General features: G+C 42.2%; 2 protein-coding genes across 3 annotated transcripts in view; both read left to right on the top strand.

Annotated features, from left to right (window-relative positions):
• The first annotated feature begins 2391 nt into the window (after positions 1-2391).
• On the top strand, positions 2392-44739 carry LOC121523431 (ATPase family AAA domain-containing protein 2-like). Its single transcript, XM_041808334.1, has 27 exons — positions 2392-2848; positions 11586-11680; positions 13310-13338; positions 15778-15871; positions 24399-24471; positions 27082-27160; positions 27245-27370; positions 28459-28525; positions 29888-29895; positions 30600-30813; positions 31085-31259; positions 31515-31603; positions 31681-31840; positions 31911-32001; positions 33315-33629; positions 33706-33817; positions 34038-34224; positions 34604-34789; positions 35435-35570; positions 35647-35843; positions 40747-40906; positions 40986-41108; positions 41194-41244; positions 41482-41826; positions 43975-44093; positions 44174-44302; positions 44385-44739. The coding sequence occupies exons 1-27, from the start codon at positions 2666-2668 to the stop codon at positions 44418-44420; spliced, it is 3579 nt and encodes a 1192-aa protein (XP_041664268.1). The 5' UTR covers positions 2392-2665; the 3' UTR covers positions 44421-44739.
• A 6104-nt stretch (positions 44740-50843) lies between these two features.
• Positions 50844-62107, top strand: part of dnai2b (dynein, axonemal, intermediate chain 2b) — a 15809-nt gene continuing 4545 nt past the window's right edge. Inside the window, exons 1-6 of one of the 2 annotated variants that reach the window (XM_041808114.1) lie at positions 50844-50965; positions 55758-55941; positions 60892-61053; positions 61131-61252; positions 61643-61785; positions 61865-61978. In XM_041808114.1, coding sequence (XP_041664048.1) covers positions 55759-55941; positions 60892-61053; positions 61131-61252; positions 61643-61785; positions 61865-61978 — 724 coding nt within the window. In that variant the 5' untranslated portion in view covers positions 50844-50965; position 55758. Of the gene's footprint in view, positions 50966-55754; positions 55942-60891; positions 61054-61130; positions 61253-61642; positions 61786-61864; positions 61979-62107 lie in introns of both variants that reach the window. The other variant, XM_041808113.1, reaches the window with a different exon arrangement.

Below are 62107 nucleotides of genomic sequence, written 5' to 3'. Positions count from 1 at the left end.
GGTTAGACCCAAATCCAGTATCTGTGACTGGGTCTGACACCCTGCTTCGACGTGTGTATTATGCACCTTTTTATATAAATCCTCGCTGAAGCCGTAGAAAACTTTTATTCCAAATGTCAGAGGAGTTAATGAAATCCAGACCATCATGAAAAATATTGTTTTATGGATTTATTGTCAGAAAATGAAGGTGGATTAAGGATTTGATATTTTTTTAACTTTGAAAGTCTTTAAAAATCTGAGGTTTTAGTTGGAACTGATTATTAAAATAACATTAAAGATTGGTATCTGCTGATGAAATGCTCTGTACTCCCACCATGATGAGCGTTTCCTCTTGGACACTCCAGTCCAAACATGTGACTGTGATCATTTCCTGTTCGCTGTTTGTTACAATGAGACGACTTTTCTCTCCCTGATCCGTCCTGACCTGATGATGAATGTTACTATGATTGTCTGACTTACATTTTTACTACAACGTAGGAAATGCTGAACCTGTTACACCTCAGAAACAACCAGGACTCCTCACTCATCACCACTGGAAACCACCAGAAGGGATTAACAGTGTTTTAGTTCTTCATCTCTGTGCAGAAGTGTTTCTGCAGTGTTTTAGTTCTTCATCTCTGTGCAGAAGTGTTTCTGCAGTGTTTTTGTTCTCTCATCTCTGTGCAGAAGTGTTTCTGCAGTGTTTTAGTCCTTCATCTCTGTGCAGAAGTGTTTCTGCAGTGTTTTAGTTCTTCATCTCTGTGCAGAAGTGTTTCTGCAGTGTTTTTGTTCTCTCATCTCTGTGCAGAAGTGTGTCTGCAGTGTTTTAGTCCTTCATCTCTGTGCAGAAGTGTGTCTGCAGTGTTTTAGTTCTTCATCTCTGTGCAGAAGTGTTTCTGCAGTGTTTTAGTTCTTCATCTCTGTGCAGAAGTGTTTCTGCAGTGTTTTAGTTCTTCATCTCTGTGCAGAAGTGTTTCTGCAGTGTTTTTGTTCTCTCATCTCTGTGCAGAAGTGTTTCTGCAGTGTTTTAGTTCTCTCATCTCTGTGCAGAAGTGTGTCTGCAGTGTTTTTGTTCTCTCATCTCTGTGCAGAAGTGTTTCTGCAGTGTTTTAGTTCTTCATCTCTGTGCAGAAGTGTGTCTGCAGTGTTTTTGTTCTCTCATCTCTGTGCAGAAGTGTTTCTGCAGTGTTTTAGTTCTTCATCTCTGTGCAGAAGTGTTTCTGCAGTGTTTTTGTTCTCTCATCTCTGTGCAGAAGTGTTTCTGCAGTGTTTTAGTTCTTCATCTCTGTGCAGAAGTGTGTCTGCAGTGTTTTAGTTCTTCATCTCTGTGCAGAAGTGTTTCTGCAGTGTTTTTGTTCTCTCATCTCTGTGCAGAAGTGTTTCTGCAGTGTTTTAGTTCTTCATCTCTGTGCAGAAGTGTTTCTGCAGTGTTTTAGTTCTTCATCTCTGTGCAGAAGTGTTTCTGCAGTGTTTTTGTTCTCTCATCTCTGTGCAGAAGTGTTTCTGCAGTGTTTTAGTTCTTCATCTCTGTGCAGAAGTGTTTCTGCAGTGTTTTAGTTCTTCATCTCTGTGCAGAAGTGTTTCTGCAGTGTTTTTGTTCTCTCATCTCTGTGCAGAAGTGTGTCTGCAGTGTTTTAGTTCTTCATCTCTGTGCAGAAGTGTGTCTGCAGTGTCCCACTAAACATAAAGTAGTCCCAAACACGTCTATAAGAGGTCATCTCTATGCATCCAGAAGATGTGTTCAGGGGAGCCAGAATGACAGTTTTCATACGTCTTTCCTGGACGTCATGAAGATGGAAATGAAAATATTTGTGCAATTTTGGACATTTAGAGGATGCGGTGCATGAGGCAAATATGGGCCACAACTTTTCTGGACATTAAAACTGGAAACTTCAGTTGGAACATTCTGATTGGTGGGAACAGCCTCACTGACATGCTGACATGCATTTTAACTGACTGTCATCTGAATGGGCACGGATATGCTAGAGGAGCTCCATGATTTCACTGAGGGAAGCAATAAAAACCTTTTAAGTGGAAATATGGTCTGGCTTGTGACAGCTTAAAGTTAAATTCACACATTTTCTGGTATATGAAATGAAAACAATTATACTGTAATGGTCCAAATGTTTTAAAACTTTAATTTTTAAAGAACAAAAAGAAACCATACAACAATATAACTCTTATACTGGGTCAAGAAGGTACAAAATTCACATTATACTTTCCACTGTCTGTGTCACAGTCTAGACCACCATCAGCATCCAGCAGCACTGGCTGCTACAGTCAGGTCTCTCATTAAATGTGTCATTGTGTGTCAGCAGATTGGAGGAGAGGTTTTTTCACATTTAAACTAAATGACTGAGCATCATTAGAAAATAGTTTTATCCTGTATATCCACGCTCCTTGCGTCCTGACGTCACTGGGCGGCGGTAGAAGTCGATGTTTTTGAATGTGGTGGATGGTCTGCAGCAGAGCTGTGTATCTGCTCGTCCGTGTCTGGGTGTGTTTTTAGGGTCAGCTGGCTCAGATACTCGGAGCAGTGGGCTGATAATCTCAGAAAACATCCGGCAGACACGCTGAGAGCCCTCAGCCCCGTAAGCGGTCAGCTTTGTCGGTGTTTTTCACCGACTTGGGCCGTTAGACCGCCGGTAAGGCTAGCAGCTAGCGCCGAGCAGCGAGCGGCGTCTCCATGGTGACCCTCCGCGGCAGGGGCAGAGGGGACGCCGATGTCAGCGGCGGAGCCCCGGGGAGGAAGCAGCAGAGGCCGGGGGGCAGCTCCACGACACCGCCGAAGAGCCCAGCGGAGTCCCGGAGGAGGAGCACCGTCACCCGGCAGGAGGAACCCGGGCTGTCCGATGTGAGTCCGGTCAGGGTTTGTACTTCGGAACCGAAACTACATTTTTAAGGTATTAACGTTTGAATGATTATTAAAGGAAATACAGTTATTAACGTTTAACTGATTATTAAAGGAAATACAGTTATTAACGTTTAACTGGTTATTAAAGGAAATACAGTTATTAACGTTTAACTGATTATTAAAGGAAATACAGTTATTAACGTTTAACTGATTATTAAAGGAAATACAGTTATTAACGTTTGAATGATTATTAAAGGAAATACAGTTATTAACGTTTAACTGGTTATTAAAGGAAATACAGTTATTAACGTTTGAATGATTATTAAAGGAAATACAGTTATTAACGTTTAACTGATTATTAAAGGAAATACAGTTATTAACGTTTAACTGATTATTAAAGGAAATACAGTTATTAACGTTTGAATGATTATTAAAGGAAATACAGTTATTAACGTTTAACTGGTTATTAAAGGAAATACAGTTATTAACGTTTGAATGATTATTAAAGGAAATACAGTTATTAACGTTTAACTGGTTATTAAAGGAAATACAGTTATTAACGTTTGAATGATTATTAAAGGAAATACAGTTATTAACGTTTAACTGATTATTAAAGGAAATACAGTTATTAACGTTTAACTGATTATTAAAGGAAATACAGTTATTAACGTTTGAATGATTATTAAAGGAAATACAGTTATTAACGTTTAACTGATTATTAAAGGAAATACAGTTATTAACGTTTAACTGGTTATTAAAGGAAATACAGTTATTAACATTTGAATGATTATTAAAGGAAATACAGTTATTAACGTTTGAATGATTATTAAAGGAAATACAGTTATTAACATTTGAATGATTATTAAAGGAAATACAGTTATTAACGTTTAACTGATTATTAAAGGAAATACAGTTATTAACGTTTAACTGGTTATTAAAGGAAATACAGTTATTAACATTTGAATGATTATTAAAGGAAATACAGTTATTAACGTTTAACTGATTATTAAAGGAAATACAGTTATTAACGTTTGAATGATTATTAAAGGAAATACAGTTATTAACGTTTGAATGATTATTAAAGGAAATACAGTTATTAACGTTTGAATGATTATTAAAGGAAATACAGTTATTAACGTTTAACTGATTATTAAAGGAAATACAGTTATTAACGTTTGAATGATTATTAAAGGAAATACAGTTATTAACGTTTAACTGATTATTAAAGGAAATACAGTTATTAACGTTTAACTGATTATTAAAGGAAATACAGTTATTAACGTTTAACTGATTATTAAAGGAAATACAGTTATTAACGTTTAACTGGTTATTAAAGGAAATACAGTTATTAACGTTTGAATGATTATTAAAGGAAATACAGTTATTAACGTTTAACTGATTATTAAAGGAAATACAGTTATTAACGTTTAACTGGTTATTAAAGGAAATACAGTTATTAACGTTTGAATGATTATTAAAGGAAATACAGTTATTAACATTTGAATGATTATTAAAGGAAATACAGTTATTAACGTTTAACTGATTATTAAAGGAAATACAGTTATTAACGTTTGAATGATTATTAAAGGAAATACAGTTATTAACGTTTAACTGATTATTAAAGGAAATACAGTTATTAACGTTTAACTGGTTATTAAAGGAAATACAGTTATTAACGTTTGAATGATTATTGAAGGAAATACAGTTATTAACGTTTAACTGGTTATTGGAGGAAATACAGTTATTAACGTTTAACTGGTTATTAAAGGAAATACAGTTATTAACGTTTAACTGGTTATTAAAGGAAATACAGTTATTAACGTTTGAATGATTATTGAAGGAAATACAGTTATTAACGTTTAACTGGTTATTGGAGGAAATACAGTTATTAACGTTTAACTGGTTATTAAAGGAAATACAGTTATTAACGTTTAACTGGTTATTAAAGGAAATACAGTTATTAACGTTTAACTGATTATTAAAGGAAATACAGTTATTAACGTTTAACTGATTATTAAAGGAAATACAGTTATTAACGTTTAACTGATTATTAAAGGAAATACAGTTATTAACGTTTAACTGGTTATTAAAGGAAATACAGTTATTAACGTTTGAATGATTATTAAAGGAAATACAGTTATTAACGTTTAACTGATTATTAAAGGAAATACAGTTATTAACGTTTAACTGATTATTAAAGGAAATACAGTTATTAACGTTTAACTGATTATTAAAGGAAATACAGTTATTAACGTTTAACTGGTTATTAAAGGAAATACAGTTATTAACGTTTAACTGATTATTAAAGGAAATACAGTTATTAACGTTTAACTGATTATTAAAGGAAATACAGTTATTAACGTTTAACTGATTATTAAAGGAAATACAGTTATTAACGTTTAACTGATTATTAAAGGAAATACAGTTATTAACGTTTAACTGATTATTAAAGGAAATACAGTTATTAACGTTTAACTGATTATTAAAGGAAATACAGTTATTAACGTTTAACTGATTATTAAAGGAAATACAGTTATTAACGTTTAACTGGTTATTAAAGGAAATACAGTTATTAACGTTTGAATGATTATTAAAGGAAATACAGTTATTAACGTTTAACTGGTTATTAAAGGAAATACAGTTATTAACGTTTAACTGGTTATTAAAGGAAATACAGTTATTAACGTTTAACTGGTTATTAAAGGAAATACAGTTATTAACGTTTGAATGATTATTAAAGGAAATACAGTTATTAACGTTTAACTGGTTATTAAAGGAAATACAGTTATTAACGTTTAACTGGTTATTAAAGGAAATACAGTTATTAACGTTTAACTGGTTATTAAAGGAAATACAGTTATTAACGTTTAACTGATTATTAAAGGAAATACAGTTATTAACGTTTCAATGATTATTAAAGGAAATACAGTTATTAACGTTAGACTGATTATTAAAGGAAATACAGTTATTAACGTTTAACTGATTATTAAAGGAAATACAGTTATTAACGTTTGAATGATTATTAAAGGAAATACAGTTATTAACGTTTAACTGATTATTAAAGGAAATACAGTTATTAACGTTTAACTGGTTATTAAAGGAAATACAGTTATTAACGTTTGAATGATTATTGAAGGAAATACAGTTATTAACGTTTAACTGATTATTAAAGGAAATACAGTTATTAACGTTTAACTGGTTATTAAAGGAAATACAGTTATTAACGTTTAACTGGTTATTAAAGGAAATACAGTTATTAACGTTTAACTGATTATTAAAGGAAATACAGTTATTAACGTTTCAATGATTATTAAAGGAAATACAGTTATTAACGTTAGACTGATTATTAAAGGAAATACAGTTATTAACGTTTAACTGGTTATTAAAGGAAATACAGTTATTAACGTTTAACTGATTATTGAAGGAAATACAGTTATTAACGTTTAACTGATTATTAAAGGAAATACAGTTATTAACGTTTAACTGATTATTGAAGGAAATACAGTTATTAACGTTTAACTGGTTATTAAAGGAAATACAGTTATTAACGTTTAACTGGTTATTAAAGGAAATACAGTTATTAACGTTTGAATGATTATTAAAGGAAATACAGTTATTAACGTTTAACTGATTATTAAAGGAAATACAGTTATTAACGTTTAACTGGTTATTAAAGGAAATACAGTTATTAACGTTTGAATGATTATTAAAGGAAATACAGTTATTAACGTTTAACTGGTTATTAAAGGAAATACAGTTATTAACGTTTAACTGGTTATTAAAGGAAATACAGTTATTAACGTTTAACTGGTTATTAAAGGAAATACAGTTATTAACGTTTAACTGGTTATTAAAGGAAATACAGTTATTAACGTTTGAATGATTATTAAAGGAAATACAGTTATTAACGTTTAACTGGTTATTAAAGGAAATACAGTTATTAACGTTTAACTGGTTATTAAAGGAAATACAGTTATTAACGTTTAACTGGTTATTAAAGGAAATACAGTTATTAACGTTTGAATGGTTATTAAAGGAAATACAGTTATTAACGTTTAACTGGTTATTAAAGGAAATACAGTTATTAACGTTTAACTGGTTATTAAAGGAAATACAGTTATTAACGTTTGAATGATTATTAAAGGAAATACAGTTATTAACGTTTAACTGATTATTAAAGGAAATACAGTTATTAACGTTTGAATGATTATTAAAGGAAATACAGTTATTAACGTTTGAATGATTATTGAAGGTAATACAGTTATTAACGTTTGAATGATTATTAAAGGAAATACAGTTATTAACGTTTGAATGATTATTAAAGGTAATACAGTTATTAACGTTTAACTGATTATTAAAGGAAATACAGTTATTAACGTTTAACTGGTTATTAAAGGAAATACAGTTATTAACGTTTGAATGATTATTAAAGGTAATACAGTTATTAACGTTTAACTGATTATTAAAGGAAATACAGTTATTAACGTTTAACTGGTTATTAAAGGAAATACAGTTATTAACGTTTAACTGATTATTGAAGGAAATACAGTTATTAACGTTTAACTGGTTATTGGAGGAAATACAGTTATTAACGTTTAACTGGTTATTAAAGGAAATACAGTTATTAACGTTTAACTGGTTATTGGAGGAAATACAGTTATTAACGTTTAACTGATTATTGAAGGAAATACAGTTATTAACGTTTAACTGATTATTAAAGGAAATACAGTTTTTAACGTTTAACTGGTTATTAAAGGAAATACAGTTTTTAACGTTTGAATGATTATTAAAGGAAATACAGTTATTAACGTTTAACTGATTATTAAAGGAAATACAGTTATTAACGTTTGAATGATTATTAAAGGTAATACAGTTATTAACGTTTGAATGATTATTAAAGGAAATACAGTTATTAACGTTTGAATGATTATTAAAGGTAATACAGTTATTAACGTTTAACTGATTATTAAAGGAAATACAGTTATTAACGTTTAACTGATTATTGAAGGAAATACAGTTATTAACGTTTAACTGGTTATTAAACGAAATACAGTTATTAATGTTTAACTGGTTATTAAAGGAAATACAGTTATTAACGTTTATCTGGTTATCGGAGGAAATACAGTTATTAACGTTTAACTGGTTATTAAAGGAAATACAGTTATTAACGTTTAACTGGTTATTAAAGGAAATACAGTTATTAACGTTTAACTGGTTATTAAAGGAAATACATTTATTAACGTTTAACTGGTTATTAAAGGAAATACAGTTATTAACGTTTAACTGGTTATTACAGGAAATACAGTTATTAAAGTTTAACTGATTATTGAAGGAAATACAGTTATTAACGTTTAACTGGTTATTAAAGGAAATACAGTTATTAACGTTTAACTGGTTATTATAGGAAATACAGTTATTAACGTTTAACTGATTATTGAAGGAAATACAGTTATTAACGTTTAACTGGTTATTAAAGGAAATACAGTTATTAACGTTTAACTGATTATTGAAGGAAATACAGTTATTAACGTTTAACTGGTTATTATAGGAAATACAGTTATTAACGTTTAACTGGTTATTATAGGAAATACAGTTATTAACGTTTAACTGGTTATTAAAGGAAATACAGTTATTAACGTTTAACTGGTTATTATAGGAAATACAGTTATTAACGTTTAACTGGTTATTAAAGGAAATACAGTTATTAACGTTTAACTGATTATTGAAGGAAATACAGTTATTAACGTTTAACTGGTTATTAAAGGAAATACAGTTATTAACGTTTAACTGGTTATTATAGGAAATACAGTTATTAACGTTTAACTGGTTATTAAAGGAAATACAGTTATTAACGTTTAACTGGTTATTATAGGAAATACAGTTATTAACGTTTAACTGGTTATTAAAGGAAATACAGTTATTAACGTTTAACTGGTTATTAAAGGAAATACAGTTATTAACGTTTAACTGGTTATTGGAGGAAATACAGTTATTAACGTTTAACTGGTTATTATAGGAAATACATTTATTAACGTTTAACTGGTTATTAAAGGAAATACAGTTATTAACGTTTAACTGGTTATTAAAGGAAATACAGTTATTAACGTTTAACTGGTTATTGGAGGAAATACAGTTATTAACGTGAGAGTTAAAAGCTTTTATTTCTACTTTACAAACGGGACAATATGTGTAAATGACCATGTAAATATGGGGGCTTATGTCCATCCCCGGTACCATCAGCAGGTCAATCAAACAAACATTTTTTATAGAGTTGGAAAAACATACTTAGCTATAAGATTTAGTGTTAATTTTTAAATCCAACTTTTCACACCAAACAGAGGAGTTTTCGTTAACGTTTATAAAAATATTACGATGAATATTTCATAAAAATTTTAATTTCAGTGAAACTTTTATAAACTAATATCAGAATCAGCTTTTTTGGCCGTATAAGTGTTAACAAACATTGATGCGACTCTGGTTAGCTTTGCTCTCTGTGAAAGAATAAAAACATTAAATATTAAACTGAAAACGTCTGTAGATTAAGAATTAAATATGTCCAAGCTCTTGTTAGGTGTTTTTACTGATGCAGTGCTGTGACAAAGTGTTTCCTCTTTCCTGATTTCTGTTTTTTGCACATTTGTCTCATAAATATTTCAGGTCATTAAACTGATTTTAATATTAGATAACCTGAGTAAATAGAAAATGCCGTTTTTACAGGTTATTTTATTTATTAAGGGAATAAAGGACATCCAGACCTACCTGGCCCTGTGTGAAAAAGTCATCACCACCATTAGAAATCATGAACTAACTGGGTTAATCACTTTTTTTGGAAACCTGAGTTTAGTTCCACTATCCACACCCAGACCTGATCCCTGCCAGACCTGCTGGATCCAGAATCCTTAACTAGAACCAGTCTGACAGTGAAGTGGTCTAAAAGATCTCCAACACATCATGGAACCATCTAGAGAACAGAAGAGGAACAAAGTCTCTGACATCTATCAGTCTGAAAAGGTCACAGAGACATTTCTAAGGCTTTGGGACTCTGAGAGCCATTACCCACAACAGGGGAAAACTGTGAACAGTAGTGAACCTTCCCAGGAGAAGCTGGCCTACCAACATGACTCCAAGAGAACATGGACGACTCATCCAGGAGGTCCCTGAAGAACCCAGAACCACATCTGAAGACCTGCAGGCCTCACTGACTCAGTTAAGGTGACTGTTGATTAGGGACGCATGACATTATCAGTCTGGTATCAGCAGATATTAGCTGAAAGAGGCAAATATCGGTATCAGCAGATATTTACAGCCCATATTTTGCCTGTGTCTTTCAGCATACATCGACTGTAAATCTGTCTGTACTAATAAATTAATGTAGTTTTAGTCTGAACCAACAGACCTAATGTATGTCAGGTGAAGTCTTTTTCCTAATTTATCCTCATTCTTTAAACTTTAATGTGTTTTTAGGACTGAAGTTTGTTTCCTTAGTCATCCTCAAACCTTAACGTGTCCAAAAGGACTGACATTTGTTGTTCAGAAACATATTTAAATATCAGATATCAGCAAAAATCCAACATGGTGCGTCCCTACTGTTGATGGTTTTAATCAGGAGAACATCAGACCTACAGTGTGATGTCTGGACCAGGACCTGGACCACTAGAACCATGAATTCTGCTCTCTAGCAGAAAATCCTGAAGGACCATCAGTTCATGACTAAGATCAAGACCACTTGGGTTCTGGAGCAGGACCATGATCCTAAACACACCAACAAGTCCACCTCTGAATGGACTAAAGACTACATGAAGGTCCTGGAGCAGTCTAGTCAGGGTCTGGACTTAGATCTGACTGAGGTGTTCTGACCTAAAACGAGCCGTTCATGCTGGAAAACCCTCCACTGTGAACTATTCTGCAGAGAAGAATGGGACAACATTCCTCCACAGTGATGTAAAGACTCACTGACAGTTATCAGAGGTGTTTGAACTAGGGGTGCACCGATCGATCGGCCAAAATTGGTATCAGCGCCGATTTCCTTAATTTTAAGAGATCAGCGATCGGCCGATCCTTATAAATCAGATCGGTTTCATCTACCTACTAAAATATGAAAAATGAAGGACTAAAGGAACTGATATAATTTAGTAGTTTGGACAGCAGTGCTCTAAACTTTTCATTTATATTTGAGAGAAATACCTCGTGTGCAGTTGAAACAAGTTTGTATTGTTTCATGGGTATTGTTCAATGTTTTTCAATAAAATAAGACTGAAACATTGAAGGTGTATGCTGTCAGTTATAAAAAAAATCAGTATTGGCCAAAATCAGAATCGGCAGGTCAGGCTTTTTAAAGATCGGTGATCGGCCAGAAAATTGCAATCGGTGCACCCCTAGTTTGAACCAGCAGTTATCAGGGTTAGGATGAACGAGTTCTCCATGGACCAGGCAGGTTTGGATGGATTTTATTCCCTTAATGAATGAAATCATGAATAAAAGAGCATTTTCTATTTTCTCAGGTTATCTCTGTCTGTGATAAGAGAATCAGTTTGATGATGTGAAACATTTAAATAAGGAGGGGGTGAATACTTTCTCACACGTTCATGTTCAGAGACGGCATGGAGGAGGGGGCCGTGGAGAGGTCAGACCCAGGTGTAGGTGGTATGGAGGAGGGGGCCGTGGAGAGGTTGACTCATTGGCGCTAGTATTAAGAGCATGCAGTGTTCCTGCTGGGTAACAAGCTAACTCTGACCTTTTGGTGTATTTTCAGGGATTTACCACCGAGGACGACGAAGACAACCATGTTTCAGATTCACAGGAGGAGGAAGAGGAGGAGAGACTAAAACCAGAGAGACGAGTCAGCAGGTCAGTGATTGTAAACGTGTGGCTCTTTTGTGTCTGAATTTCAAACATTTTTCCCATCTTTGACACTTCTTTAAGACATTTTTATCCTGCTTTTTGCCATTTGTGGTGAATGTGCAGGTCACAACTTGTCAACGAGAGTGTTTTGGAGTTGTTGCATTTGATGAGTTTGATGAGGGAAAGCATAAATTCCGTCTGCTAACATAGTGTCAGCTGTGCAGCTGGTTTAACGGTCCCCCCGATCTAATAACAGCTTTAGATTGTGGCTCTTAGATTGTGGCTCTAAGATTGGGGTTCTTAGAATGTGGCTCTTAGATTGGGGTTCTTAGATCGGGGCTCTTAGATTGGGGTTCTTAGATTGTGGCTCTTAGATTGGGGTTCTTAGATCGGGGCTCTTAGATTGGAGTTCTTAGATCGGGGCTCTTAGATTGGGGTTCTTAGATTGTGGCTCTTAGATTGGGGTTCTTAGATTGTGGCTCTTAGATTGGGGTTCTTAGATTGGGGCTCTTAGATTGGGGTTCTTAGATTGTGGCTCTTAGATTGGGGTTCTTAGATTGGGGCTCTTAGATTGGGGTTCTTAGATTGTGGCTCTTAGATCGGGGCTCTTAGATTGGGGTTCTTAGATCGGGGCTCTTAGATTGTGGCTCTTAGATTGTGGCTCTGAGATTGGGGTTCTTAGATCGGGGCTCTTAGATTTGGGTTCTTAGATCGGGGTTCTTAGATTGGGGCTCTTAGATTGGGGCTCTTAGATTGTGGCTCTTAGATTGTGGCTCTTAGATTGTGGCTCTTAGATCGGGGTTCTTAGATTGTGGCTCTTAGATTGTGGCTCTTAGATTGTGGCTCTTAGATTGGGGCTCTTAGATTGTGGCTCTTAGATTGTGGCTCTTAGATTGGGGTTCTTAGATTGTGGCTCTTAGATTGTGGCTCTTAGATTGGGGTTCTTAGATCGGGGCTCTTAGATTGTGGCTCTTAGATTGTGGCTCTTAGATTGTGGCTCTAAGATTGTGGCTCTTAGATTGTGGCTCTTAGATTGGGGCTCTTAGATTGGGGTTCTAAGATTGGGGCTCTTAGATCGGGGCTCTTAGATCGGGGTTCTTAGATCGTGGCTCTTAGATTGTGGCTCTTAGATCGGGGCTCTTAGATTGTGGCTCTTAGATTGTGGCTCTTAGATTGTGGCTCTTAGATCGGGGCTCTTAGATCGGGGCTCTTAGATTGTGGCTCTTAGATCGGGGCTCTTAGATCGGGGCTCTTAGATTGGGGCTCTTAGATCGGGGCTCTTAGATCGGGGCTCTTAGATTGGGGCTCTTAGATCGGGTTCTTAGATTGGGGCTCTTAGATCGGGGCTCTTAGATCGGGCTCTTAGATAGGGGCTCTTAGATCGGGGCTCTTAGATCGGGGCTCTTAGATTGTGGCTCTGGCTAATGTGTTTGCTATTCGGCTCTTTCACTGAGTGGGGTTGAGTAACTCTCTTAGATTAATTCATTGATCACCTTAGAGACACACTGATTTTGATAAAGTCATAACAGCTCACAGAGGCAGCTTGAGTGTGGTTATTTACCTCTGACCTTTGCTGTCATGTCCCATAATTCCCTCTGTTTCTTATGCTGATCGAGTCTTCATTTGTGTCAACAGGACATCTGTAAGGCGTCTGAGCAGTAGAGGTAAGGACCTAACATCCCAGAGGTTTCTAGAGAGTTCCTGGCTTCTTATCCATTTGTGTTTCAGTCTATTCCTGAGACCCAGCATCCACACATGAGGACGTTACATTCTGCTCTTTCTACAACATAGCACACGTTTCTACTGTGAGAATTTTTTAGATTATTGTCCACAATGCCCACTGAAAATTCAGAAATTCTTATTAAAAAATTAGAGGATTTTCTGTTTTTTTAGGAATTTTCCTGGATATTTTTGGGAATATAGATTGGATGTTTGTTTTATAGATGCTTTGATTTATTTTTCTGAGTTTAACTGGAAGTTGTTGAAAGTGAAATTTTGAATATTTTTATGGGAATTTGTTTTTTTTTATGTTTCGGGGAGTCTGGATATATTCATGCTTGACTTATTGTGTAAATTTGGGATTTTTTTTAGAATTGGGGGGATGTATGCGGATTTTTGGGGGAGTTGGCTTCATAATTTTAGGTATTCTTTAGGAAACTTGGGATTTTTTAAATTTTAAGGAATTGGGAGTTAGGGTTTCCTTTGAGAATTCTGGAATTGCATGAAGATTTCAGGGAATTTGTAGTGGTGAATTTCTTTCTTCCTCTCTGTCGCCTGTGATGAACAAGGACAGAGAGATGAGAAGGACCCAGGAGTAGGACTGAACAATTTAAGAAAATAATCTAATTGTGATTTTTTTTTACCAATATTGCAATTGATTTAATATGCAATTATTTCTTAAGTTCCTCATCTCATGTATTTTCAAAAAAAAAAACAAGCAATAATTCATTCTACATTATAATAAACACAATATTAGATTAAACTAGGGCTGGAGAATTTTGAAAAAATATCTAATTGTGATAATTTTTACTCTTTTGCAAATTGAACATGAACTGTTGTATTACAGGGAGTGATGATTTTAATATAATTCACATATTTAACAAGAAAAACAGAGAAAAATGAAGAAAACATGATTTTTTTGTACACTTTTCTAAAAATATGCCACTAAAATGATTGCATGATATGTTATGCGTAACGTCTCTGCTGCACCAACAGTTTTAACCTGGTATTTAGACAGATGTCAGGTTAAAGAAATGTTGCACCTTCTGAGATCTGAAAATTGCAGCAGCCATATTGCAATGTAATCTAATTTGCGATTAATTGCCCAGCCCTAGTCAGGAGTGTCTGACAGGAAGATTTCTTTTCCTCTTTCTCACTCTCAGAGCTGTTAGGTCAAACAGAGGGAGACAGTGGTGCTTTACTGTGTTTGACCTTCCTAACATGGATCACCTCCTTCTTGAATAGCCCCTCTCACCCTCTCCACAACGAGCTGGGGCAGATGGGCGGCTCATTCAGCCATCGCCTCATCCCACCCAGGTGTAAAACTGAGCGCTTCAGACGCTCCTTTGTTCCCACTGCCATCAGACTGGACAACAGCAGTGACAGTCACAGCCGGTCATATCTGTCATGATTTAAACTATCAGTCTCAACTGGATGCACTATGCTGTAGTTTTACAACTACTGTCATTAAACTAGATCCTCTATATTCACGTTACACTTACTGTTCATATCCACCATGCCAGGACTGTTGCATATATGTCATTATATGTTATTATCATATTAATGAATATTTTTTTATATTCCACATGTTAAACTATTCTATACTGTACTATTTCATAATATATTATTTATCTGCACCTTAACTTGATATTGATATTCACTTTACAATACCACCTGCACTGTTATCTGTTTATCCTGTATTACTTATAATCTTGCCCAATACTGCACATGGAACATCCCATTCTACCTGAGCTCTTTGCACTACCTCATGTTCATGGCGTAACACTTCTCTGTAAACAACGTGCTGCCAACAAGTGTACCATTTCACTGACACAAACACACGTCACTGCGTTTACTATCCCTGGAAAGGAAAGTGAATTGTATATACGTACTGTCCCTTATTTAATTTAATTTTTTATTTAAGTTTTGTTTAGTTATTTGTTGAATTCTATTGTATTTTTACTACCGGTTGTGTTGCTGCAATGCCAGAATTTCCCCTCTGGGGATCAATAAAGTCTTGTCTTATCTTATCTTATCTTATCTTATCTTATCTTATCTTATCTTTTCTTATCTTATCTTATCTTATCTTATCTTATCTTATCTTATCTTATCTTATCTTATCTTATCTTATCTTATCTTATCTTATCTTATCTTATGGATGCACTACAGCCAAACACTCGTCAGTACAAAGAGCCAGCTGTTTCTCTCCATGCAAATTAACCTCCTAGATGTGACACTAAACTGAAATAGTAAATGTGTGTGAAGTCAGTGCAGGCAGGGAGTGTGTGATGCTGTAGCATCCATCGTTGGCGTGCTGTCAGAGGGGTTAGCTCATGAAGAACTGAATCAAAGTTCTGAGCACAGATGGTGTGTGTGTTTGACAGGCAGACGGAGGAGCAGGCTGAGGAGGAGCACGCGCACCGTCAAACCAACAGACCGCTACGAGGCCTTCAGCATGTTCGACGGCATCAACAGCAGGTTAGACTGATGAACAGTCTCCTTACTGTCTCTGCTGATGTAGAGACATTAGAGCCCAAACTCCATCCTGAATGAGAAGTTCTGTCCAGACCAGACTAGACCAGACCAGACTAGACCAGACCAGACTAGACCAGACCAGACCAGACCAGACCAGACTAGACTAGACTAGACCAGACTAGACCATACCAGACCAGACCATACCAGACTAGACCATACCAGACCAGACCAGACCAGACTAGACTAGACCAGACTAGACCATACCAGACCAGACCAGACCAGACTAGACTAGACCAGACCAGACCAGACCAGACTAGACTAGACTAGACCAGACTAGACCATACCAGACCAGACCAGACCAGACTAGACTAGACTAGACCAGACTAGACTAGACTAGACCAGACTAGACCAGACCAGACCAGACCAGACCAGACCAGACTAGACTAGACTAGACTAGACCAGACTAGACCATACCAGACCAGACCATACCAGACTAGACCATACCAGACCAGACCAGACCAGACTAGACCAGACCAGACCAGACCAGACCAGACCAGACTAGACCAGACCAGACCAGACCAGACCAGACTAGACTAGACTAGACCAGACTAGACCATACCAGACCAGACCAGACCAGACTAGACTAGACTAGACCAGACTAGACCATACCAGACCAGACCATACCAGACCAGTCCAGACCAGACCAGACTAGACTAGACCAGACCAGACTAGACCAGACTAGACCATACCAGACCAGACCAGACCAGACCAGACCAGACTAGACTAGACCAGACCAGACCAGACTAGACCAGACCAGACCAGACCAGACCAGACTAGACTAGACTAGACCAGACTAGACCATACCAGACCAGACCAGACCAGACTAGACCAGACTAGACCAGACCAGACTAGACCAGACCAGACCAGACCAGACCAGACCAGACTAGACTAGACTAGACCAGACTAGACCATACCAGACCAGACTATACCAGACTAGACCATACCAGACCAGACCAGACCAGACTAGACCAGACCAGACCAGACCAGACTAGACTAGACCAGACCAGACCAGACTAGACCAGACCAGACTAGACCATACCAGACCAGACCAGACTAGACCATACCAGACTAGACTAGACCAGACCAGACCAGACTAGACCAGACCAGACTAGACCATACCAGACCAGACCAGACTAGACCAGACCAGACTAGACCAGACCAGACCAGACTAGACCAGACCAGACCAGACCAGACCAGACCAGACCAGACCAGACCAGACTAGACCAGACCAGACCAGACTAGACCAGACCAGACCAGACCAGACCAGACTAGACTAGACCTGACCAGACTAGACTAGACCAGACCATACCAGACTAGACCATACCAGACTAGACCAGACCAGACTAGACCAGACCAGACTAGACCATACCAGACCAGACCAGACCAGACTAGACTAGACCAGACTAGACCATACCAGACCAGACCAGACCAGACCAGACTAGACTAGACCAGACTAGACCATACCAGACCAGACCATACCAGACTAGACCATACCAGACCAGACCAGACCAGACTAGACTAGACTAGACTAGACTAGACCAGACCAGACCAGACCAGACTAGACCAGACCAGACCAGACTAGACTAGACCAGACTAGACCAGACCAGACCAGACCAGACCAGACCATACCAGACTAGACCATACCAGACCAGACCATACCAGACTAGACCATACCAGACCAGACCAGACCAGACTAGACTAGACTAGACTAGACTAGACCAGACCAGACCAGACCAGACTAGACCAGACCAGACCAGACTAGACTAGACCAGACTAGACCAGACCAGACCAGACCAGACCAGACCAGACTAGACTAGACCAGACTAGACCATACCAGACCAGACCATACCAGACTAGACCATACCAGACCAGACCAGACCAGACTAGACTAGACCAGACTAGACCATACCAGACCAGACCATACCAGACTAGACCATACCAGACCAGACCAGACCAGACCAGACTAGACCAGACCAGACTAGACCAGACCAGACCAGACTAGACTAGACCAGACTAGACCATACCAGACCAGACCAGACCAGACCAGACTAGACTAGACCAGACTAGACCATACCAGACCAGACCATACCAGACTAGACCATACCAGACCAGACCAGACCAGACTAGACTAGACCAGACTAGACCATACCAGACCAGACCATACCAGACTAGACCATACCAGACCAGACCAGACCAGACCAGACTAGACTAGACTAGACCAGACTAGACCATACCAGACCAGACCAGACCAGACTAGACTAGACTAGACCAGACTAGACCATACCAGACCAGACCATACCAGACCAGTCCAGACCAGACCAGACTAGACCAGACTAGACCATACCAGACCAGACCAGACCAGACCAGACCAGACTAGACTAGACCAGACCAGACTAGACCAGACCAGACCAGACCAGACCAGACTAGACTAGACTAGACCAGACTAGACCATACCAGACCAGACCAGACCAGACCAGACCAGACCAGACTAGACCAGACCAGACCAGACCAGACCAGACCAGACCAGACCAGACCAGACCAGACCAGACCAGACCAGACCAGACCAGACCAGACCAGACCAGACCAGACCAGACCAGACCAGACCAGACCAGACTAGACCAGACCAGACCAGACCAGACTAGACTAGACCAGACCAGACCAGACCAGACTAGACCAGACCAGACCAGACTAGACCATACCAGACCAGACCAGACTAGACCAGACCAGACTAGACCAGACCAGACCATACCAGACCAGACCAGACTAGACCATACCAGACTAGACTAGACCAGACCAGACCAGACCAGACTAGACCAGACCAGACTAGACCATACCAGACCAGACCAGACTAGACCATACCAGACTAGACTAGACCAGACCAGACCAGACTAGACCAGACCAGACTAGACCAGACCAGACCAGACTAGACCAGACCAGACCAGACCAGACCAGACTAGACCAGACCAGACCAGACTAGACCAGACCAGACCAGACTAGACCAGACCAGACCAGACCAGACCAGACCAGACTAGACTAGACCTGACCAGACCAGACCAGACTAGACTAGACCTGACCAGACTAGACTAGACCAGACCATACCAGACTAGACCATACCAGACTAGACCAGACCAGACTAGACCAGACCAGACTAGACCATACCAGACCAGACCAGACCAGACTAGACTAGACCAGACTAGACCATACCAGACCAGACCAGACCAGACCAGACTAGACTAGACCAGACTAGACCATACCAGACCAGACCAGACCAGACTAGACCAGACCAGACCAGACCAGACCAGACCAGACTAGACTAGACTAGACCAGACTAGACCAGACTAGACTATACCAGACCAGACCAGACTAGACTAGACCAGACTAGACCATACCAGACCAGACTAGACCAGACCAGACCAGACCATACCAGACTAGACCATACCAGACCAGACCAGACCAGACTAGACTAGACTAGACTAGACTAGACCAGACCAGACCAGACCAGACTAGACCAGACCAGACCAGACTAGACTAGACCAGACTAGACCAGACCAGACCAGACCAGACCAGACCAGACTAGACTAGACCAGACTAGACCATACCAGACCAGACCATACCAGACTAGACCATACCAGACCAGACCAGACCAGACTAGACTAGACCAGACTAGACCATACCAGACCAGACCATACCAGACTAGACCATACCAGACCAGACCAGACCAGACCAGACTAGACCAGACCAGACTAGACCAGACCAGACCAGACTAGACTAGACCAGACTAGACCAGACCAGACCAGACCAGACCAGACCAGACTAGACTAGACCAGACTAGACCATACCAGACCAGACCATACCAGACTAGACCATACCAGACCAGACCAGACCAGACTAGACTAGACCAGACTAGACCATACCAGACCAGACCATACCAGACTAGACCATACCAGACCAGACCAGACCAGACCAGACTAGACCAGACCAGACCAGACTAGACCAGACCAGACCAGACTAGACTAGACCAGACTAGACCAGACCAGACCAGACCAGACCAGACTAGACTAGACTAGACCAGACTAGACCAGACCAGACCAGACCAGACCAGACCAGACTAGACTAGACCAGACTAGACCATACCAGACCAGACCATACCAGACTAGACCATACCAGACCAGACCAGACCAGACCAGACTAGACCAGACCAGACCAGACTAGACCAGACCAGACTAGACTAGACTAGACCAGACTAGACCAGACAAGACCAGACCAGACCAGACCAGACCAGACCAGACCAGACCAGACCAGACCAGACCAGACCAGACCAGACTAGACTAGACCAGACTAGACCATACCAGACCAGACCAGACCAGACTAGACCATACCAGACCAGACCAGACCAGACTAGACTAGACCAGACTAGACCATACCAGACCAGACCAGACCAGACCAGACCAGACTAGACTAGACCAGACTAGACTATACCAGACCAGACCAGACTAGACTAGACCAGACTAGACCATACCAGACCAGACTAGACCAGACGAGAGACCATCCAGACCGACCGGACCAGACCAGACCAGACTAGACCAGACCAGACTAGACCATACCTGACCAGACCAGACCAGACCGGGCTAGACCAGACTGACCAGACCAGAACAGACCAGACCAGACTAGACTAGACCAGACTAGACCATACCAGACCAGACCAGACCAGACCAGACTAGACTAGACCAGACTAGACCATACCAGACCAGACCAGACCAGACCAGACCAGACCAGACCAGACCAGACTAGACTAGACCAGACTAGACCATACCAGACCAGACCATACCAGACTAGACCATACCAGACCAGACAAGACCAGACTAGACTAGACTAGACTAGACCAGACTAGACCAGACCAGACCAGACCAGACCAGACTAGACTAGACCAGACTAGACCATACCAGACCAGACCATACCAGACCAGACTAGACCATACCAGACCAGACCAGACCAGACTAGACTAGACCAGACTAGACCATACCAGACCAGACCAGACCAGACCAGACTAGACTCGACCAGACTAGACCATACCAGACCAGACTAGACTAGACCAGACTAGACCATACCAGACCAGACCAGACCAGACCAGACTAGACTAGACCAGACTGGACCATACCAGACCAGACCAGACCAGACCAGACTAGACCAGACTAGACCATACCAGACCAGACCATACCAGACTAGACCATACCAGACCAGACCAGACCAGACCAGACTAGACTAGACCAGACTAGACCATACCAGACCAGACCAGACCAGACTAGACTAGACCAGACTAGACCATACCAGACCAGACTAGACCAGACCAGAGCAGACCATACCAGACTAGACCATACCAGACCAGACCAGACTAGACCAGACTAGACCAGACCAGACCAGACCAGACCAGACCAGACTAGACTAGACCAGACTAGACCATACCAGACCAGACCATACCAGACTAGACTAGACCAGACCAGACCAGACCAGACTAGACTAGACTAGACCAGACTAGACCATACCAGACTAGACCAGACCAGACTAGACCATACCAGACCAGACCATACCAGACTAGACTAGACCAGACCAGACCATACCAGACCAGACTAGACTAGACCAGACTAGACCAGACCAGACCAGACCAGACCAGACCAGACTAGACTAGACCAGACTAGACCATACCAGACCAGACCAGACCAGACTAGACTAGACCAGACTAGACCATACCAGACCAGACCAGACCAGACCAGACTAGACTAGACCAGACTAGACTAGACCAGACTAGACCAGACCAGACTAGACTAGACCAGACCAGACCATACCAGACCAGACTAGACTAGACCAGACTAGACCAGACCAGACCAGACCAGACCAGACCAGACTAGACTAGACCAGACTAGACCATACCAGACCAGACCATACCAGACTAGACTAGACTAGACCAGACCAGACCAGACCAGACTAGACTAGACTAGACCAGACTAGACCATACCAGACTAGACCAGACCAGACTAGACCATACCAGACCAGACCATACCAGACTAGACTAGACCAGACCAGACCATACCAGACCAGACTAGACTAGACCAGACTAGACCAGACCAGACCAGACCAGACCAGACCAGACTAGACTAGACCAGACTAGACCATACCAGACCAGACCAGACCAGACTAGACTAGACCAGACTAGACCATACCAGACCAGACCAGACCAGACCAGACTAGACCATACCAGACCAGACCATACCAGACCAGACTAGACTAGACCAGACTAGACCAGACCAGACCAGACCATACCAGACCAGACTAGACTAGACCAGACCAGACTAGACAATCTCAGAGCTGAGCTATGGGACTTTCTGTAGTACTGGTGGTTAGTGGGTTTGTGTGACTGTACTAAAGCAGTGATTTGTTTCAGTATCAGTGACCCCTCTAAGAGCGTTGTGGTGTTTTTAGCTGGAAGGAGAGCGTGAGACTAATGCAGAAGCTTCAGCAGGTCCCTGAAAACCAATGATGGAGCTGCTGCAGTGAGGTTGGAGTTAGATGGAGTCACAGCACGCTCCTGAAAACAGAACTTTTACATTTTCAATGGTTAATTTCACAAGGGAGATACACTATATGGACAAAAGTATCTGGCCGCTTGAGCATTACTCTGACAGGGACTGTGGTGACTAGTATTCAGATCCTGGTTCTCTAATATGGAGTTGTCTCCTTCTGCATCCTGGAGTGTTCCTGTGAGAATGTGTGTCCATTCATCCTGTAGAGCATCCATGAGCTCAGGCTCTGACGTTGGACCAGAGGACCTGGATCACAGTCTCTGTTCCAGTTCATCCCAAAGGTGCTGGATGGGGTTGAGGTCAGGACTCTAGTCTTTCTAGTCCTTCTCTGGTCTCTGGTCCACAGTCCTGCTGGAATAGAAAAGGGTCTTCCCCAGACTGTTGGGAGCATAGCATGGTCCAGAATGTCTTGGTCTGCTGAAGCATTAAGACTGGCCTTCACTGGAGATAAGGGGTCTAGACCAGACCCTGAAAACCAGCCCCAGACCATTATCCCTCCTCCACCAAACTTCACAGTCAGACAGGTAACGTTCTCCCAGCATCCTCCAGACCCAGACTCACCATCTGACTGGAAACAGAGAAGATGATTGGTCACTCCACAGTCCAGTGTCCACTCCGCTCCATCCAGAGCTTGGCGTTGGACTTGTTGATGTGAGGCATGCATGCAGCTGTTGCCATGGAAACCCTTTCATGAAGCTCCTGCCACAGTTTTGGGGTGCTTTCACACCAGGGGCCTGGTCCTGGATCTGAGTGCACTTGAGCCCAAAGTCCGGTTCGTTTTGGTAGTGTGAATGCAAACAAACCGCACCTGGGCACCGGGCGCGGGCACACTTGGGGAGGTGGTCTCGGGTGCAATTCAAGTGGACTCCGGCGCGCTTTGGATGAGATGTGAATGCAACGGGATACGGGACAGAGCGCCGTATCAGCTTTATGACGTCAGCGTAAAAACTAAACTTCTTTCCACAGCGCGGCAGTTTGTCCACATTTCTCCTCCATAAAGGGCAGAAATCATCAGAATCCAGCCAATAATCAGTCTGTTGTGACTCACCTTACAGATGAACCCAGGCTGGAGTCAGTGAGAGGAGGGACAAAGGCAGTAAAAGCCTCCTGTCACCTCAGTGCAGCGCGAGCCCATTTAATCCTCTGAGCTGTAGTAGATGTGCAGATATGAAGAGAGAAGCTGCTGGCATCTTAAAAGTGGTTTTAATCCTCCATGGCTGCAGGATGGACTTTTTGCCGGGTCAAAACAAAAACAATCTTGGCTCAGGTCATGACCCCAGTGGTTGCCATGGTAGCTTCTTCTTCTTTCTCCTCCTTGGCAGGGTTGTAAACCAGCTACGTGCATACCACCACCTGCTGTTTCAGACCGAGTAAATACGCAAGTGGGCCCGATGTTGCTAGTGTGAAAGCAAGCCAGCGGGGGGGAATCAAGCCGTGGCGCGGTTCCAAACAGCTGGGTCTAATGTGAAAGCCCCGTTAGTGTTTACATTAATGCCAGAGGAAGTTCAGAGCTCTTCAGAGCCGTGGAGACTGTGGAGTATCCAGCAGGGATGAAATTATGTCAAAGGTGTCATCACAAAACCACGCTGGAGTCTCTGAGCTCTTCAGAACGACCCGTTTAGGACCACAGATGTCTGAGACACCTGAAACACCTGACTTCAATAATTAACGGCTGTGGCCAAATACTTTTGTCCATCTATAGTATATTTAAATGTAAAAAGGAATTATACGTGTGTGGAGAAACCTCAGTGAACTGAAGCAGTCTAATATCTCAGTGTGGCGGTCTGGGGCGTCCTCATCAGGACCGGGTTGGTTGTGTAAATCCAGAATATTCCGGCACCCCTGAGGGCTTCTCTGTAAACTAACGTTCTTTAACACGTTCTCCTCGGCAGCGTGGCCCGCTCCGTCCTGGACAACATGGACAGCATGAAGAAGAAGAGGCGGCTCAGGAACAGCAGAGAGGGAGTGAGTAGTCAGGTTAGCATGAACAGACTGATGTGTGGATTTTATCACAGAGAATCACAGCCTCTGTTTACTGCTGCTGACTCAGCAGTTTCCTAACATAGTGTTAAATAGCTCTGTGTTAACTTATTTCTATAATCCCACCAATAGACCATGAAAACAGCTGCTGTAGACCCTAAAAAGACGAGTCAGGCCAGGATCTCAGATTAGAGCTGAACGATTTTTACCCCATATTGTGATTTAATTTGTGGTTGTTTCTTTACTTCCTCATCTGGTGTGTTTTCTAACAAAATCAAAAAATAATTCATTCTAAGCTATAAACACAATATTAGATTAAACTAGGGCTGAAAATATCTAATTGTGATGATTTTGACAAATTAGAAATGAACTGTTGTTTTAAATGAATGATCATTTTAATATAATTTACATATTTAACAAGAAAAAACATACAAAAATGAAGAAATTAGGATTTTTTTTGGTACACTCTTCTAAAAATATGCCACTAGAATAATAACATGATATGCAATGCATTAAATCTCTGCTGCAACTGCAAACAGTTTTAACCTGGTATTTAGACACAAATGTTGTAGAAATGTTGCACCGTTTGAAAATTGTAGCAGCCATATTGAGATTTGATCTAATTTTGGATTAATTGCCCAGCCCTAGTCAGGACGCCTTAAAGAGACCTTAAAGAGACGCTGCACCTGTGATGTGAAGACTGCAGAAGGCCGTTTTACTGCTCCAGTAAAAGTCCAGGCATCGATCGCCTCATAAACAGAACATTTATAACAAAGCGCTTCTGTTTATACGACGGCTGCAGAAAAACAGCAGGCATTTAGAGGAACACGTCTCATTGGATTCATGCTCATGTTCATTAACACCAAAGAGCGTCTGTAGAGCCCTCTAACCTCTATATTTCACCCAGGGACACATTTATGCAGGAAAATAGTTTTATAATAATCACAAATATTCTACATCAGTGTTACTCATTCCTGCTCAGCCAAAGAGCCAAACTGTTGAAAGACACCTTTGAAGGAGCCACAATCTAAGAGGTGAAGCAAAAACAGCTTGAAGTACAATAATCATAAGTTAAAGGAGTCAAAAATGGTCAAAAAGTAACAAAAATGGGTAAAAAAAGGGGTAAGAATGGGGAAGGAAAGTGGAAAAGGGTTCAGAAAGTAGCAAAAATGGGTGAGAAGTGACAAAAAAGGAGTTATAGGTGACATAAAATGGTCCAAATATGGCAAAAAAAGAGGAAACAAGTGGTATTTAATAGCAACAGGTAGCTTAAACAGGTGCAAAATAGCAACAAAGATGGTGAGAAGGGGCAAAAATGGGATAGAAGTGACAAAAAATGGGTAAAAAGTTGCAAAAATTGTCAAAATGGGTAAAAAAAGTAGGAAATAGATGGGGTGTAATGGCAAAAGGTAGCTTAAGGTGCAGTGTGTAATATTTAGCCTAGTAGCATTTAGTAAAACAAACAAACTTGGTTAAATGAAACATGATGTCTGTGTCTGGTGAAAACTGTGGCAACCAGTGGAATTTAAAAAAAGTGTATCTGTTATTTGGTTGCTTCAGTTTTCACCAGAGAAACATGCAAAATGCAAAAATTCAAGATGGCGGCGCCCGTGGAGGGAACCCTCCCCATGTATGAGTAGATTGCTTATTCTGAGTTAATATTAAAAAAAACAAACATTTTATTCAGGTGGATAAACACTAATCAGGACAGACCTACCTATAGACATCATGTTTCATTTAACCAAGTCTGTTTGTTTTACTAAATGCTGCTAAGCTAAATATTACACACTGCACCTTTAAATGGGTGAAAAAATTGTGAAAAAAGAGCAAAAACTTTACTGTTTTCTAGGGGAATGATATTTAAAATGAAGACATAAAAGAGCCACACGTTTATCTCTGTCTTTTTTCCGTGTTTATGGTTGAAATGTTTAAAGGGTTTCTGATCAGACTGACTCTCTGAGTACACAGACGTCTGAGGGAACCCCCTGTCCGTGCCTCAGCGTTAAAAACGGTCCCTCAGACCTTGTTTACGCGCTCTGTGCCTCTCCGGGGGAGCTGCCCCTCTTATCAGGCTGTGGCGAGGGCGTGCACGCCGCTGCACCCCGCCTGGGTCAAACGTCTCTATCAGCTGGCACCACATTGGACGGCAGCCCTGCGTTCATGTTTGTTTCTGAGGCTTCAGGCCGTAAACAGCTGAGAGAGATTTTATTCTGAGTGTTGGAGGAGAGAGAGGATGAGTGCTGAGACAGAGCTGTAGAGGAAGAGACCGTCTGACTCCACCAGCTAATCTAACTCTCTCTTCAGTTCTCTAGTTTTAGAGCTAGATTAAAATCAGTAGATGAGATTTATTCTAGATTAATCCTGTATCAAAGGTAAATATTCACCACTTTCCTTGTTTAATTATTACAGCTCACATAACTATCTCTAAATATTATAATTATAGAATATATGGATGTGAACTAAGGATGCCTGTGAGTTCTAAAAAGGACATTAGGGGGCGCTGTACATCCTCCACTCTCTGCTTTACTAAAACAACACACCAGGAATGACCGTCTTTATTTAGTGAACGTTGTTTTTATTTGTGATGTCTTTCAGAAGATTTACTCTAAAGCTCAGAGGAGGAGAACTCCGGTCCTTCAGCCCGAGGATCTCAGCGACACCGAGGATGACGAGGGTACTTCAGGAGAGAATCAGAGAGGGGGTTATGAACCAGCCTCCTTTCTAACCGCCTCTGTGTTTCTTTTATAACCTGCTTTAGCCGCCGCTGGTGAAGACGACCACGGAGCAGAAACGACCGCAGACGACGACAGCAGCGGCAGCCTGAACCCAAACTTTAACGCCAAAGTGAGCCGAGCCTCGGCGCTCTACCAGGGACCCGACAGTGGTGAGAGCCAAACCGGTCCGCTAGAGACTGAACTCTCCAGGACATCCTACACGGAGACATTAGCTTCTCTAGACCAGGGGTTCACAACATTGAGGTCGGGACCCCGCTGGGGTCGTGAGACACTGAGAGGGGGTCTTCAGATGCCCAAGAACATTTTTGAATCACATTGTTGCCAATTTCCACCAGTTTTGCCTAATTCTAACCCTTTTTTATCACCTTTTCCACCAATTTTGCCAACTTTAACACATTTTTGAAACTTAAAACCCATTTTTTGTCTGTTTTTAACCCTTTCCACCACTTTTTTCTGCGTGTTTTTGCCACTTTTAAACCAAACCTTGCCACCCTCTGTCTATTGTTGGCTCATTATTGCCTCTATTTACCCCTCTTGACCACTTTTAAAGCCACATTTCACAATCTGATACGCCCATTTTGCCAGTTTCAGACTTTTTCTGCCTCAGCTAACCCTTTTTTTGCCCGTTTCTATCAATTTTTATCCCGTTTCACCAATTTTCCACCTTTTTCAGCCAGTTTTTATCCCCTTTTTACCACTTAGTATGCACATTTTTGCCATTATTTGGTTATTTTTTTTCCACTTTTATCTTTTTTTTGGCATTTCTAACCCATTTCTGCTACTTCTAAAATCTAATTTCAACACCTTTCCCACCATTTATTGCCATTATTAACCAATTTTAGTTATTTTTAACACATTTTAATTCTGTTTTTAACAAACAGATTTACATTTTTAAGAGGGCTGCTTGCTACACAAATGAATTTAAAATGTGTTTCTTTGATAAGGGTGGTTATTATTCAGGTTAAATCTAAAATACCACAGCTTCTCTTTACAATGGACCAGGATTTTGCTGGCCCCCAGTTTGGCTGGACCCTGGCGGTCCCTGGTCACTGACACCTTTATTTTGGGGTGGTGGTCTGAAAAGGTTGAGAACCGCTGCTTTAGACAACAGAAGGCGTAAACATAAACTCCCTTAGATAGATGGTATTTAGACATCTAAACATGATCCTCTGAGTCGGCTGGTCCAGCCTAGGTGAGTTCTGGTCCTAGACTTCTGTTAAAGTTCTCTCTCCTTCAGATTTCCCCAGAGGAACATTCAGGATCAGCGCCTCAGGACCAAACACGACCCGCAGAGGAGCGTTCAGGTCAGACTGCTGCCTCTGAAATTATTCATTCTTATTTATTTATTTTGTTTGTTTTCAACTTTGTGGTACGAGCTGGGCCTGAATCAGCTCTGCTCCTGTTTATCTATTTACTAGTTTCAGTGTTCCTGGTACGTTTTATTGTGATGTCACCTCTAACAGGTCCTCACGGCATCTGTTAGAAGCAGAAGACTTCACCCCTGTGGATGTTTTACTATTTTATTGATTTATAAATCAATCATGGTAGAACTTGGCTTTTTTGACAAAAATAAAAAAAAAACATCTTTAATGTCAAAGTGAAAACAGAATTCTACAAAATAATGTCAGTTAAATAAAAATCTGTAATGTAAAATAAGTGAGGGCATAAATATTCCTCTTTCTAGTCAGTCTTTAGTAGAGTCTCCTCTGTCTGCAGTCTCAGTCTCTGAGTCTGTGTGGATAGGTCTCAGTCTCTGAGTCTGTGTGGATAGGTCTCAGTCTCTCTGAGTCTGTGTGGATAGGTCTCAGTCTATGAGTCTGTGTGGAAAGGTCTCAGTCTCTGAGTCTGTGTGGATAGGTCTCAGTCTCTGAGTCTGTGTGGATAGGTCTCAGTCTCTCTGAGTCTGTGTGGATAGGTCTCAGTCTATGAGTCTGTGTGGATAGGTCTCAGTCTCTCTGAGTCTGTGTGGATAGGTCTCAGTCTCTCTGAGTCTGTGTGGATAGGTCTCAGTCTCTCTGAGTCTGTGTGGATAGGTCTCAGTCTCTGAGTCTGTGTGGATAGGTCTCAGTCAGGATCAAACATCTGGACTCTGAAATTTTACTTCATTCTCCTCTCATGGACTGAGGTCTGGGCTTTTCTCCTCGTTGTCTTTAAACCATTTCTGTGTAGCTTTCTCTGGATGTCTGTGTGGATAGGCTCAGTTGTCTGATCTGTGAAAATAAATCTTCTCTGAGTCTGTGTGGATAGGTCTCTGTCTCAGTCTGTGTGGAAGAGTGTCTCAGTCAGGATTCATTTTCCCCTCTAGTCTTGTGGATAGCCTCTCAGTCTGGCTGGAAGCTGAGATAGGTCTCATCTCTCCACAGTCTGATGCTGGATAGGTCTCAGTCTCTCTGAGTGCTGTGTGGATAGGTCTCAGTCATCATGAGTCTGTGCTGGATAGGTCATCCCCAGTGATGCTGCTGTGTGGATAGGTCTCATCTCTCTGAGTCTGTGTGGATGATGCTCAGTCTCTGAGTCTGTGTGGATAGGTCTCAGTCAGTGGATCAAACATCTGTTTGTGGTGAAATTTTACTTCATTCTCCTCTCATGGACTGAGGTCTGGGCTCCATTCTGGTCCTCATCAGACCACCTTTCTGTGTAGCTTTCTCTGGATGTTTCTCCCACAGTCTGACTGGTAAACTCTAAGTCCAGATTGAATCTGTCAGACTGAAGAAGAGTGTCCTCCAGGATTCATTTTGCCACTCTCCCATAAAGCCTTCCAGGGCTGGTGAAGAACCCTCCCCACAGCATGATGCTGTCTGCAGAGTCTCTCCATCATGATCAGCTGCTGAGAAGCATCCCCACATCATGATGCTGCTGAGTAGTCATCCCCACAGCATGATGTCTTGGTGTCCTCTCACAGCATGATGCTGCCACCCACTCCACAGTGGGGTGTGTGTTTGTGACGGTCTGATCTAGGCAGATGGTCTCAAAGCTCCATTCTGACATATTCCTTCATTCTCTTGCCCATGGAGTCTGGATCCTTCTGGTGAACTCTAGTCCAGATTGAATCTGAGTCTGTTTTCAACAGTGTCTTTCTTCCTCCAGACTCCACAAAAAGCTCTGACTGGTGAAGTCTGATGATGAAGACTCTGTCTGATGAGTCTCTCCATCTCAGCTGCTGAAGAGTTCCTGGAAGTCATAGGTGTGACTGAAGGAGGTCCTCTTCTGGTCCACAGCTCAGCTACAAACCAGTGTGTGAGGAGCCCCAGCCTGGTCCTCCTTACACAGATTGTCAGAGTGCCCGTCTCTGTTCTTTAGGCTCATCAGACTTAAATATCAGTAATTATTCAGTATCAGTCTTCATGATCCTGGTTTGGCTCCTGTTCTCTCCCACAGCTGTCGTCCTCTCGAAGTCTCTGATGATGAAGCCAAAATCTCAGAGTTCCTGGAAGAGACAAGATGAGATCAGGAGTGGGTCTGGCCGACAGCTCAGACTACAAAACCAGAGTTTCAAGCCCCAGCCTCTCCTTCACAGATTGTCGAAGGAGATGGTGGTCTTTCCGCTCCTCTACCCTGAGGTCTTTGAAAACTTCAAGATTCAGCCTCCAAGGTAAAAAACACTTCCTGAATAATATCTGCTTCCAGTGATGGTACACAGACAGAACAGTTGTTAAATGGCTATTTATTTAAATATTTATGTAAATGTTAATCTAAAGTTGATGCCTACACGGCTCAGGATGTTGTGTTAAATATGAAGTACTGATGTTTGTAGAGTTACTTGGATGATCAGACTTTGTGTTTTAATTTCCTGAGTCAGCATGTGTGCTCAAGAATAATGCCTCTACAGAGCTTTATATGAATAATTCACCACTGTCCTCCAGAGGTTGTCTCTTCTACGGCCCTCCTGGGACGGGGAAGACGCTGGTCGCCCGTGCGCTGGCCAACGAGTGTAGGCTCGGCAACAGGAAGGTGTCCTTCTTCATGAGGAAGGGCGCCGACTGCCTCAGTAAATGGGTTGGCGAGTCAGAGCGGCAGCTGCGTCTGCTGTTTGAGCAGGTGAGACTCTGGGAGAGAGGGCTGTTCACATCTCTGAGAGGTCTTTATGAAGACAGAACGCTTTAAATCAGAGCTGCTCAACCAAAGAGCCAAACGGTCAAAAAATACCTCTGAAAGAGCCACACTCTGAGTGATGAGGCGTGGCAACAAAAACAAGTTAAAAGTGGCAAAAAGAAGGGCGAGAAAGGACAAAAACTGGTGAGAAGACAGAAAATTCAGTTACAGGGGGCAAAATTTGTTTGTTGTCGTCCCCAGGCGTATCAGCTGCGCCCCTCCATCATCTTCTTCGATGAGATCGACGGCCTGGCTCCGGTCCGCTCCAGCAGACAGGATCAGATCCACAGGTCAGACTCACTCCCTAACAGAGAAACTATGACTAGCTGTGCAGAGAGTGTTTGAGCCCGTTCTTCTCACCCTGCAGCTCCATCGTGTCCACGCTGCTCGCTCTGATGGACGGCCTGGACAGTCGAGGGGAGGTGGTGGTGATCGGAGCGACCAACCGGCTGGACTCCATTGACCCGGCGCTGAGACGACCGGGACGCTTCGACAGAGAGTTCCTCTTTGGACTGCCAGACAGAGAGGTGATAGCTTTTACTGAGTCATTCCCTCTCAGTTCTTAGCGGTCTCAGCTGACGGTTTTATCTGTTTCAGTCTCGGAAAGAGATCCTGAAGATCCACACGATGCAGTGGAAGCCTCCTCCATCTGAAGACTTCCTCGATGAACTGGCTGAGAAATGTGTGGGTAAGAATCAGAACACCGAACACGGCAGGAAAAATAAGTGCTGTCTGAGATGGTAGAGAGAAAATGAAATAAAGCAAGAGCAGACCAACAAACAACATGTGGAGGTGGAGCTTTAGTCTATAAAGGAGGAGGCTGGGGTGGAGGAGGTGGAGCTTTAGTCTATAAAGGAGGAGGCTGGGGTGGAGGAGGTGAAGCTTTAGTCTATAAAGGAGGAGGCTGGGGTGGAGGAGGTGAAGCTTTAGTCTATAAAGGAGGAGGCTGGGGTGGAGGAGGTGAAGCTTTAGTCTATAAAGGAGGAGGCTGGGGTGGAGGAGGTGAGGCTTTAGTCTATAAAGGAGGAGGCTGGGGTGGAGGAGGTGGAGCTTTAGTCTATAAAGGAGGAGGCTGGGGTGGAGGAGGTGGAGATTTAGTCTATAAAGGAGGAGGCTGGGGTGGAGGAGGTGGAGCTTTAGTCTATAAAGGAGGAGGCTGGGGTGGAGGAGGTGGAGCTTTAGTCTATGAAGGAGGAGGCGGGGATGGAGGAGGTGGAGCTTTAGTCTATAGAGGAGGAGGCTGGGGTGGAGGAGGTGGAGCTTTAGTCTATAAAGGAGGAGGCTGGGGTGGAGGAGGTGGAGCTTTAGTCTATAAAGAAGGAGGCTGGGGTGGAGGAGGTGAGGCTTTAATCTGATCTTTTTAACGTTTTAAATGTCAGAATCATTTATCATCAGTGCTAAGTTTTTACATTTTATTCCTGGTGAAATAAGGTTGACAGTTTCTGGTTTAAAGGTGACCCTGTTAGACCCTCCAATGAGTCCTGAATCCAGAATCCGGCCCCATGCTGTAGACCAACTACGCTCTCTAGACTACTTAAACAGACTTTAAACTGTCATTATCTTATAATGTATTTTTGCTGGCTGGAAGACAGGGATGCTGGTCCGTGTTCATCTTTTCTCTGCGTGCTGTTAAAAATCATGTCCTCATAATAGAATAAAATCTTTAAAGGGAAAACGGTGCTTCATAAATTGAATGCTTCTAACAAAATTTTTTATTATTAAGTTTAAACATTTTAAAATGAGGAAAAATAAATTAGGGATTGTTAAACAGTTTGAGGGAATTTTTCCAACCCTGTCTGACGGGAGCAGCTCCTCAGTCAGACGTAAACGCCGTACGCTTGAGTTCACTAAGAATAGATGAACCAGACTTTGGGGTCTAGACTTCTGTGATCCAGATTCAGGTCCCTGATGTGAGAACTATGCTGTAAACACGGCCCTGGGTTTAAGGCGCCATAGCCTTGTTGGTGAATGTGTTTGTTAACCCCGCCCCCTCTCTGTCAGGTTACTGTGGTGCTGACATCAGAGCGGTCTGCACGGAGGCGGCTCTCTGCGCTCTGCGCCGCCGCTACCCTCAGATCTACGGCACCGCCCAGAAGCTCCTCCTGGACGTCTCCTCCATCTCCGTCAGCAGCTGCGACTTTGTGTCCGCCATGAAGAAGATGACGCCGGCCGCCCACCGCCTCGCCGGCACGCCCGCCAAACCCCTGTCAGCCGTGGTTCAGCCGCTACTGAGCGCCGCCCTGCAGGACATCCTGGAGGCTCTGCAGAGGCTGTTTCCTCACGCCGAGCAGGGCATGAAGAGGAAGAGAGAGCCAGGTGAGTGAGATGAAGATCTGGGACAGTCCTGCTGGATCAGGAAGTGTTTCATCATCTGTTGTTTTCTCTTCGCCAGATCTGACCGCCGGCGTCCTCGAGGACGGCCTGATGGGTGGAGATGCTGAGAACTCCTCCCCCATCTCCCTCCCCTCCACCTCCAAGAGCTCAAAGTTTCTACACTTTGCCAGGTGAGTGACCAAACCTCCATGTAGACTTTATTTTAGGGTCACATTTTCCTCAAGTTTGGATTTTTACTGGAACTAGAAGATATGAACGAACTCTGTCAGACCTTCAGTTTCTGCAGATTCAGCTCCTGTGTGTCTAGTTTATCTTATTTATGTGGAAGCTTAGGCTTCTCTTCATCCCTCCTTTTCATCACCAATCTCTCTCTTCTCCTCCGTCCTGCAGGAGTGCAGTCAGACACCCGACGTCCCACCGCCCCAGGATGCTCTTAGCGGGTCGTCCCGGATCTGGTCAGACCTCCCACCTGGCTCCTGCGGTCCTGCATGCCTTGGAGCGTTTAAGTGTCCACAGCCTGGACTCTGCCGTGCTGTTTGGAGTCAGCAGCACCTCACCTGAGGAGGCCTGCGCCCAGGTGAGTTCTAATAATGACAAGAACACATGTTTTTGGGTCATTAGATAGTTGGATTTGTCCCTCAGAGGACTCTGTAGAAAGTAAATGCTGGCTTTCTTCTGCATTGATCTGATGGGAGCGTAACAACATGGAGCTTCTCAGTCTTTTGGCGACATCTGGTGGTGATAACGCGAAACATCACGATAACTAAAACTCCACTGAGGTTTAGTGGTCGGGTGTCCTGTATCCTCCTTCACTGACTGACTCAGAAAAGGGACCGCTGGATAACGGGGTTGGGGTAAAAAAGTAGAAATGGTTATTATTTTATTTTGGTTAAAACAAAATTCCTTTAACTCCTAAACTCAACAAAACTCTGACTAACCGCTCTTCACCCCCTCAGATGTTCATGGAGGCCAAGCGTACGTCTCCCAGCATCCTCTACCTCCCTCACATCCAGCAGTGGTGGGAGACTGTGGGGCCCGCGCTGAGAGCCTCCTTCCTCAGTCTGCTGGACAGCATCCCCTCCTTCTCCCCCATCCTCCTCCTCGCCACCAGCAGCCTCCCCCATCAGCAGCTGGACCCTGAGGTGAGGGTCCCACCTGAACCCTCATTTTGATCATTCATGTGATGTTTTCCTGTCTCATTTATTCCTTTAGATTGTCCGTTTTAGGAAATCACATTTTCTTGATTTTTAAAAGCTTTAGAGGTCACATTTTATGCAAAAATCACTTTTTCAGGCTTTTGTAACAAAAATTAGTGCCCCTGGCATGTCCACAACCCCCAAGAATCAGAAAAATCCATTTCCTCCCCCCTCTCTCTCCACCTTTCAGAAAATGTGTGCTGAACAGGCCGTTCTCAGATTTTCCCGTCATGATGTCATGTGGGGAGTTAGCCCCTCCCCCAGGTTTGGTTGGCCCTCCCCGCTTGAAAGAAAGTCCAACCCTCCTGGCAGCTGAGAGGAGGATCAGGAGAGTCACATCCATTTCCTTAGAGGGGCGGGGTCAGAGGCGGAGTCAGACAGCTCAGTAACATTTATAGTCAATAGAGGGGTTTTTAGACATGCAAACATCCAACACTGGAGCGTTTCTCAGCAACAAACTTTTCAGGCATGCTACTGGACCTCTGAGGCCGATATAAAGTTGCCATAAAGGGTTAAATATGTGACCTTTTAGCAATAAAAGCACCTTTAAAGGAGCAAACGTTGTGAAAGCGCTCTCTTCTGTGTCCTCAGATTCAGTTCCTGTTTCGTGAGGAGTATGGCGAGCTTTATACCCTCAGCGCTCCCACCCCTCAGCAGAGGTCTGATTTCTTCCAGGACCTCATCCTGAACCAGGCGGCCGAGGCTCCGCCCTCAAAGACAAAGCCAGGTGTGTAACATAGGTGAAGTTAGGAGGGTTTTTCTGTGACTGAGGATTAAAGAAAGGAAATGATTTCTCTCCTTAGTGGCTCAGGCGACAGAGATCCTCCCCCTGGCTCCCTCGCCTCCTCCTCGCCTGGTTCCTGATGAAGAGCAGCGCCGTCTGGAGGAGCAGGAGGAGGACGTGCTGCGGGAGCTCCGCCTCTTCCTACGTAACGTCACCGAGCGTCTGTCTCTGGACCGACGGTTCAAGTCTTTCAGCAAACCGGTGGACATAGAGGAGGTGAGGGGACTTAAATCAGACATCTGTGCTCACACCTCTCTATAGAAGGGCTCACAGCTGACAGTGACATCAGAGCAGAAACCAGGGGTCAAAGGTCAAATGACCCTAAGACTACAGCCAGAACAGAACCCTGAATATAATATAATACAGCATGACTGATTACAGAGGCTACAGTGAAACGTTATGATGAGGTCTGACAGGATATGATACTGCATGCTGTACTCTGGTACCATCCTAAACAAACCCTTAGATGGACTAACACAGCGTTACTCAACCAAAGAGCCAAATTATTCAAAGACACATCTGAAACAGCCACAATCTCAGTGGTGAGAAATGGCAATTAAAAGAAGTTAAAGGTGGCAAAACTGGTCAAAAAGCAGCAAACACTGGGAGAAAAGTGGCAAAACAAGGGTTAAATATGGCAAAAATGTGTGGGAAGTGACCAAAAAATGACTTAAAGGTGGGAAAAAATTGTGAAAAATTGGCAAAATTCAGAACAAAGGTGGAAAATGGGCAAAAAATGGCTTATAACTGCAAAAGGCAGCTTAAATTTGTTTTTTAAAATTTTATTTAACCTTTATTTAGTACTGTGCATGCGCCGGATGTGTGAGGACGCTGGCGTGTCGTCGCCGCTTCACCATCCTAATAAAACTGTCTGCTTTCTTGTAGTTCTGCTGTTCCTCTGCTGTTGCTAAACCATCCAGTCGAGCGCTGATTGATATCAGTTAGCTCTAACTTTGTTACAATGAACCTAGTGTTGACGTCAGCCGAAGTACTCACCGCCCCACAGCTGTTAGCGTCCTCCGGCTAACCTCTAGCCCCCTGGCTTAGCTAGTGTCCCACCGGAGCTCCGACTGCTTTTCCCCTTCGAATCTTGAGCTTTCTCTCCTGACCACCCGGGGATCTTTCATCAGGATTTCCCAGCTAGATGCCGGTTTAGCTGTTAGCTTGTAGCCGCCGATCAGCTGTTAGCCTCTGTGGGCTAGCGGATAGCTAGTTAGCAGCAGCTTGCTCCCACTGCTTCCTCTGCAGCTAACATGGTGCTCCTCAAATACTCGCCCCAGCAGCTTCTCAACCTCATCTCTCTCTCTCCTCTCCAGCCTGTCTCACAGACATTAAATCCCTCGGCCTTCTGCGTCGTCCTCGTTATATCCACAGAGCACAGAAACTAAAGTTTGTTTACTCCAGCCACGCCGTCCCCACAGTCCAGTCGGACCGGCGCCCCGCTCACTCTTGACGACGTCATCACAACAAACCACACGTACAGCTCAGTAACCTGAGACCTCTCAGATGCACTAACGTCCCTCCCACTCCCCTCTGCTTATCATCTTCAAACATTTCCACCACATTTATGCTGAAAATGCCCGGTCCATAAACAATAAAGCCCACCTCATCCATGACATCATCACAGACAGGAAAGTAGACTTCTTATGTCTGACTGAAACCTGGCAAAGCCCAAACGACTACTTCACACTAAACCAAGCAACCCCACTTGGCTATGTGTATATCCAAAGACCTGGCACCACTGGTCGCGGTGGGGGGCTGGCCGTGATCTATAGAGAAGATTTCCAGGTTAAGGAGCTACCAGCACCCAGCACCTCAGCTCTCCAGTGTCTAATCATCTCTCTCACTGGATCAGCTCCGCTTCAGATCGTCCTCACCTACCGGCCTCCCAAAGCAACTACCACCTTCCTGTCTGACCTGTCTGAGCTCCTCACCTCTCTCTGCTCCAGGTCTTCCTCCATACTTCTCCTTGGAGACTTCAATATCCACGTTGACTCCACCAGCTGCACACTCACCTCCGAATTTCTATCACTACTGGACTGCTTCAACATCACACAGCATGTCCAAGGACCCACCCACTCCAAAGGTCACACACTGGATCTTGTGTGCTCCACTGGTCTCACCCCATTCATTCCACAATGCCTGGACCTAGCCATCTCAGATCACCTTGCTGTTTTCTTCTCTAGCCCCACCCCCCTCCCCAGACAGCTTACAAAACGCAACATCACTTTCCGTAACCTCAAGTCAATAAGCATCCCAGCCCTCAAGAACATGTTAGCTACCAACCTGACCACTACACACCCTATAACCACAGTTGATGCCCTGGCCAATCACTACAATACAGCACTATCCCTCAGCCTGGATTCTCTCGCCCCTCTGAAGACTCGCTCAGTCTCCTTTACCCACCCAGCCCCCTGGTACACTGCTGAACTCCGCTCCATGAAGGCTTCTGGCCGACAGCTGGAGAGACTTTCTAAAAAATCTGGCCTCACCGTCCATCTGGAGGCCTATAAAGAGCATGTGCGCTCCTACAAAGAAGCTCTCTCCAGACAAAGTCCAGCTACTACTCATCCCTCATCAGTGACCAGCAAAACCATCCCCGGATGCTCTTCTCCACAATAAATCGCCTTCTCCGCCCCATTGACAACCTTCATCCCCCAGCCAACTTCGACCGCTGCACTAGGCACCTGCAGTTTTTCCAGGATAAAGTTGCCTCCATCCAGCAGCAACTTTCATCTGGACCTCCACTTCAGGATTTCACTTCACACCAGGACACCGCTCCTCCGCCTCACTGCCGTCTTTCCTGCTTCACACCCGTGGACACTCTCCAAGTGACTGAATGGGTCAAGAAGGCCAAGGCATCCACCTGCTCTCTCGACCCCATGCCCACACCACTGGTGAAAGCATCTCTGTCTGTTCTGTGCCCCATCATGGTAGACATCATCAACACCTCATTATCATCTGGAATTGTCCCCTCATCCTTCAAAACTGCCTCAGTAACCCCCATCATCAAGAAGCCTGGGTCAGACCCGGAGGACCTCCTCAACTATCGACCGATCTCCAACCTTCCCTTCATCAGCAAAATTCTCAAAAAAGCAGTTGCTGCCCAACTCCAGCAACACATGTCCAACCATGAGCTCCATGAACCTCTTCAATCAGGATTTCACACTCACCACAGCACTGAGACCGCCCTTATCAAAATAACCAACGACCTCCTCACAGCTGCAGATTCTGGACACATCAGCCTCCTCATTCTCCTTGACCTAACCGCTGCCTTCAACACAATATCCCACACCGTCCTCCTTGACCGCCTGTCTCACCATCTTGGCATCACTGATACAGCTCTCTCCTGGTTTCACTCATATCTCTCACAAAGAAAACAGTTTGTTACCATCGGAACCTCTCACTCATCCCCAGTCCCAGTTAACCAGGGCGTGCCTCAAGGCTCTGTTCTTGGACCTCTCCTCTCAGCTTCCACTCTTATGCAGATGACACCCAACTCTATCTCAGCACCAAACCATCCACCCAGCTCCCTCCCCACTCCCTGGTAAACTGCCTCCACGACATCAAAGCCTGGATGACCTCTAACCAACTCAAACTCAACAGCAATAAAACAGAGCTCATGGTGGTGGCCCCCAAAGCGCTGCTGCAGAAGGTTGGAGATCTCATGCTCCATGTGGACGGGACCTCCATCTGTCCGTCCTCCGAGGTCCGAAACCTGGGCGTCATCCTGGACTCCACCCTCTCCTTCCTGTCCCACATAAAGTCTATCACCAAATCTGCCTTCTATCATCCCAAGAACATCTCCAGACTCCGACCATCACTCCCTGATTCTGTGGCTGAAACACTCATTCATGCTTTCATAACCTCCCGCCTGGACTACTGTAATGGAGTCCTGTCTGGAGTTCCCAGCAAAACCCTGGACAGGCTTCAGTACGTCCAAAACTCTGCAGCTAGAGTTCTCACCCGCACTAGACCCTGGCAACACATCACTCAGACCCTCATCCACCTCCACTGGCTCCCTATCAAGTCCCGTATCAACTACAAAGTCCTCCTCCTCACATACAAATCTCTCCATGCTCTGGCTCCCCAGTACCTTTCTGATCTCCTCCATCCATACACACCATCCCGCAACCTTCCATCTTCAGACACCGGCCTACTTTCCATGCCCAAAACCAAACTCCAAACGTATGGAGACAGAGCCTTCAGTGCTGCAGCCCCCACCCTCTGGAACACTCTTCCTGCAGACATCCGTAGCGCTCCATCTCTGGACATTTTCAAAAAACGTCTGAAGCACCACCTGTTCACCACAGCCTACAGTCTTCACTAAACCACCCTCACACTCATCCTACCCTCACATAGTTTGTCCATGTCTATGTGTTTCTGTAAAGCGTCCTTGGGTTTCTTGAAAGGCGCTATATAAATTCAAGATATTATTATTATTATTATTATTTTCCAAGAGTGTCCTGGCCAAGACAGGCAGCAACACAGTTACATGATTACAAACAGACACAAATACACAGTCACAACTCAAAACAACAAATATATATAACAACTACCTCCAGGGTTCAAAACATTCTACATCAGATAAAACATCTGCAGACAGATGCATCTGCCTCCAAACCATTTAGGATCCATTTAAAAGGGCGAAAAGTGGCAACAATAGGCAAAAAGGGGCAAACACTGAGGGCAAAGTGGCAAAAATGGGTAAGAAGTGGCAAAAAAATGAGTTATAGGTGGCAAAAATGGTCAAAAAGTGGCAAAAGATGAGTGAAAAGTGACTTAAATGGGCAAAAATCGGCAAAAAGGTGGGAAAATGGGCAAAAATTTAGAAAAAAAGGTGGGAAGTGGGCAAAATGTGGCTTATAATTACAAAAGACAGCTTAAATGAGTGAAAAGTGACTTGAACGGGCAAAAATCAGCATAAAGGTGGGAAAAACACATCAGTGAGTGGCAAAATGGGAAATAGGTGGCATTTAATTGCAAAAGACAGCTTTAGGTGGTTTTCACACCTGATAGTCCGGGGGACTCGGTCCGTTATGGAACAAAAATTGCAGCAGTGTAACTGAAAAAGTGAAGCTGCTGTGGGAGTTAAAGGGTTAATCTCCACCTCCTACAGGTACCAGATTACCTGATGGTGATCAGGAAGCCCATGGACTTCTCCACACTGCTCACCAACATCGACGAGCACCGCTACGCCACCGTGGGAGAGTTCATGAGCGACGCTGACCTCATCTGGAGGAACGCCCTCAAGTACAACCCCGACAGCGACCCCATGGGTGAGACCATAAAACGGAGAGAAGCAGGTGATTCCAGGTGAAGCTCGAGTTCTGACTAGAGTTGTTATCTGTTTATCAGACCGTCACATCCGTCACCGTGCGTGCGCCCTGAAGGACACGGTGTACGCCATCATCAGAGACGAGCTGGACGAAGACTTTGAGCGAGTCTGTGAGGAGATCCGAGAGTCCAGACTCCTCCGAGGTGAGGCAGCCACGGGTTTGACTGATTGTTCAACCAAACCAGGTAAAATCTCTAATAACTGATAAAAACTCTGATCTCCTCTCAGCTAGCGGCGCTGATACAAACCGGAGACGCAGCCCCTCTAAAAGGCTCAGAGGTACGTATCTACAGTGCTCTAAATCAGGAGTAGAAGCTACACAGAAAGAACCCCAGAGTCTTTATTTAAGCGCCAGAATGTCAGAGTGAAGAGAGGCAGAGAGGAATCAGAGATGTGATGAAATCTAAAAGTCAAGAGGAGGAGGAGACAGAGCGAAGGTTAGAGAGCTCTCAGCGTGGTTCATCGTTCACCTGCTGCTCTTTAACTCTCCCTCCTCCCTCATGTTTCTCTCTGCAGCTCAAAAGAAAAAGTGTTACAAACGGCCGAGGAGGTCCAAGTGGAGCGCCGGCATCATACCCAAACCAAAGAAGAAGAAACCTCCCACCCCTCCCCCCTCTCCCTCCTCTCCCTCCTCCTCCCCCTCCTCACTGTCCAGCCCAGGGAACTCTGAATCCGACCTATCAGAGAGCAGCTTTGAGCAGAGCCCACCAGCATCCACGCACTCAAACGGTGATGCAGGAGTCCTCGTGAACGGGTACCACCGTCCAAAACTCAACGGCATCTTAAAGGGTCAAACCCGGTCCTCAAAGACCCCGCTGAGGAAGAAGAGGGCGGTGAACGGGGTTTGTTTGAGGCTGACAGGTCTGTATGAGAGGAAGAGGCTGTGTAACGGTCGCTCCGCTAACCGCTCCAAAGATCTGCTGATCAAATCAGAAATCTGCTTCTGCTGCTGGAAAAGCTTCAACTCACTACTCTGGAGCTGCAGAGCTGAAGACTGGTTTTATCAAAGCTGCTGCGTCAGCACCGCTTCACCTGGAGGTTTATGGGTAGTCATTTCAGACAGACGTCAGGTTCATTCATAGCCTGTTTTTGTTGGAGGATTCAGAGAGACCTCCTGCAGACGCCGCTGGACGAACAGCTGAGTCTAAGGTCTGGTTCTCCTTCCCCGACAGAATCCTGAGTGGAGGCTCATCACAGTTTTTATGTGAATAATCCTCAGGTACGGTGGCTTCATGAGGGTTTTACTGCTCCAACTTTGATCGTAGCCGTCCCGACATCGAACCGCCGCCAGCGGTGCACACGGACGTTAAAGTGGTGTTACTCAACCCTGCTCAACCAAAGAGCCCAACTGTTAAAAATACCTTTGCTAGAGCCGCCATCTAAGTGGTAGAAAGTGGCAAAAAAAGGGAAAGGTAACAAAAAAATAGTTACAGGTCAGAAAGTGGTAAAAAAGAGAGAAAAGTTACTAAAACAGGCAAAAAACAGCAAAATGGTGGGAGAAAAGGGCAAAAAGTAGCAAAGAGTGGCAAAAATGAGGGGAAAAGTGGCATTTAATGGCAAAAGGCAGCTGAAATGGGTGATCAGTGGTGAAAAAGTGGAAAAATTGTAAAGAAAATGGGATAAGACTGGTGAAAAAGGGCAAAACAGGATAAAAGTGGCAAAAGTCAGCTTAAAGCAGTAAAAATGGATTAAAAGTGGCAACAGAAAGGGACAAAACAATTAAAATAAGGGCAATGAAACTACTAGTATACAGACAGAAATAATAGGTTGCAATTTAAGTCAAAAACAAATTAATTAATGTGAGTTGCAATGATTTCTGAGGTCAAAGTTTCACTTTTTAAAATTAAATATGTTTATTTGATTAGGACAGCGCACATCAATCAACATTTTAGCAAAACACATGATTTTAATTATGCCAGAATTAGCACAATAGCTAAATTTAATCCATTGTCCTAACTCAAGTAATTACAAAAAGAGCAAAAAACAGATTAAAACAGCACGATTCACAAGACAGTACACAGAAAACAGTTTTAACAAACTAGATGGACGCAAGTTATACACAACAAATAACTCAGAAAAGAAGGCGATCTTGGATATATCCAAGCCCTCAGCAGCAAGCAGAGGAAGAGGAGACGAACATGATGAAGGGTTAGGTGACTGGTTTGTTTTAACCAGTCTTTAAGTTTCTTTGAAATGTTAAATAGGTGTCACTGTCTCTGATATGTGCTGGTAATCTGGTCCATGACTGTCAGCCTCTGAGAGACGCCACCTAAACTCTGTTCTGAATAAAATCATTTAATGGAGGGGGAGCAAGCCCATTTAAAACTTTACATTAGAGTATGTTTGGTAAGAGTCATAGTTTAAAATATTATACTTCCTAATGATATTACAGTAATGGAAATGAAACCGTTTCCTGTCTGTCTTTAAGGTTTTCTGGTGGAATAATATTTCAAATTAAGACATAAAAGAGCCACATGGTGAGTATCACTGCGTTAAAGTTACTGACTGAGTTTTCTCTAATGTTTAAAGACTTTTGAATGACTAACTGGGACCAAAACCAGGCCTGGACTGGTCTCGTTGGAGCTGGACAGTCTGAAATATTCAGGAGGACTCGCCTCCAGCGAGCCGGCGGCACAGATGAAGCTTCTGCTTCAGTAGGTTCTTCTCCGCTGTGTTTGCTCTGATTACGTCTAACTACAGATAGAAAGGTAACATCTGCTGTCAGTGTCCTCTGATTCCTCTGATGGCTGACAGGCTTAACTCGCTGAGAAATATGAATACAAGAAGACTTTTATGATCACCTTAAAGCAGCCAGTGGTCAGAATGGTCTTCCTCTCTGTGCTTCATCACCTTTAACATTGCCCTAACAGCTTCTCTAAACATGAAACCCAGCACACCCCAGTCTTTCTAGGAGCCTGCTGCGTCTGCAGACATCTACAAAGTTTGTGCCACTGAAGCTAAACTCCTTTCTCATCCTTCTCTCCTCCTCTTCCTCCTCGTCTTCTTCAGAGAAGCATCGCAGGCCTGAGAGCAGAGCGGCTCTGGAGCAGATGTTGAGCAGAAGAAGACCCGAGGAGAATCTCACCAAGGAAAGTCCGGGGCTCATGGTCGATCACAGCAAGCTGAGGGTGAGTCCATCAGTCGGTCGCTATAGGAGCCAAAGCCATCCTCAGACGTTCTCATTTAAACTCTACATGATGTGATCCAGGATCTCCTGAGCCGGGTCGTGGCTAAAACCGACGGAGCGGAGGTGGAGCCGCTGGAGAAGCTCTACGCTCGTCTGGCTCAGAGCATCTACAGACACCGGAACAACTACAGCAAGACGGAGCTCCTCCAGGTATTCACCCTGATTCTACCCTGATACCCTCTGACAGCAGACAGCTGACAGCAGAAATAACCCTGGTCTCCTCTGCTTCCAGGACATGAAGACAGAAATCAACAGCTTCTCTTCTTAAATCAAACTCCTGTGCACTAAAAGAGAAACACGTTTACTCCTCATTTTAGAGCTGCATTTATGTTTGACCTGATTTAAAGCAGAGTATTTATTTTATCATCCTAACTGATTTATTTTATCTCAGATATTATTTAAATTAGAGTATTTATTTTATCATCCTAACTGATTTATTTTATCTCAGATATTATTTAAATTAGAGTATTTATTCTATTGTTTGTATTCATGTAAAGCAGAGTTTATTTGTGTCCAATGATGAAAGTCTGATTAAAGTCGTGTTTTTGTCTCTAAAAGCATCATGAATAAAGTTTTTTTGAACTTTCTTTACTAACCTGTTTCTGTTTATCAATAAGCCTCTATACTGATCAATAGATCTGTTATTGATCCTCTATACTGATTGGTAGATCTGTTATTGATCCTCTATACTGATCGGTAGATCTGTTATTGATCCTCTATACTGATCGGTAGATCTGTTATTGATCCTCTATGCTGATCGGTAGATCTGTTATTGATCCTCTATGCTGATCGGTAGATCTGTTATTGATCCTCTATGCTGATTGGTAGATCTGTTATTGATCCTCTTTACTGATCGGTAGATCTGTTATTGATCCTCTATGCTGATTGGTAGATCTGTTCTAGTTTAGTTTGTTTTGTTTGAAGGTTTCTTTTCCTGATCAGCCATGCTGTCAGGATCTATAGAGGATGAGGTAGCAGAGCTGGATTTCACCTTTTCCTCTTCATGCTTTTCTTTGGAAAGATGACTTCAGTATTTCCTCATAAATTTGCCCACTTCACATTTTAGAAGCTCCCAGTTACACTCATGGTTTATCTCAGCTATAGCTTTGTTCCAGTAGATGTTCATCAGGTCTTTAAATCTGAGTTTCACTAAATCATGACACAAAACCGAGCTGTTAAGTTTCCAGTTTGAGTTCTGAGGGAATTCTGATGGAGGAAGTAGAGATGTAACTGACACCGTCTGTAAACCTCTCATAGACGGTGTTAGGGAAAGGCAGGGCTGAGTTTGGGCAGGATCCCACCGAAACAAGATCCAGCACCTTTCAGATCATGACCAGCTCTTATTTGATTGGATCCAGCACCTCTAGGGGAGGCGGGTGTGTAAACATAACGCTGGTGTCTAGTGAGGAGTACAGACTGTGGTGAGGCAGGCTAAACAAAAAAACCATCATATCAGCCTATCACATCCTGACTTGTGCGCAAAATCATCATATAGGTAAACAACCGACCAATCACAGACAATCAGCGCTGTTGTCAAAGTTAACGCTAGCAGGGAGAGTTAATTTCAGCTAACAAAGTGGACAAACGGACATTTATGAAGGTAAAAGATAAAAACAGCTGCGACCAGGAGTCATCAGCAGCAGTCTGGAACAACAGCTGATGCACCTGCGATACTGAGTTAGCCTCACCTGTACAGGTAGCTGAGAGGAAGAGGAAGAGGAAGCAACACGTACTAGCAGGCTGCTATCACTGAACCACAGCAGGACTAACAGGACAGCCCACAGAGAAACAGGCAGCTGCTCATCCTGTCACATACTGCTACATGAAGGTAAGACCAAGTTTAATCATAAATTTGTCTTAACATGAGCTCCTTATTTTCACGATCACCATGTTTGGATGCGTTTACAGCGTTATTAGGAGATAACACGCCTGAAGTGTGTGAATTCTGACATGTGAGCTGTGCAGGGCTGTAGTTTCAGCCTTTCTGCTGTCTGTTTTGGCATAGATATTGTCATATATGCAGTCAGTCACATATGTTTTAAGCTGTATACAAGCCTCTGCCGAAAAACAGGATGTTTTCCCTGAGCACGTTGAATGTGTATATAGCTGCCTGCCTACACAAAGGGTGTGTTCTCAATCTCTGCTGTCTGCAAAGCCATCGGTAAAGTTCAGACTAAACGTTGATTTCGAGTGGACTTTAATAATTATTACACTTTTACAGGTAACGTGGGCATGTGTGCTGAACTGTGGAGGCAGATCTTTGAATGAAAAGGCTCTAAGAGGACAGACAGAGGGTCATCCATGATCAGCTGATAGATGATCAGCTGATCATCTATCAGCTGATCATCAATCAGCTGACTGATGATCAGCTGATAGATGATCAGCTGATCATCTATCAGCTGATAGATGATCAGCTGGCACCGTCATCATAAACTGACGTCGCTTCAAGTGACGCTGCAGAGGTAAGGACGTCCCATGGACCGTTAATGGTCGGTCTATGGCCTCAGTCTTCGGTGTGGATTCCTCGGTCTCTCCATGAGTCTCTGGTGGGCGGGACTAAGACTCACGCCTTATAACTAGAGATGTGAGACGAACCCCATCCTGATGTTTTTGAATTGGGCTCTTTTCCGAGCAGTTTCAGGCGTTACATCTGGAAATATCTCCACCGTCATATTTCTGAAAATGAGCTCCCCTTTGTTTCTCGTCAGCTTCAAGGTCGCTTCTTTTGCTTCATATTTGTGCATTTCCACAATCATCGACCGGGACTTCCTGTTGGATATTGGACTGATTCTGTGTGCAGTCTCAACAGTTGGCTCACACCGAAGCTCTCCTTTGAACCTCCTTGAAAAAGTTGATCATGAAATCTGTGGGGTGTGAAGCCCAAACACACACACATCCATGTTTCTGCTGTGTGTTTCCATCCTCTCTGTCTGGTCTTTGAGCTCTTTATTTTCTTTCATCAACTTTCATTGAGTCCAGGCTGCCCAGCCCCTCCCCCACCTCACCGAGTCTCTCACTGCAGGAGTCGAGTTCAGGCTTTAAACTTTTGAGTTGAGGCTTAAGTTTATCAAAAGCAGCCCTGATTTCTTCCCTCATTATTGAGCGAATCAGAGCCGATAACTCAGAGTGACTGACCTGCATGACCCTAACCCTAACCCTAACCCTGACCTGCATGACCCTAACCCTAACCCTAACGCTCCTCGATCTCTCTCCCACTTCCAGTGGACCGTCGTGGTGATCAGGTAACTCCACAGCAGATCTTCTTGTTTTCTCCGTGGCATTACTCAGGCACCACTCTGATTTTTCAGCAATGACAAACAGATACAATAAATCCTTCCAGAGTCACTTCATTTTCCTTAAAGTTGGACGAGAGAGCCACCTGCTCACAAAACCTCACCTGCCACTTCTGCACATGCTCATTCTGTTTGAACAGAGTTTAAAAATGTATAAAAATGTGAGGATCAAGTTTAAATATGTGAACTCATCCTGATGATTTAGGATTTCCTTGTTAAGTCACAAAATCTGAAAAAGTAAGGAGTAAAATATTTAGATAAGTCAGGAATGTGGGGAAAGAAATTCGTTTGTATTTTAGTTTCACATTTTCAATTTATCATCTCACAATCAGGACTCAAACTGAGGATTCAGACTTTTAATTTCATACTTTGAGCATTTAAGCTCATAATTTTGACTTCTCATAGAATATTTAGAGCTTTTAGATTCATAATTCTAATTTTAAAGTCATATTTTGACCTTTTTAACCAATTATTTTGTATTTTATTTCATATTTTAAACTCCTAACTTTGACTTCATAATCCCAGAATTTGACCTTTTAGACTCACAATTAAAAATTTTGAATCATATTTTGATTTTTGATTCCATGATTATAAATTTAATTTCATGTTTGACCTTTAAACTCATGATTCTGACTTTCTTTCTAATATATTTGCCTTTAAAAACATTATTTTAATTTCATGTTTGACCTTTGTGAACTAATAAATGTTCTTTTCTCAGATTGTGAGCCTTTAAACTGATCTTTTTAACGTTTTAAATGTCAGAATCATTTATCATCAGAGCTAAGTTTTAATATTTTATTCCTGGTAAAATGAGGTTGACAGTTTCTGGTTTAAAGGTGACCCTGTTAGACCCTCAGGTTAGTCCTGGATCCAGAATCAGGCCCCTGCTGTGACTGAGTCCGACCCTCTGATCTAGAATATAGGAGCTGACCTTTTAGACTGGGATTACTGAGATAAATCAAGGTTGTGATGATTTTCTGCTTCATTGTGGTTCATCTGTATAAAACCCTACCAAACAGTGACGGCCGCAGAAAACTGTGTTTAATGTCACTTCAATGTTTCAGTCATGTATTATACCTATTTATCAATGTCATGAATATTTCTATCATGATCAGGAGATTTTTCATGAAATATTTGCAGCTGATGACTTTATATAAACCAGTGGTTTTCAAAGTGTGAGGCGGGCCTCCCCTGGGGGGGCGCCACTGAGCTTCAGGGGAGGAACCATAAACCAGAACAAAGGTGATTTGCTTTGCTAACCTCTGCTGTGCATGGAGCTAAATGGATAAACTTACAGTTACCTAGGGTCTATGCTATAGAGCAGTGTTACTCAACCAAAGAGCCCACTGATGGAAAACATCTTTGAGCCACAATCCAAGAGGTGAAAAGAGGCAAAAACAGCTGGAAATAGCAATAAAAATAGGTTTAAGGTGGCAAACATGGGCAAAAAGCAGCAAAAAATGGGTGAAAATGGAGAGAAAAAGTGGAAAAATGGTCAGAAAGAAGCAGAAATGGGTGAGAAGTGACAAAAAAATGAGTGGAAAGTGACTTAAATGGGCAAAAAGCAGTCAAGAGTGGCAACAATGGGCAAAAAAGAGGAAACAAGTGGTATGTAATGGCAAAGGGTAGTTTAAATGGGTGAAAAGATGTTACAAAAATGAGCAAAAATAATGGAAAAAATGGATATTTAATATTGAAGGGTAGGAAAAATGAGGAAAAGAAGCAAAAATTGGTGAAAATGGGAAGAAAAAGTGGAAAATGGTCAGAAAGTAGAAAAAATTGTGAGAAGTGACAAAAAATGAGTGGACAGTGACTAAAATGGGCAAAAAAGTGGTATGTAATGGTTAAAGGGTCGCCTAAATGGAGAAAACGTGGCAAAAAATGGGATAATTGTGGCAAAAAGACATCACAAAAATGAACAAAAAAATTGGGAACAAAGAGATATTTAATGATGAAAGGCAGCTTAACTGGGCGAAAAGATGAAAAGGGGCAAAAATGGGATAAAAGTGAAAAAAGAAGTTGTAAAATGGCCCAAAAATCTGAAAAAGGATATTTAATGTCATTATAAGTGAATCAGAGGGAAAGGCAGATGTTTGAGGACATTTACAAACCAAAATCTGTAAAATATATGAATGTTAAAATGTCTAAAGATCAGACATAAATGTGTGAAATGTTGTTGTTGAATCCATCAAAAGTGTTTCTACTTGTAGTTTAAATCCTTAGAATGAATCTAATTGTTGTAAACTTAAAGATTATTGATTGGTTGGTTGACTTTATTTACATGTGGTGCAGAAAAGTTCCCAGCCCTCATGGCTTTATAAGACAGCAGGAAAACCATTAGTAATAAAAAGACATTCTGGCTTACAGATGAATCTGCCGTAAAAATCCACTTTCAGTGTTGGAGTCAGTTTACAGGACATGAAAATCCTGACATCCTTACAGCTAGAGTGTAGAACTATCAGGTTTTCATCAGCCAGAGTGTATTTTTAGGCCGTCTTCCTCATGGAAAAGGTCATAAAGCAACATTTTAGACAGAGATGAGCACTGAAGCTCCTGTGCTGCGTGGGTCTGCACTAATAGATGCACAGAGGAGACCAGATGGCCTGAAGACCATTTCATGGGGACGTTAAACAGTTTTTTGTGGTGTTTGGCTAGAATAAGAACACGTTCAGAGCTAATCTCTCTAACGGTGTTGTTAGGTGGATTCATATCTGAGGTTAAGCTAGCTTTTTATCAAGGTTTGACCTAACAGTTCTTTAGTTTCCAGGAGAGAAGGATGACTCCATCTCTGTCAGAGAAAGAAGATCTGATGTCAAATCACAGAGAAAGAGGAACAACTGTAGAGATGCTGATTATTATTATCATTATTATCAGATATATTTAGAGTCACTTAACCATGGCATGTTACTGTGAATATAATAATCTACTAGAATCTTCTATCAGCATGTTTGTGTCATTTAAGTTGTCAAAGTCAGAAACACACACACACCTCCAGTTGTAGTATATTAATACTGGAATTCTCCACATTTTTGGCTCTGATAGTCATTTTGAATCATTTCATGAACAACAAAATAAACCTGTGAACCACTTTATATACAAACCACTCATTACCATCGCTGAAATGTAAACCAGTATGTTTTTAATCACACACTCTTCATCCCTCATAGACTTGCATTTGTTTATGGAAGGCTCTTGCCTCTGCCAATATGGCCGACACGATGACGTACAGCGGCAGCGGGCGAACACAGCCAATGAGGCGTCTACGTCTCTGGTTGAAACACTCTAACAGAACGTGTACATAAAGGTCGTTTAAGAGGAACAGATTCGGGTTTTAATTGTAGCTCACTGAACGTTAACCCGGTCTCTGTTGCTAGGATACGGCGCACTCTACGCGTCAAGGCGTTGCTAGGATACGGCAAATTGAGCTCAGAGGAAGTTGGACTGCGTTTGAACCGAGTTTAGAGTTAGCTAGATCCATAAAACCGTGTTAAGTCCGCAGTCTGAGCCCACTTTCTGTTAAGTACGTGTGTTAATGGTGTTTAATCCGAGCTTATTTGACTTTATAGTTGTGTTTTTACCATGTGTGCCCCTCTTTAAACCGCGTTTTTACCGTCTTATCACCGCGTTCTCTCCGTGTTTTTACCGCGTCTCAGCCCTCTTAGTTTAAGCCGTGTTTTTACCGTGTTCTAAATGTGTGTTTTTACCTGTATTTACCGTGTTTGTACTGTGTTTTAACCGTGTATTTACCGTGTTTCTACTGTGTTTTAACCGTGTATTTACCGTGTTTTTACCGTGTATTTACTATGTTTGTACTGTGTTTTAACCATGTATTTACCGTGTTTGTACCGTGTTTTAACCGTGTATTTACCGTGTTTGTACTGTGTTTTAACCGTGTATTTACCGTGTTTGTACTGTGTTTTAACCATGTATTTACTGTGTATTTACCGTGTATTTACCGTGTTTGTACCGTGTTTTAACCGTTTATTTACCGTGTTTGTACTCTGTTTTAACCGTGTATTTACCGTGTTTTAACCGTGTTTTTACCGTGTTTGTACTGTGTTTTAACCGTGTATTTACCGTGTTTTTACCGTGTTTGTACTGTGTTTTAACCGTGTATTTACCGTGTTTTTAACGTGTTTGTACCGTGTTTTAACCGTGTATTTACCGTGTTTTTAACGTGTTTGTACCGTGTATTAACCGTGTTTGTACTGTGTTTTAAACGTGTATTTACCGTGTTTGTACTGTGTTTTAACCGTGTATTTACCGTGTTTTTACCGTGTTCTAAATGTGTGTTTTTACCTGTATTTACCATGTATTTACCGTGTTCTCACCGTGTGTTTTTACCGTGTATTTACTGTGTTTGTACTGTGTTTTAACCGTGTATTTACCGTGTTTTTACCGTTTTTGTGCCGTGTTTTAACCGTTTATTTACCGTGTTTGTACTGTGTTTTAACCGTGTATTTACCGTGTTTTTACCCTTTTTGTACCGTGTTTTAACCGTGTATTTACCGTGTTTTTACCGTGTTTGTACCGTGTTTTAACCGTGTTTGTACCGTGTTTTAACCGTGTATTTACCGTGTTTGTACTGTGTTTGAACTGTGTATTTACTGTGTTTTAACCATGTTTTAACCGTGTATTTACCATGTTTTTACCTTGTTTGTACCGTGTTTTAACTGTGTATTTACCGTGTTTTTCACGTGTTTGTACCGTGTTTTAACCGTGTTTGTACTGTGTTTTTACCGTGTTTGTACTGTTTTAACCGTGTATTTACCGTGTTTTTACCGTGTTTGTACTGTGTTTTAACCGTGTATTTACCGTGTTTTTACCGTGTTTGTACTGTGTTTTAACCGTGTTTTTACCGTGTTTGTACCGTGTTTTAACCATGTTTTTACCGTGTTTGTACTGTGTTTTTAACCGTGTATTTACCGTGTTTTTACCGTGTTTGTACTGTGTGTTTAACCATGTATTTACCGTGTATTTACCGTGTTTTTACCGTGTTTGTACCGTGTTTTAACCGTGTTTTTACCGTGTTTGTACTGTGTTTTTACCGTGTTTGTACTGTGTTTTTACCGTGTTTGTACTGTGTTTTTAACCGTGTTTTTACCGTGTTTGTACTGTGTTTTTAACCGTGTATTAACCGTGTTTTTACCGTGTTTGTACCGTGTTTTAACCGTGTTTTTACCGTGTTTGTACTGTGTTTTTACCGTGTTTGTACTGTGTTTTTAATGTGTTTGTACTGTGTTTTTACCGTGTTTGTACTGTGTTTTTAACCGTGTATTTACCGTGTTTTTACCGTGTTTGTACCGTGTTTTAACCGTGTTTTTCCCGTGTTTGTACTGTGTGTTTAACCATGTATTTACCGTGTTTTTACCGTGTTTGTACCGTGTTTTAACCGTGTATTTACGGTGTTTTTACTGTGTTTGTACCGTGTTTTAACCGTGTATTAACCGTGTTTTTACTGTGTTTGTACTGTGTTTTAACCGTGTATTTACCGTGTTTCTACTGTGTTTTAACCGTGTATTTACCGTGTTTTTACCGTGTTTTAACCGTGTTTCTACTGTGTTTTAACCGTGTTTTTACCGTGTTTTAACCGTGTTTCTACTGTGTTTTAACCGTGTATTTACCGTGTTTGTACTGTGTTTTAACCGTGTATTTACCGTGTTTTTACCGTGTTTTAACCGTGTTTCTACTGTGTTTTAACCGTGTATTTACCGTGTTTTTTCCGTGTTCTAAATGTGTTTTTAGCTGTATTTACCGTTTATTTACCGTGTTTGTACTGTGTTTTAACCGTGTATTTACCGTGTTTTAACCGTGTTTGTACTGTGTTTTGACCGTGTATTTACCGTGTTTTTACCGTGTATTTACTATGTTTGTACTGTGTTTTAACCATGTATTTACCGTGTTTGTACTGTGTTTTAACCGTGTATTTACCGTGTTTGTACTGTGTTTTAACCGTGTATTTACCGTGTTTGTACTGTGTTTTAACCATGTATTTACTGTGTATTTACCGTGTATTTACCGTGTTTGTACCGTGTTTTAACCGTGTATTTACCGTGTTTGTACTGTGTTTTAACCGTGTATTTACCGTGTTTGTACCGTGTTTTAACCGTGTATTTACCGTGTTTGTACTGTGTATTTACCGTGTATTTACCGTGTTTGTACCATGTTTTAACCGTTTATTTACCGTGTTTGTACTCTGTTTTAACCGTGTATTTACCGTGTTTTAACCGTGTTTTTACCGTGTTTGTACTGTGTTTTAACCGTGTATTTACCGTGTTTTTACCGTGTTTGTACTGTGTTTTAACCGTGTATTTACCGTGTTTTTAACGTGTTTGTACCGTGTTTTAACCGTGTATTTACCGTGTTTTTAACGTGTTTGTACCGTGTATTAACCGTGTTTGTACTGTGTTTTAAACGTGTATTTACCGTGTTTGTACTGTGTTTTAACCGTGTATTTACCGTGTTTTCACCGTGTGTTTTTACTGTGTTTTAACCGTGTATTTACCGTGTTTTTACCGTGTTTGTACCGTGTTTTAACCGTGTTTGTACCGTGTTTTAACCGTGTATTTACCGTGTTTGAACTGTGTTTTAACTGTGTATTTACTGTGTTTTAACCATGTTTTAACCGTGTATTTACCATGTTTTTACCGTGTTTGTACCGTGTTTTAACTGTGTATTTACCGTGTTTTTCACGTGTTTGTACTGTGTTTTAACCGTGTTTTTACCGTGTTTGTACTGTGTTTTTACCGTGTTTGTACTGTTTTAACCGTGTATTTACCGTGTTTTTACCGTGTTTGTACTGTGTTTTAACCGTGTTTTTACCGTGTTTGTACCGTGTTTTAACCATGTTTTTACCGTGTTTGTACTGTGTTTTTAACCGTGTATTTACCGTGTTTTTACCGTGTTTGTACTGTGTGTTTAACCATGTATTTACCGTGTATTTACCGTGTTTTTACCGTGTTTGTACCGTGTTTTAACCGTGTTTTTACCGTGTTTTTACTGTGTTTTTACCGTGTTTGTACTGTGTTTTTACCGTGTTTGTACTGTGTTTTTAACCGTGTATTTACCGTGTTTTTACCGTGTTTGTACTGTGTTTTTAACCGTGTATTAACCGTGTTTTTACCGTGTTTGTACCGTGTTTTAACCGTGTTTTTACCGTGTTTGTACTGTGTTTTTACCGTGTTTGTACTGTGTTTTTAATGTGTTTGTACTGTGTTTTTACCGTGTTTGTACTGTGTTTTTAACCGTGTATTTACCGTGTATTTACCGTGTTTTTACCGTGTTTGTACCGTGTTTTAACCGTGTTTTTCCCGTGTTTGTACTGTGTGTTTAACCATGTATTTACCGTGTTTTTACCGTGTTTGTACCGTGTTTTAACCGTGTATTTACGGTGTTTTTACTGTGTTTGTACCGTGTTTTAACCGTGTATTTACCGTGTTTTTACTGTGTTTGTACTGTGTGTTTAACCATGTATTTACCGTGTATTTACCGTGTTTTTACCGTGTTTGTACCGTGTTTTAACCGTGTTTTTACCGTGTTTGTACTGTGTTTTTACCGTGTTTGTACTGTGTTTTTAACCGTGTATTTACCGTGTTTTTACCGTGTTTGTACTGTGTTTTTACCGTGTTTGTACTGTGTTTTTAACCGTGTATTTACCGTGTTTTTACCGTGTTTTTACTGTGTTTTTACCGTGTTTGTACTGTGTTTTTACCGTGTTTGTACTGTGTTTTTAACCGTGTATTTACCGTGTTTTTACCGTGTTTGTACTGTGTTTTTAACCGTGTATTAACCGTGTTTTTACCGTGTTTGTACCGTGTTTTAACCGTGTTTTTACCGTGTTTGTACTGTGTTTTTACCGTGTTTGTACTGTGTTTTTAATGTGTTTGTACTGTGTTTTTAACCGTGTATTTACCGTGTTTTTACCGTGTTTGTACCGTGTTTTAACCGTGTTTTTCCCGTGTTTGTACTGTGTTTTAACCGTGTATTTACGGTGTTTTTACTGTGTTTGTACCGTGTTTTAACCGTGTATTTACCGTGTTTTTACTGTGTTTGTACTGTGTGTTTAACCATGTATTTACCATGTATTTACCGTGTATTTACCGTGTTTTTACCGTGTTTGTACCGTGTTTTAACCGTGTTTTTACCGTGTTTGTACTGTGTTTTTACCGTGTTTGTACTGTGTTTTTAACCGTGTATTTACCGTGTTTTTACCGTGTTTGTACTGTGTTTTTACCGTGTTTGTACTGTGTTTTTAACCGTGTATTTACCGTGTTTTTACCGTGTTTGTACTGTCCCTGCCCTCTCTCCAGCAGCATGGAGATTGTCCATGTGTACTCCAGGCCCCGTGCTGAGTTCGGCCGTCAGTGTCTCTTCTCCGACCGGCCTGCTGAGCTCCTGGTGGACATTCCTCCGGATCCGAGCCTGGCTCTGCTCTATATCCAGAAAACCCCCCGGGACCAGGCCCTGCAGGCTCGCTGGGAGATGTCCGAGCACCAGGTGAGTCTCTCCTCAGACCCAGTGTATTTCAGAGGTGGAGGAATGCAGGACAGTTAACCCTCAGCCATCTCTTGGGACATTTTTGTCCATTTGTGCTAATTTTTCCTCTTTTTCTGCTCACCATTCTGGCTGTTTTAGTGCACATGGTCATTTTTACCTCCGCCAAGGAGGTCATGTGACCAGGAGGGTTTGTTTGTTAGTTTGTTAGCAACATAACTCAGAAAGTTGTGGACGGATTTTGATGAAATTTTCAGGATATGTCAGAAATGGCATAAGGAAGAACTGATTAGATTTTGGCATCACCGTCTGGATCCAGGAATTTTTTGAAGGATTCTGTACTATTGGGAGATAGGGCTCATGGCGGAGGGCTGTGCTGTTACCACTTTACACCAGGAGATGGTGGACATGAGTAACTTCAATCCCAGCAGCATTGTGGGTGTGTTTCTATTCAAAGTTTTGGAGTTTATAGAGTTTGAAAGACGAAAACCCGGTCGAGGAGACGAGTCGGAGCGTAACAGAGAGAAAGACAGAGAATTGTAGCGAGAATACTCACAATGCTGGGAGGAATAGAGGAACATTCACCCTCTGACATGACTTCCATTGCCTCACTGTGTTTCCACCCCACCGGGGACGGAGTAATCGGCGGATGCCGTGGTGGGGGGCACATGGGGATGGATCCAGGAATTTTTTGAAGGATTCTTCACTACTGAGGTAGGGCTAATGGCGGAGGTCTGCGCTCTCCGAGTGCTTTTCTAGTTGTAATTAAGTTTCTTTCTTGGCAAATTTTTTTTTAATTCAAATTTCAATTGCTCTAATTATTACAGAAGCGGATTAGGGCCATTTTTGATGGAGAAAATAATTTTGGGAAATCGAGATTAAAGTCAAAATGACTAGAAAAAAGTGGAAACTTGTTATTACTGACAGCGGATCATAGCTGCTGTGTGTTTATGCGGCAAAGAGAGAATGTTTTTGTTATTAAATCCAATAATGAGGTATAACTTCACATATTCATTGATATGAGGCATTTTGCAGAGACAGTTATTCTCTGTTATTGTCTGAAATACTCATACATTAACAGGAGACACAGCTCTCGTCTTCCTCTCCGTCTGATCACCTGTAGAGACGCACAGGTGACCGGCTCAACCTTGGTGATGGGAGAGCGAAGGGAGATTGATGACTCGTTTATTGATCAGTGTTTGTTAAAAACAACTCTACGGACATATCTGAATGGAGGCGCTGCATGAAAGCAGCGATGGAAACACATGAGGTTTTTATTTCTAAATTTAATACACAAATGTAATGTGCATCGCGTAGTTGGCGTTTTGCAGGTTATGTTTCTTTATGTATCATACACAATACTGTCAACTAGAGTTTCCAATAAACACGTGACACAGTGTTCTTTTTTTTTGCCTTTTCTAACATTTTGTCATTAGCAGCAACTTTTTTATGATCAATAAATGATCAATCTCCCTTTGCTCTCCCATTACATAACAAGGTTGTCTGTCACCTGTGCTCTCTACAGGTGATCAGACAGAGAAGGAGAGGAAGAGAGACACGAGCGCTGCTGTGCTCCTCTTAGTGTATGAGTATTTCAGACAATAACAGAGAATAACTGTCTCTACAAAATGCCTCTTATCAATGAATATGTGAAATTACACCTTATTATGAGATTTAACAACAAAGACATTCTCTCTTTGCCACATAAACACACAGCAGCTATGATCCCCTGTTAGTAATAACAAGTTTCCACTTTTTCCTCGTCATTTCAACTTAAGTCTCAAAATTGTTTCAACTTTATTCTCAAAATCTCAACTTTATTCTCGAAATTTTGACTGTAATTTCGACTTGCCCAAAATTATTTTCTCCATCAAAAATGGCCCTAATCTGCTTCTGTACTCTAACAGGTCAGAGGAACACTGTGAAACACATTCACCACCCTTTAAAGTCATTAAGGACAAAAATGTCCACTTCTAAAAAACTGCTATAAAAACTGAACAGATTCATATTTTTTCTGCTTTTTTTCCATAAATCTCTTAAACAACTTCAACTGTGTTCAAAACTACCCAACATTCAATCATTTTGAGGATTTTAACCCTTTAAATGCCAGATTGATTACTTAAAGTCAGTGTTGTTTTTATGAAAAAAGTGAAAAATTGTGAAATCTTCCTTTAACCAAATGTTGGATGGCTGGGGCGTTATTTCTAAATCCAGCGTGGACATGTTCATGATTAGACAAAATATTGACTTTGATACATTTTTAGTTTTTGTGTAGCAGCAGATTTAAAATGTACTACCTTTTAGAGTTATTAAGGACAAAATGTGCACTTCCAAAAAATAAATTTGGTATACATTGATATTTTTTCTGCTTTTTTTTTTTTGGTCAAATATTTTGATCAACTTCAGTTCTGATCAAAACAATCAAATATTGTATAATTTTCAGGATTTCAGTTTGATTACTGCATGGTCATATTTTTTCTTAAAAAAACACACAAAACAGTAATTATTTTCCCACTGACTCCCATTCAAACCACATTTTTGTTATATAAGTAATCAAGCTGGCATTTAAAGGGTTAAAAGAAATGTGTAAAAGTACATTAACTTTGGTTCAAATTCACTTTGGCAAAAATCAGACTATACAAGTCAAAGTAGGAAGGCTTTAATTTCAAGTTTATTCTGAGTCCTACTGAGGAGTTTACAGCAGAATCTGAGCTTTCCTTATCAGCATTAACTCCATGAGAATATGAATCTACCAGGTAGCTCAGGTAAAGTCACACCTTTACCCACCCAACAGCTGCACAGAGGTGAGGAATCAGAATCAGCTTTATCGACCAAGGTCTGAAACAAGGACTTATCTCTGGTTAGCTCAGCTCTCAGCCAACAGGAATTAAACATTTAATACAAAAAATCGGTACAGCTGAGGAAAAGTATAAGAAAGGATGATTAAAATCCTGGTGTAAGGGTGTGTGTGTTCATAGTATGGTGTAAAAGAATGTTAGAATGCTGAGTGGACATTATCAGAGTGTTAAACATGCAGGCAGATTAACATGAGGGAAGATTTAAGATCGTTAACATTAAATTATGAGGAGAGATATTTATTATAGAGAGCCTTCTGACTGTGTTAGTGTCAGAGACAGCATTAGAGGAGGGGTTCTCAACCTCAGGGTCGGGACCCTACTGGGGGTCACGAGACACCGAGAGGGGGTCTCCAGATGCCTTAAAAAAACTAAGAACATGTTTGAATTACACTGTTGCCATTTTACACCAGTTTGGCCCAATTTTAACTCATTTTTATCACCTTTTCCCACCATTTTTTAAAAAGATTTATTTTTGGCCTTTATTTGATAAAGGAAGGACAGTGGATAGACTCGGAAACAGGGAAGAGACATGCGATAAAGGGCCACAGGCCGGATTTGAACCCGGGCCGCCCGTGTACATGGGTAACGCCTTAAACCACTCGACCATCTGCGCTCTAAACACCAGTTTTAACACATTTTTTGTCCATTTTAAACTCTTTCACCCACTTTTTTTCTGCCTGTTTTTGCCACTTCTAATTTAAATCTTTCCACTCTCTGCCTATTGTTGGCTTTATTAACACATTATTGCCATTATTAACACCTTTACCACTTTTTAATCCACATTTCATGATTTGATATGCCCATGTCTGACTGTTTCTGCCTCAGCTAACCCTTTTTTCCAGTTCATATCAATTTTCATGCCATTTCTCTAAGTTTGCACCTATTCTTGACACATGAACTCAATTTTTGCCATTTTATGTTTATTTTTTGCCACTTTTATCTAATTTCTGGTACTTTTAAAATCCCATTTCACCACCTTTTCCACCATTTTTGCCATTACTAACCCATTTCAGCTATTTTTAATGTATTTTAATTCTGTTTTAACAAAAGGATTTACATTTTTAAAAAGGCTTCTTACTATACAAATGAATTAAAATGTGTTTCTTTGATCAGAGTGGTTATGTTTCAGGTGAAATGTAAAGTACCACAGCTTAACTCTACAAAGGACCAGGATTTTGCTGGCCTCTAGTTTGGCTGGGTCCCAGAAACCTCCCCCTTTATCCCTCTCATGGACGACCTTGTCTCCACATGACTGTTCTAGACTGTTCCTGGCCTCAGGTACACTGAGGGTCCTCGGTCTCTGGGGGTCCTCGGTCTCTGAGGGTCCTCGGTCTCTGGGGGTCCTCGGTCTCTGGGGGTCCTCGGTCTCTGAGGGTCCTCGGTATCTGGGGGTCCTCGGTCTCTGGGGGTCCTCGGTCTCTGAGGGTCCCCGGTCTCTGAGGGTCCCCGGTCTCTGGTACCTTTATTTTGGGGGTCCCGTGCTGAAAAGAACCCCTGCATTAGAGTGCAGGTAGTGGCTTAAATGAGTGAGTAGATAAATGTAGAGCCATCCTCTCTCTGTGCTACTGGTGTAGTCAGAGCTAAACTACTGACCAGTTTCATGTTGATGAAAACGCTGCATTTTACAATATAATGAAGTCAAATACTTTCCCCTAAATGAACTAAAGGTGAAAGGACAGATTTCCAGATGGACTGAGGACGTTCTAGAGCAGAGCTAGAGGATCACAGTAAATGTGATCGTTTAGTCTCTCCATCCCTGCTGCTCAGAGTGAAACTAGTGACAGAGAAGAAGAACAGCAGCAGTCAGAGGCTGTAAACGCAGCCGTGCTTCTGCACAGCAGGGGGGAAGAGTCTCTTATTGATGGTATGTCTTTCAATCTAATCAGAAAGGATGTGATTGGTCATTATAAAAAGAAAGATAACAGACTCACAGCTCAGTAGAGGAGGCTTGACCTTTGACCTCTGTTCAAACGGCCCCACACTGCCCTCTGCTGGTTGAAACTTCTCAGGCTGAGTTGGTGTTCAGTCTACCAGAGTGTTCCCTCAGCTTCAGCGGCCCTGGTTCAGGTAAAGGTGAAGGCGTGCGTCTCTGCAGGTGAACACGGAGCGCTTCGAGTCAGAGAGCCGTGGGATTAACCACGTGGAGGGGGGGTGGCCCAAAGACATCAACCCCCAGGAGATGGAGCAGACCATCCGCTTCAGGAAGAAGGTGGAGAAGGACGAAGGCTACATCACCAGCGTGGTCCAGCTAGGACAGGTAACATCCACCCACAATTTATAGCCCCACCCCCTCGCTATGATGTCACAGGCTCAGTATGATGTCATCTTGTACAGGTCATGGAGCACTGCATCCGCCAGAACAACGCCATCGACATTTACCAGGAGTACTTTGAAGAGGAGGAGGAAGAGGAGGAGAACCAGGAGCCGCCATCCGCCAAGACCATCAACGTGTTCAGGTTGTGACATCACAGCACGCACAGGAAGTAGACAGTCACGCCACAGGAAGTACTGATGCATCCTTTGATACTCTCTGTACCAAAGAATACTTTCTCCTCAAATGTCCCCTCCTTCACTAACATTCAGTCCTCTGCCTTCACTGATCTCATCCTTCAAAGCCTATAAAACATTCCATCCTTGCCCTTTACATGCAGGCCGGCCTAGGCCCCACCCTCTTTCATTGTGAAGCCATGCTGTTGTAGCTTGTGTCAGTATGGCTTGGCATTATGTCACTCAAGGAAGACAGCCAATCCCCGATGAACCTCATCCATCCAGTCTGTACCTGTCTATCTATCTGATGCCATGAAGAGTCCTGGATTCTGATTGGCTCCCTGATTGTTTGTCCTCAGAGATCCTAACGAGCTGAGCAGAACCGTCACCGGGCTCTCGTGGCATCCGGACGGCGGCAGGAAGTTGGCAGCTGCCTACTCCTGCCTGGAGTTCCAGAAAGCGTCCAGAGAGCTGAGCCTGGACTCGTACATCTGGGACATCGGTAGGCCAGACGGTCAGCTCATTCAAACCCCGCCTCTTCTCAGAGTTCTGTCCAATCAGACGACCCTTTTCTGTTTCAGAGAACCCAAACAAACCAGAGACGACCCTGAGACCGCCCTCGGCCCTGGTCTGTGTAGACTACAACCCTAAAGACCCCCACACCCTGCTGGGCGGGGCTTATAACGGACAGATCGGTGAGTAGGGTGTGGTTCCCCTGTCTCCTCGCCACTTCCTTCTTCTTCTGCAGATGTTGCCAACACATTTAAGCATTTCAGACCGAGCTGTCTGTCTCTGTCTCCATGATCAGGTGTTTTCCCATCAGC

This window comes from Cheilinus undulatus, linkage group 16 (genome assembly GCF_018320785.1).
Source record: "Cheilinus undulatus linkage group 16, ASM1832078v1, whole genome shotgun sequence".
Classification (NCBI taxonomy): Eukaryota; Metazoa; Chordata; class Actinopteri; order Labriformes; family Labridae; genus Cheilinus; species Cheilinus undulatus.
Note: the sequence above shows the minus strand (reverse complement) of the source record. Positions and strands in the feature narration are given on the sequence as shown.

Coding starts and splice junctions, on each gene's coding strand:
- LOC121523431 (XM_041808334.1), top strand. CDS start 2,666: ATGGTGACCCTCCGCGGCAGGGGCAGAGGGGACGCCGATGTCAGCGGC. Junction 24,472..27,081: donor TCAGGAACAGCAGAGAGGGA/GTGAGTAGTCAG, acceptor GATGTCTTTCAG/AAGATTTACTCTAAAGCTCA. Junction 34,790..35,434: donor ATCAGCAGCTGGACCCTGAG/GTGAGGGTCCCA, acceptor CTGTGTCCTCAG/ATTCAGTTCCTGTTTCGTGA.